The sequence below is a fragment of the Lontra canadensis genome, unplaced genomic scaffold (assembly GCF_010015895.1).
Source record: "Lontra canadensis isolate GAN:19392208 unplaced genomic scaffold, GSC_riverotter_1.0 scaffold141, whole genome shotgun sequence".
In the NCBI taxonomy this organism is placed as follows: Eukaryota; Metazoa; Chordata; class Mammalia; order Carnivora; family Mustelidae; genus Lontra; species Lontra canadensis.
In genome coordinates, this window is record NW_022631135.1 from 2,676,471 (window position 1) to 2,748,369 (window position 71,899).

The 71,899-nt window shown below is 40.1% G+C and overlaps 2 protein-coding genes and 4 non-coding genes across 6 annotated transcripts in view; 5 read left to right on the forward strand and 1 right to left on the reverse strand.

The window, feature by feature from the left end:
• SLC18B1 (solute carrier family 18 member B1) overlaps positions 1–14,529 on the reverse strand; it is a 25,097-nt gene extending 10,568 nt beyond the window's left edge. Inside the window, exons 1-6 of the mRNA XM_032843491.1 lie at positions 14,487–14,529; positions 13,173–13,312; positions 9,122–9,217; positions 8,336–8,409; positions 6,471–6,618; positions 3,118–3,274 (exon numbers count right to left, since the gene is read on the reverse strand). Coding sequence (XP_032699382.1) covers positions 3,118–3,274; positions 6,471–6,618; positions 8,336–8,409; positions 9,122–9,217; positions 13,173–13,312; positions 14,487–14,529 — 658 coding nt within the window. The remainder of the gene's footprint in view (positions 1–3,117; positions 3,275–6,470; positions 6,619–8,335; positions 8,410–9,121; positions 9,218–13,172; positions 13,313–14,486) is intronic.
• Positions 14,530–28,695: 14,166 nt separating this feature from the next.
• On the forward strand, positions 28,696–31,447 carry LOC116858640 (40S ribosomal protein S12). Its single transcript, XM_032843498.1, has 6 exons — positions 28,696–28,815; positions 28,943–28,993; positions 29,157–29,273; positions 30,313–30,415; positions 30,842–30,943; positions 31,358–31,447. The coding sequence occupies exons 2-6, from the start codon at positions 28,980–28,982 to the stop codon at positions 31,418–31,420; spliced, it is 399 nt and encodes a 132-aa protein (XP_032699389.1). The 5' UTR covers positions 28,696–28,815; positions 28,943–28,979; the 3' UTR covers positions 31,421–31,447.
• Positions 29,506–29,580, forward strand: LOC116858664. The gene has a single exon (XR_004380976.1). It is a non-coding gene; the product is annotated as a small nucleolar RNA SNORD101 (small nucleolar RNA).
• Positions 30,681–30,757, forward strand: LOC116858666. The gene has a single exon (XR_004380978.1). It is a non-coding gene; the product is annotated as a small nucleolar RNA SNORD100 (small nucleolar RNA).
• LOC116858665 lies at positions 31,100–31,229 on the forward strand. The gene has a single exon (XR_004380977.1). It is a non-coding gene; the product is annotated as a small nucleolar RNA SNORA33 (small nucleolar RNA).
• A 4,336-nt stretch (positions 31,448–35,783) lies between the features above and the next one.
• On the forward strand, positions 35,784–35,888 carry LOC116858671. The gene has a single exon (XR_004380982.1). It is a non-coding gene; the product is annotated as a U6 spliceosomal RNA (small nuclear RNA).
• The last annotated feature ends 36,011 nt before the right edge of the window (positions 35,889–71,899 follow it).

Here is a 71,899-nt window from a genome sequence, read left to right on the forward strand (position 1 = left end):
GGAAAGCCGTATAAAGAAGGCTTCCCGAAAGTATTGATATCTAAGTTGATGCCCAAAGCATGAGCTTAAGATGAGGAAGCCAAGGATGAAGAAAAAATAAGCCAGGCACATTATTCCAGGAATGGCACCTTCTAAGACTCAAAAATCAGGAAAACTATACTGTGTTTGAAGAAATGAAGGAGAGAAGCAAAGCTAGTGGATGGAGACTGGCGTAGGGGACACAGCAGCATGGACAGAGATCATACCGCAGAAGCATGTTTGTGCAAGACTCTGAAAAACACGCTTAGAAGCCTGAGAAATCACTAGGGAATCCAAACAAGGGGTAGGAATCAGATCAGTGGTTTGAAGAAACCTCTCTGTGGCCTTGTGGAGAATGGAGACAAGGGGACCGGTCAGGAGGCAGCCACAGTGCTGGGGAAGAGATGATATTGGCCAGGTGTGGACAAGGAAGCTCCTGGAGGGCGAGGATCAGCACTTGTATATCCTTGTTTCTCCGAAAACACCTGTCATGGTTCATGACTTAATTCTTGGAGAATAAGGATCCAGTATGGAACAAAATACCAAAAAAAGCACAAAGAATGGTTCAAGTATTTTGAGCGTTATATTTAGAACTTGGTCAAGATCAAAGGGATAAAGTTAAACCATGATGTTAATTTCTTATTTATTAGCTAAAAAGTCAATGGTGAACCAAATGTGAGCACAGTCTAGACACTCAACTATAGCAGGTGTGCAGTGAGACTCAGAGAGAGGACAAACACTGCCACGTGGCTCGGGGTAACAGGGCCAGCAGGGAGAGACTTCATTTGGTGTGGATTTTGAATGGTTTATTAAAGAGATTCATTAGTCACTATTGACATATAAATTATAGATCAATTTTAATTGGTTATATTTATTTGCATATAAAAGGTATTATTGGATTTCTGGTATAAGATAAACTATTATGGCAGAAATGATTGCCTTCTCTAAATCCAAAGCAGGGAAAAATGAGAAATCACACTGAGAATACATAAGAGTGTCCAAAGAAGCAAACACATAATGAGTTTAATTTAACTGTGGCAGGAGGCCAAGCAACGAAAACCTAGCGTGATACCTGCTTCATGAGACACATGGCAGAATCACCGGGGGAGCTTTCCCAGGCTACTCAGGTACTCTCTCTGCTCCCCACAATTCTGACCTATTCTTTTAGAAGGACATGACCCCCTGGTTGATGATGCTGCCACAGGAAGCTGCTGTTAGAGGTGTTACTTACGCAGCATTTAGCTGGATGATCGAGAAGATTCAGAAAGACTTCCCAGAAGAGGTAATACAGAGTAAGTTTTGAAGGATGAGGAGGGATCAGAGCAGATGGGAAGGGGAGAGATTTCAGACCATGTGACTCCTCTACTGCAATCTCACAACAGCTCCTCATGGCTTTCAAGATAAAGCTCACATTTCACAGATTTAGGCATTTTTAATAAAAGGATTGGCACGTCCATGACTGTTTTAGAAATATTTCATGAGAGCGGTACAGAAGAGAGGACTTGGTGAACAGATACAAAGGATAAGAGAGAGAGAGAGAGAGAGACTAAAGTTGACTCTTAACCCCCAAAGCTAGAACCACATTGTCTGTGAGTCCAGAAGGAGGTAAAGGAGTGGGGTAGAATTTATAGGGCACCGAATTCTGCCAATATCATCAAAACAAAAGAAAATTTCATTTTCTAGCTTCTATCCATAAGCTCTCCAAAGGCATTAATTTTAATAAGTACTCCTTCACGGGAACCCCTAAATCTGTATTTATAGTCTTAACATTATCAATCTCAGAGTTTTTTTAATACCAGCTTTTTTCTATTCAGTCTAAATAGAAGATCCCCATAGATGAACAGCAACGTTGCCAAACCCTTTTGTTCACAAAAATACAGCTAACTGGGATTTTGTTAAGTTCAGTGAAAATGCTGGAGATTTTAATGGAGGAATAACAGAAACGAAGAGCACTAACTGTCCAGGAAGTAGGCTGGTGGCAGTCAGAAAAGGCTGCAAAAGACATCACGTGGTGGGGGCAAGGGGGAGACAAGAAGAGCAGGCCAGGACTCCAGGAGTAAAGATGCGGGGAGGCCAGTCTAGTGCCTCACCACAGAAGTTCTAAATATCCGTCCTACCATGAATTAATAAGCAGTCTTTTTCCCTCTACAGTGTGGTAAAGCGTTGACAGAACTGTTTTTCCCACTGCATGAGACTCTGACCTGGTGTCAGTTTCTTGCTTATCAGCCCAGTGTTCATCTGTCAACCAAGCGACCAGGATGCTCGACCACAGAAACCACTGTCACACGCGGAAACAAGCACCGCCTTGCATTTCAGCGGGCACTTCTTCTCTAGAAACTTTCTCTAGCTCTCTCCTCTCCAGCCTTCAAGTTAACTCTCTAGCTCTGCTCCCCCCATCACCTGATGAAGGTCAAATGCCAGCGATGTTCTAGGCAATCTTGCTTATAATAAAAATAGCCCTTGCCTGGTAAATGTCATTCCGTAGAGTCCGTAGAGAAAGAACTCGAAATGAACAATGTGTACCTGATGAGGACACCAAGCTTGGTGCTTCCCTGAGTGTGCTGACTCAGGCATGTCCCTCATGGTGACCCTTGCAGCTATGTCCATGGAGCCATTACAGGATAGGTTGACTCCTATGTGGCACAAAGGTTTGAATCCAGGGTGCCCTCCATTACTGCCCGATACGGCTGTGTGTTCTCACACTGGCAGTTGGAAGGACCACTGGGGAGAAGGTCTGACCCCGCTCTCCTGCCTACCGGCCTTCCAAGAAGATAGTGTGGCCTTTGATAACTTGTCATTCAGAATACTTAATTAAGTCCAAGAAGACCTCTGGTGGGCACTTCACAGGGTGATGTTTTATGATGGGAAATTAAATATTCGACAGTTCTGAAGGTCAGAACCAATTTGTAATACATAGAAATTCATATAAAGTGCCTATAGCAACATTTCTGAAAAGAGAATCAATTCTTTCAGGGTGTGCCATAAATCTATTATGGCTTATATAAAATGAAAGAGAGTATTTGCTAAATTGGCCTCCTACAGAGGCATAAATATACTTAAATTTCAGACTCTTAAAGTGAGTAATAAATGCAGTCTTACCATAATCAGGTAAAATGTACATGTTGAGTGGTACCATCAGCAGAACTATGCATCCCAGCAAAATAAAAGGCATCTCATAGCCAAAGGACTGATACAAGAAGCCACCTAAAGGAGGTCCTAAAACTAGTCCCAGTCCAGAAAAAATCTCAAGACTTCCCTAAAAGTGGGGGGAAAAAAGAAAATTGAGTCAATATAGTTTGTTTGAAGAATTAACAAGTAAAGATTTAATGGACACCATCTGAAAAAAATTCTATCCACTTCACAATTTACACACACAAACCCACACAAACCCAAAATGAGCCAAAAACTTAAATATACATATCGAAAGCATAGAAATTCTAGAAAAATAAAATATAGCAGGCTTTTTTTTTATTATTTTTAATCCCTATGGTTGGGAAATCTTTCTAACTGCAATATAAAACTCACAAGACACAAAAGAAAAAAATTCACAAATCGGATTACATAAAAATATGAAAACCAATGGATGGTTAAGTACATCAAAAGACAAATGAAGAACAGGGGAAAAAATACTGACAAAGGACCACTTTCCCCAAATATATCAAGAGAGCTAATATTAATCAATGGGGGAAAATGAACAATCCAATAGGAAAATGAGCAAATGCTATAAGTAGACTGTTGACACATAAAATACAAGTAGCTCGTAAGCATATAAAAGAAAGCCCATCCTCACTTTCAAAAGAAGGAAATGGTTAAACCACAAGATACCAGTTTTTACTCATCACCCATCAGATGGTCTGCTGCCAAGGAAGTGAGGAAAGCAGCCCATGCACACACGGCCGGCGAATGAATGGACACAGGAGGGTAATTCGGTACATACTCTCTGACCCAGAATGCCATTCCGGGAATTTAATTTTGGGGCACAGTCGTAAAGATGTGACACGGTATACGTACAAACTTATGTGTTTGTAGCACGATCTGTACCAGCAAAAGATGTAGACGATCTAAACATTCATCAACACTTTGAGTAAACCATGGATGTATGTTACCTCCATATAGGGAAGTACTACCTACTACCACTGAAGGGAAGCCAGAGTAGGGAACTCTTCATGCATAGGCACAGATCATATATAGGCACAGAAAGATCTCCAAAATGCTTTCACTGTTAGTATAACAGCAAGGCTCTAAACAGTGTGGAAAGTATCCTACCACTAGCGTAAAGGAAACAAAGGGGAAAGAATCACATATGCCCTGTCTGTTAGGGGCGCACATGCATGCTTTCGTGTGCGTTCGCGCACATGCCCACGAACACATTCATACATACATGGAATCACTCTAGAAAGAACCTGTAATCTCTGTGGCCTCCAGGGAGACCCATGTGGGACTGCATTCCTAGACACCAGGTGCGTCCATGAAGGTGAGAAAAAGTAATATATAGAATATATTCACTTTATTCTATAATTCCTTTGGCAACTTCTGAATTGGGTACTAAATAAAATTTTTTGTTAAAATTAAAATAAAACTGTGCTAGGAAAATATTTTACTCTTAAAAATCTCTTACAGAAATTGCACCATTTTTAACGAATCTAGTCTTTGGCAGTGCTAAGCAGAGATTGTGGCTTGCAACCTTGCAACCTGAGACCTCACAGAGGACACAAAAGTAGTCCACTGGTAACTTTCAATTTCAGAAAGAATATAGGAATTCTACATTTCGTCATAAGGAAGCCGTCCACATTGACTACCAAGTTAGCTGTGTCAGCTTTAGGCTGTAATTTTTATATAGAAACGGGGTTGGCAACATGAATTTCCCCTGTTGACCAGAAAATCAAAGCGACTATTGCTGTTATCATAGGAAATTCCTTGATGGCACCTTCCAGAGTGTTCCACAGAAGAGCAGTTCTTTAACAGTCAAAAAGTAGTTCCACAGTCAAATTGAGTTGTGGAAAATTAAATAAAATACAGGATTTCTCAGAGCCTTAATACACTCACTCAAGTGAAAGTTGGAGAACAGCACAGGCACACTCCATTTTACCCCCAGAACCCTGTTTTACAGAGCCTGTCAATGGCCTCATGTTCTTCTGAACCATTTTTGAGAAATGTGTTTCTGGGAAATGTAAGCAGTACATCACTGCCTACCATATGGTTACAGAACCTAAAATGAGCCTGAACAGCCAGCTAGCTGTAGATATAGATATTCAATAAAAAGTGGGAAGAAATATGGGCGCCTGGGTGACTCAGCTGGTTAAGTGACTGCCTTCGGCTCGGGTCATGATCCTGGAGTCCCAGGACTGAGTCCTGCATCAGGCTCCCTGCTCGGCGGGAAGTCTGCTTCTCCCTCTGGCTCTCCCTCTTCTCAGGCTCTCTCTGTCTCTCATTCTCTCTCTCAAATAAATAAATAAGACCTTAAAAAAAAAAAAAAAGTGGGAAGAAATAATTACCTACACAGCAAAAATACTAATGACCAAAACTACAGTATTAATATGGGCAAATAAGGGCACTTTTTTTTTTTTTTTAATTTGACAGAGAGATCACAAGTAGGCAGAGCAGCAGGCAGAGGGGGGGGAAGCAGGCTCCCTGCTGCGCAGAGAGCCCGGTGTGGGGCTTGATCCCAGGACCCTGAGATCATGACCTGAGCCGTAGGCAGAGGCTTAAACCACTGAGACACCCAGATGCCCCAAATAAGAGCATTCTTAGAACTAGGCTGAGGAGGCCCTAAAGTCTAAAGGAAAATTATTCCTTCTGAGGGCTGCATTTGGTCTGATATGCAAACCACAGTTCCTTCCAGAGTGCCTGGGTCCAGAGGAGAGAGCCATAAGAGAGCCTGCTTGGGGTCAGAGGCAGTAGTCAAGAGTTGGGACAGACATCTGGTCTGTCACTAATACTAGGTGTCCGGCCAATATAGGGGAATGTATGTCAATCAAGTTTTGGATTTGGGGAAAAGTAAGAGAGCACACAAGGACTCCAAGCCCTCTAAGATTCCTTCCATGAATCTGGGAATAGTAGAGGAAGGCCTCAAGCTTGAATCAAGTGTCTGGTCGCTAAGGAACTGTCCACTGTTGCTCGGTCACAGTCTGGGTACAGAGAGACAACAAAATACTACCAGGGAGCTCGTTTTGTTTGTTTTGTTTTTAATGGTAAAAAAGAATATTTAGTTTGAACCCCATTTACCTATCAAACTGCTCCTTCAGGAGATCATAAGCATAGGAAGAGACCTAAGTAAGACTGATGGTACATTTGCTGACGGCCTGCTGCTGGAAGTAGTAACCGGGGTAAAAGATAACCAAAACACACAGAAAATAGGAAAAAGTAGATCTCAAAGGAAGTGTTAACTTGGAAAAGGCAAATATTTTCACCAATGCTAAGAGGGAAATAGGAAACACGTATGAAATACATACCAACACCGTAGCCACATTATTTGGAAAAGCCTTTACGAGAATGGAAAAAGACGCAGTTATTGCTGCCGCAAAGCTGACCGCGTCTGCCACTCTCACTAGAAAACACATAGCAATAAATATCGGTCCATCTGGAACTTGATCCAATACACTAAAAAAGAACAAGACAATTCTCAAATGCCGGGCTGGTTTTTATTGTTTTTCCTTTTTATTTCGACTCACTGAAAAGAATCATATCTCACCTACAGTTCTTATAATAAATCTCTTTAGAATATGATTTTTTGGGGGTGCCTAGTTGTCTCAGTGGGTTGGGCCTCTGCGTTTGGCTCAGGTCATGATCTCAGGGTCCTGGGATGGAGCCCCGCATCCGGCTTTCTGCTCAGCAGGGAGCCTGCTTTCCCCCTCTCTCTGCCTCCCTCTCTGCCTACTTGTAAGCTCTCTCTCTGTAAAATAAATAAAATCTTTAAAAAAATGATTTTTTAAAGTTGCTTTGTTGTACTTTCAGTAGAAGGCAATTATCTCTTTTTTTGGTTAACAATCTGCATCACATAATGACAGTTTCATGGACCTTGTATGCTGAAGTAACCGGTCCTCTGCAGGTGATACTAAATCCGGTTTTTGAAATATGTAGAATCACTCTGCTAAGAACATAAATGAAAAAAAGACTTCTTGGTCTCAGGTGCCCCTCAGTGGCAGAACTCAAATCTTCAAACAAACAAACAAAAAAAGGAATGCAGAAAATAGAAGACCAACCCCCTTCAAAAAAAAAAAAAAAAAAAAGGAAAGAAAAAAAAAGGAAGGAAAAAAGGGGGGGAAAAAAAATCCCACTTAGTTTGATATGAAGGCTTCCTGACCTTACTCCATCATCTTACTGTACTCTTTTCATGCCGCTATACTCCCCAACTAATTGTGTAGGCTCGATCACATGATTTGCCATCATACTGCTGGTGTAAGGACTCTAAGCCTGAAGACTTCTATTAAGTTTTTTTTTTTGTTTTTTATTTGACAGACAGAGATCGCAAGTAGGCAGAGAGGCAGGCAGAGAGAGAGGAGGAAGCAGGCTCCCCGCTGAGCAGAGAGCCCAATGCGATGCGGGGCTCGATCCTAGGGCCCTGGGATCACGACAGGAGCGGAAGGCAGAGGCTTTAACCCACTGAGCCACCCAGGCGCCCCTGCCTTAAGACTTCTGTAGCTATTTTACCTTTGGCACTTATTTTCTCTTTTCCTGGAAACAGCAATGGAGGGAACCATTCCGAAGGGAGCACATGACTCAAGCCTGGCCAATCAGAATGTCCTCCTCCTCTACATTGCCCCGGATGCAGGGATGGGTCACCAACAAGATCAGGCCAGTGGCTCCATTCTGAGAATCTACCGGAAACTCAGGAAAAGTGGGAAGCTGTTGAGGAATTCTTCCTATGGGAGCTGCGGGGGAACTCTTGCTACCACAAGGGGACACCTTGACCAAGAACAAAGCACAAGAAGAGGAAAGCAAAACCAGGAGCTTGAGAAAGATTTCCAAAGACATTATTTTAACATCTGTCTCCTGATATGCTTTGGCTGATTCTTTAATGCACTTGGCATTTGAGCCAAAACATATCGTGTGACTCAGAAAAGTGAGTTAAGTTTCTGTCACTCACACTCATAGCCCTGATGAACAGATTCAGAAGCCACTTAACGATAAGTCCTTAGAAGTCTCTTTCCTTCATTGGCCCTATCCTCTAAACACCCAGTTCCCTTCACCAATAGCTATATGCGCGGCTGTAAGCAGGCAATCAATGGTACTGATTTAAAGAATCCATTAAAATTTTAAATTGAAGATAAATTATGAAATCTGTTCAAGTTCCCAAACATATCAGAACATGACTTACCCAAAGAGAATTGTAACTCCTCCTGAGACAAACATTCCTGCTACAAACATAAATTTTGCTCCAATTTGTACAAGCTATAATAAATGTCAGAGAAGAGGGGTAAATTGATGACTGTTACAAGTCCACATCCACATAAACAAATCTACTGCATCAGAAAATATAAGGTTTGGGCAAATATAAGGTTTGGGCAAATATGTACAATTAATGTAAGATTATAATAATTCTTTAATGGAATGACAATATACATTGCTTGCAAACATGGAAGAAGTGAAAAATCAATCGACCCATTATGGGAAATGAAATAACTCAGCCAGAGAAAGACCAATACCATATGATCTCACTCATATGTGAAATTTGAGAAACAAAACAAACAAGCAAAGGGAAAGAAAGAGACAGAGACACAAACCAAGAAACAGAATCTTAACTATAGAGCACAAACTGATGGTTACCAGAAGGGAGGTGGGTGGGGAGATGGATGAAATAGGTGATGGGGATTAAGGAGTGCACTTGTTGTGATGGGCACTGGGTGTTTAATGGGAAGTGCTGAGTCACTATACTGTGCACCTGAAAACTAATATTACACTGATGTTAGCTAACTGGAATTCAAATAAAAACTTAGGAAAAAATTTAATCAACCCTAAGAATGGAACCATCAACATTTCGCATAATTCATAAAATATAATGATGGCTATTTCTGTATCAATGGAAATTCTAGACTTATAGATTGGAATAATTCATTATACAACATATAAAAATGAAAGTGTTCATATGAATTTTAATACTTACATATTTTCCAAACACCAAAGATGCCAGCAAGTCAAATAAAGCGTAACATCCAAAGATCATACCCGTAACTGTATTGCTGACTCCTTTCTTTTCGGCCTTTAAAGAAACAGAAAAGGAAACAAAGTCTGCAAGACAAACTTTCATCCCTGTGGAAAGATGGAGCTATTAGATCAGGGCATTGTTTTCTTGTAACCTTTATCTGTGTAGCAATTTCAAAGATTATCATTTTCAAATAAGCAGAATGGGGAAGGAAGGGAAACTATATGGTAAGACCCAGTCTCTGACATGAAAATTATTCACTCACCACACCCATAAAGAATTGTTAGCTTTATAATCTTGAGAAAGAAAAACAAAGCCTGAGGCAACGCATTTCATGATTTCAAAAATAAATTACAGGGGTGCTTAGGTGGCTCAGTCTGTTAAGCATCTGACTCTTGATTTCAGTTCAGGTCATGATCTCAGGGTCGTGAGATCAAGAAGCCCTGGAGCAGGGCTCTGTGCTGGACATAGAGTCTGCTTAAGATTCTCTCTCTCCTTTTCCCCCTGGCCCTCCCCCTTCCCACACTCACGCCCATGCATGTGCACTCTCTTAATTAATAACAAAGTTGAAGTAATTAAAACTGCATGACACTGGCATAGACAAACATATGGAATAGATTAGAAAGCCTAGCAATAAACTCACACACTTATGGTCAAATGATCTTCCACAAGGATGTCAAGGACAGACAGTGAAGAAAGGATAGTCTCTTCAACAAATGGCATTCGGGAAACCAGACATCCACAAACAAAAGAATGAAATCAGACCCCTATCTTACACCCGCTCACAAAATCAACTCAGAATGACTTAAATGTAAGATCTGAAACTGTCAAATTCCTCAAAGGAGGGTGCTTCTTGACGTTGGTCTTGGCAATGATTTCTTGGAGTTGACACCCAAAACTCAGGCAATAAAACCAAAAGTAGACAGATGGCATGAGAACTCAGCAATCAATAAGCCAAGAAGAGAGGCCTGAACAGACTCCTCCCTCACAGTCCTCAGAAGGAACCAACCTTGCTAACATCTTCCCAGACTTCCAGCCTCCAGAACTGTTAGACAAGGAATTTCTGTTGTTTAAGCCACCCTGTCTGTGGTATTTGTTATGGCAGCGCTAGCAAACTAAAACAGGTACCTCAGTGGGAAGATATCATCAAAGGAGTCGATAAAGATATGGAAAGAACATTCATTGGTCAAGTCACATTATCCATGTTCCTTGCTTAGTCGATCTGGTAAGTATTTCATCCTAGAGTCTGGCATTATTGATATAATGGCTTTGCAACTAATATGTATTTATTGGACCCTCACTATGAGGATCGCTATTAAGTGCTGTTGTACATGCTTTCTTGCAACAACTGAGTAAGGGGTGCATTTTTAGCTGGCCCCATTTTATAGAAGAGGAGGCAGACATGCAAAAGTTACACCATTATGGCAGCCATGACAGTTTCCATGTTGCTCAGGTTCCCACATTTGCTGTGGACATGGGATGGTGACTCCAGATATTTCAGAATCATATTCTATGGCAGCAGCTAAATATCACTTTTGGAATGCGGAGGCTGCTTCCCATTAGAAAACCAAGAATAGCTATTAAAAGCAATTTCTAGTTCACATGTTGTCCTGTGACAAAGAAGGAGGGTGCCAGAAAAAGGATAAGTAGAAATAGGAATCCTGCACCAGAATTTAAGAAGGGTCTTGTTTCTCCTTTGTCTAATTAGCTCTAGGTAATAGCAAGGATACATGCAGGAGGAAAGGTTAAGTTTTGCCTGTACATTTGGCAACCACAAGGCTTTATTTTAATAAGAAATGAAAAGAAAGAGCCCACTCTTTATATCTAGACCTTTTAAAGTTAGAATGCTTTCTCCCTTCCTCTGTCTTCTTTCCTTTAGCCTTCCCTCCTGAACAAAAAAAGTAAATCAAAAACTGAAAAGTGCAGCATAGGAATATCATCAATAATACTTCAACAGCTTTGAAAGGTGACAATTGGTAACTATGTTCATTGCGGTGAGCACTGCATAATGTATAGAATTGTCTCATTGCTATGCTGCAGACACGAAACTAATGTAACAACGTACATCAGCTCGATGTCCACTTCTTTAAAAAAGATTGGAAAAAATATTAACAAATAACAAAAACAGGGGCTCCTGGGTGGCTCAGTTGGTTAACATCTACCTTCAGCTCAGGTCATGATCTCAGGATCCTGGGATCAAGTCCCACACTGGGCTCCCTGCTCAGCGGGGAGCCAACTTCTCCCTCTGCCTGCTGCTCCCCCACCTCGTGTGCCTGCTCTCTCTCTCTCTCTTATTCTGCTCTATCAAGCAAAGTCTTTAAAAAAAATAAAATAAAATAATTAAAAACCATGTATCTGTAGTCTGGTTTTCCTTTGTATTCCACTAAGAGGAAGCTAATACTGCTCTGAGTTCCAACTGAGCCAGGAAACGCTCCACTATCTTGTCGTTCCAGTTACTCTAGTTCTTCTCTGCCCAATTCCAGAGGCTCTACTCCTCATTGTATTTTCTGAAACCCAAACTTGATCAGGCTACTCTGTATTGTTCAGACATCCCTGATAACTTCTTGCTGACATCCTTGGCCTACATGGAAGGACCCTTGCCTTCTAGCTCCCCCTGCCTCCGCAGATCTGCTGTCTCCTGTTGGGCTTCCCTCCAGCCAAAGCCCAAGATACATCAAGTTGTCTGCTTTCCCCAAGAACATGCTATTTATTTTGCTAATCCCATGACTATCCAACCTATTTCTTTCCTACACCTTTGCCTCTGTTGTTCACCTTGAGAACTACATTTCTCAAGACTTACCTTGGGTCTATCCCATGAAGTCCCTTTCAGTACTATCCCTTTGTCTCCCTCCCCACCCGCACACAGGACAAAATTAACTATTCCTTTCTCTAGATTCTCTTAACAATTTGAAGAGCCTTTTGGTAAAGGGTGTCCAAATATTCTACAACTCATGTTTTTTTTTTCATCTTTTGTCACTCCCAGTGGATTGACATGAGAGGGACATTGTCTTATCTCTTTTCTGCCCTAATGCATCCAATGCCTACATACCCTAGAGTGGGAAACCATTAACCCTTCCACTCCCACTCAGTAAAGAGAACTAAATTGGGCCAGTCACTGAACTTCTGAGTCTCGTCTTCATTGGCAACATGATGAGGTTCTCGCTACTCTCCTACTCCCTTATGCAATAGCAGCAGAGACCAAATGGGATAAGTGTGTGGGAAAGCGCACTGAAAACTAAAAAGCACTGTATAGGTACAAAGTCACATTGTTCTTTTAGCAGAGAAGCCATTTCCATCCTCATTGGTAACACACAGAATGAAGGACTCCAGGTTATCAAGGCAATGAGAGAACTGAGAGTGCAATGAGAGCTAAGATTTGGGCAAAGAGTACAAAGCCAGTACCCTTCTTTCATGCTACATCCCACCCACCTCCAGATAAGGGATTCTCTACGAGTTAATTCCCTTTAAGTCTGTCATGAACCATAAATCCACATAAAAGGCAATGATTGGAAGGAACTAGCCACTTTAAGAATTCCTCATTGGCACAAACCATTGCTACTAGATTCCATAAGAAATTCAAGTTAAAGAAAGGGGATTTAATGGGACCATGTCTTCCTAATTCCAAAATATTAATAAGTTAAAAACTCCAGGAGACAAACTTCCTGTCTCAGCATAGACCTTTTGCAATAATGCCAAAATCTCAATTACTCAGAGTACCCCCTTGTTTCAGTTGCAGAAACCAAACCAAGATTTATCAAACTACACAGTAAGAGAAGTAATCCACAGATGGTCAGTTATATTTAGGTGAGTTATCTCCCAAGAGGGTTTCCTCTCTGACTGGATTTTTTTTTCCTCTGGTATCAAATATTCCATCAGAAGTCTTTCTGTTTACTAAAGTTCTATGCATCATCTTTACTAAATGCAGGTTTTTACATTTTACACACCACAGAATGAAATAATTCAAAGTGCTTGTTAAAAAATTAAAATTCAGAAAAATGTAAAAATGTCTCACCTCCTTGGGGAAAAAGGGTCCAAGGATAGAATAGCACATCATAGAACCCAAGTTAATGGAAGCAGCTGATATCAGTACAAAGAGCTGTTCTCTTGAAAGCTGTCTGGATGTCTCTCTTGCATTTCCTGTAGGGTCATCACCTTAAATGCAAACATGCTACAATTACAGGCATATAACTGGGACCCCTGACCAAAGTTCGCAAAAGTCACTTCTGTGCACGCTGAAGATAAGATCTGCACAGTTAAGGGCTATTTTGAGTAGAGCACATTTGATCAAATGTAACACAAAACTCGTACAACACTCCCATTTCGAAAACATATTATTTTCAGGGCAGAATTTATCAAACCATCTGATCTGTTTTGCCTTCACTATTTCTTCCACTTCTAGTAAATTCCTTCAAGAAGGATGAGGCAACAAAGAGCCTTCCAAAGGGTACTGCTCTCTAAACTATAATGTAACTTCTTGAGTTACTAGCTTCATATGTTACATGGACTCAAAGTGTTCTAAGCATGTCAAGTTAGCTGTTCAGTAAGCATTCTAGGGTAGTATTGAAGTCAAGTGAAGTGTAAGTAGGAGAAAACAAATTACAGCATTCAATTGGCGAATGAATACTTACAATGGTATGCTGCGGGAAAGACAAGTCCCCCAAATCCGTAAATCGATACGTATTTTACACTAATAACTGGCCTTTTGCATTGATTATTTCAATACTTATTTCCAGGGCTAACTGTTCATTTAATTCTATAGATAACTGGTCAGTTACTCAGTTTCAAATATTCAGCAAATCTATCAGTCATTTTTAAATTCAATGGCTTGGAGGAAAAGGAAATTTAAGTAAGAAAACTTTACTTGGTCTGCTCTACGTTTCAGAGGTTGCCACTGCAGTCCAGGGGGGGGGAAAAATCTGTGCAAGATGAGGAAGTCTCAAGAATCTTTGTAAAACTTTCTGGAATAGATGAGGAACGGAACTGAGAGAAAGTTGAAAGGGGGGAGCAACAGTAGGTGCTCCAAATGTAATGCTTTACCTTTGTCTAATGGCATACTTATTTGAATGCATTCCCAAACACAGGATATTTATAAGAGCAGCGCTACAGAGGAGAAAAGTCTTCAGAGACCTCGCCCTGGCCTTGAACTTTAACCCCTTCTGGAGAGAGAAAAGCTCTAACCCGAAGACCCGCTCCCCCACCCTCCTCGCCAGACCCCAGCTTTTTCGAATCCCTCCGAAACAAACCAAGCTAAAACTAATTCAATCGTCGATAAAGGCGACAGGACCCACGCCACCAAGGGGTGTCTGTCGGCGCCGCTCTCGGTCACCTTTGGGGAGGCGTGGGCCCTCTGGGGCCCCCGATGAGTCCATGAGCGCGACGCGCTGTAGTCCCGTGTCGCGGCTCCAGGATCCAAGCCCGCGCCCTCGGATTCGACCTCACAGGAGCCAAAAAGCTGGCGGCCGCCTGCTCATCCAGGCGCCAGCATCGCCGATTCCCCGAGGGCAGCGGTGGGCCGGGAGCTGCCCGCAGCGGGGTAGGATACCCAGGGCTCGGGGAGGAGGGGCGGAGGCGGGGAGGAGGGGCGGAGGCGGGGCGGGGCGGGAGTGGAGCAGCTCTTTGTTTATTTAAAGACACAGGCTACCATCATACCCCCAGCCCTTGGAGAGGCTATGCTTCCCATTCTGTGTGGGGCGGGATGGGGAGAGGACTACCTACATTCCAGGTAGGTGAACCCCGTAGCCTAAAATAAGTAAAGTGTTTCCACTAGAGGTAACAAAGGAAGCGTGTATAGACACAGAAAAGATAGGCTACCGCCTTACCGGCACCATCACAACTTGAGGGCGCGGGCGCGGGTGCGCGCGCGCGCACACACACACACACGCGCAGGCTTCACTTATCTTCCCCTTATTTGCTATTTGGGAACAGTTAATGTTTGAGGCCTGAGAAATTTTGGTTTGGGACCGACATAAAATTTAAACGACTGCTGAGTTGCCACCTTGTTTCAGGCATTATGAATTTAAAGACGAATAAGCACCCATCCAGCCTCAAGTAGCATACATCTAGCAGGTAAAACAGACCCCTGTTAATAATTTGTTATGATGTGATGAGTTTTGTAATGTAGAAACATATTGGAAGGACTCTTTACTTTGGCTAAGTGAGCCCGGGATGGCTTCCTGAGGAAGAGATGTTACCTCGGGGCTTGAAGTTTATGCAGAAATTCCTTGGGTAGGTAAGAAGAGTCTTTAGAGCCATTCGAAAGAGGATTAGGTCTAGCTCAGATTCCTTCAAGTGGCTTTCCAGAATCTTTATTATCTAACACCCACTGGCTTCTCCAATCTCATTTTACTCTACATTCCCCTTCCAATATAACATCAAACCATAAAAGAGAATTTTTTTTAAGATTTTATTTATTTGACAGAGAGAGATTATAAGTAGGCAGAGACGCAGCCAGAGAGAGAGGAGGAAGCAGGCTCCCTGCTGAGCAGAGAGCCCGATGCAGGGCTCCATCCCAGAACCCTGAGATCATGACCTGAGCCAAAGGCAGAGGCTTTAACCCACTGAGCCACCCAGGCACCCCAAAGAGAATTTTTTTTTTGAATTATTTCTTTGATGATTACATTTCCTTTTTTTGGTCTCTTTTCCTGGACTGCTCCTTATACAGATATTGGGTCATCTAGATTGGCCCTCTTATTTGTTATTCTTTTTCTCTCCTACTTTTCATCTCTTATTGCTCTTGGTCTATCTTATAGGAATTTCCCCCAACTTTATCTTCCAGTGCTTAAGCTGAATTTTTCATTTCTATTGTCATTTATTTCCCTCTATCCTTACTCCCATCCCCTGCATCAGCAATTATTCTTGCATGCTTTTTAAATTTTATTTTTAAGATATCCTACAACCAGTGTGGGGCTCAAACTTACAACCCCAAGACTAAGAGTCGCATGCTCTACCCAGTGAGCCAGTCAGACACCCCATTCTTGCATATTTAATACAAATCTTTTTGTTTGTATATATTTTCATAAAATGTCTATTCTTATTTTGCACCCATCAATTTTTCATTTATATAAAGTGTATTGTGGTATAGATCCATATTCCTACCTTTCTCTCCACTTCTATTCTCTGCCTCCTAGCTTCCCTTCACATGATCTGTGACAGGAGACTATATTATCATATTAGTTTTCTGGGATTGCTGTAACAAATTACCACAAACTTGGTGCCTTAAAACAACAGCCTTGAAGGCCAGAAGTTCAACATCAATTTCACTGAGCCAAAATCCAAAATGATCTACTCCTCTCAAGATCTTTAACTTAATCCCATCTGCATGGACCCTTCTTTCAAATAAGGTAACAAGTTCCAGAGATTGGGATGGGAACATATCTCTGGGAGCCATTATTAGCCTACCACAAGTGTCCATTCACTGAAGTTTTATATACTCATCATAGTCATATGGACACTATAGTTTCCACAGAAACTATATAAACATTTTTTTGTACAAACTAAAGTGGAATATTTTGTTTAAATGCTATTTCCTCAGGGAAGTTCATTCTTGGATGATCTTTTTATTTGATGTAGAAATATGTAGACAGAGTTGTTATCTTTCAGCCTCTTTAGGACATGGTTCTACTATTTTTGGTGGCTATAATTCCTCAAGAGAAATCAGTATAATTTTGAATGTTATGTACCTTTTTATTGTCTTGGCTGCTTTGGGGGATTTTCTCTTGATCTTTGAGTTTCAATAGTTCACTTATATGTGTCTAGTTATGTGTGTAGTTGTTTTCAAATTTTTATTTAAATTCTAGTCAGTTAACATACAGTGTAATACTGGTTTCAGGAGTAGAATTTAGTGATTCATCACTTACACGTAATACCTAGCGCTCATTACAAGTGCCCTCCTTAATACTCATTACCCATTTAGCCCATCCCCTGCCCACCTCCCCTCCATCAACCCTCAGTTTGTTCTCCCTAGTGAAGAGTCTCTTATGGTTTGCTTCCCTCTTTTTCTCCCTTCCTCTATGTTCATCAGTTTTGTTTCTTAAATTGCGCATATGAGTGAAATCATGTTATTTGCCTTTCTCTAACTTATTTCTCTTAGCATAAGACCCTTTAGCTCCATCCACATCATTGCAAATGGCAAGATTTCATTTTTTGATGGCTGAATAATATTCCATTATATCTGTGTGTATGTGTGTGTGTGTGTGTGTATATAGTCACATCCTCTTTATCCATTCATCAGTTAATGGACACTTGGGCTCTTTCCATTATTTGGCTATTGCTGATAATGCTGCTATCAACATCAGGGTGTGTGTGGCCCTTCAAATCAGTATTTTTGTATCCTTTGGATAAATACCTAGTAGTGCAATTGCTGGGTCATAGGGTAGTTCTATTTTTAGCTTTTTGAGGAAGCTCCATACTGTTTTCCAGAAAAGCTATACCAGTTTGCATTCCCACCAACAGTGTGAGAGAATTCCCCTCTCTCCACATCCTCACCAACATCTGTTCTTTCCTGTGTTGTTAATTTTAACCATCCTGACAGGTGTGAGGTGGTATCTTATCATGGTTTTGATTTGCATTTCCCTGATGATGAATGATGTTGCACATCTTTTCATGTGTCTGTTAGCTATCTGGATGTCTTCTTTGGAAAAATGTCTGTTCATGTCTTCTGCCTATTTCTTAATTGGATTCTTTGTGTTTTGGGTGTTGAGTTTGATAAGTTTCTTATAGACTTTGAATACCTCCCTTTATCAGATATATCATTTGCAAATATCTTCTCCCATTCCATAGGTTGTCTTTTAGTTTTGTTGATTGTTTCCTTCACTGTGCAGAAGCTTTTTATCTTGATGAGGTCCCAATAGTTCATTTTTGCTTTTGTTTCCCTCGCCTCTGGAGATATGTCTAGCAACGAGTTGCTGCTGCCAAGGCCAAAGAAGTTGCTAGCTCTGTTCTCCTTTGGAATTTTGATGGTTTTCGGTCTCACATTTAGGTCTTTCATCTATTTCGAGTTTATTTTTGTGTGTGTGCTGTAAGAATGTGGCCTACTTTCACTCTTCTGCATGTAATCATCCAGTTTTCCCAACACCATTTGTTGAAGAGACTGTCTTTTTTCCATTGGATATTCTTTTTTGCTTTGTCAAAAATTGGTTAACCATATAGTTGTGAGTCCATTTCTGGGTTTTCTATTCTGTTCCACTGATCTGTGTGTTTGTTTTTCCACTAGTACCATACTGCCTTGATGACTACTGCTTTGTAATGTAGTTTGAAGTCCAGAATTGTGATGCCTCCAGTTTTGCTTTTTTTTTCCAAGTTGCTTTGACTATTCAGGATCTTTTGTGGTTCCATACACATTTTAGGATTGTTTATTCTATCTGTGTGAAAAATGCTGCTACTATTTTGATAGGGACTGCATTAAATGTGTAGATTGTTTTGGGCAGTATGGACATTTTAGCAATATTTGTTCTTCTAATCCATGAGCATGGAAAGTTTTTTTCCATTTCTTTGTGTCCTCTTCAATTTCTTTCATAACTGTTCTATAGTTTTCAGAGTACAGAACTTTTACTGTTTTGGTTAGGCTTATTCATAGGTATCTTAAGGTTTTGGGGGCACATGATATGTTTTGGCTCAAGTGCCAAGTGCATTAAAGAATCAGCCAAAGCATATCAGGAGACAGATGTTAAAATAATGTCTTTGGAAATCTTTCTCAAGCTCCTGGTTTTGCTTTCCTCTTCTTGTGCTTTGTTCCTGGTCAAGGTGTCCCCTTGTGGTAGCAACAGTTCCCCTGGCAACTCCCATAGAAAGAATTCCTCAACAGCTTCCCACTTTTCCTGAGTTTCTGGTAGATTCTCAGAATGGAGCCACTGGCCTGATCTTGTTGGTGTCCCATCCCTGTGAATGAGCTTACACAATTACTTGGGGAGTATAGCGGCATGAAAAGAGTACAGTAAGATGATGGAGTAAGGTCAGGAAGCCTTCATATCAAACTAAGTGGTTTTTTTTTTTTTTTTTTGTCCCCCACCTTTTTTCCTTCCTTTTTTTTCTTTCCCCGCACTTTCAATCTGCAGGACCCTTTAGGTCTAAAATGAGTCTCTCACCGGCAGCATCAGGATGGGTCTTGATTTTTTGTGTATGTGTTTTTTAATCCATTCTAATACCCTATGTCTTTTGGCTGGAGCATTTAATCCATTTACATTCACAGTGATATTTGATAAATATGAATTTAGCACCATTGTATTACCCTAAATTCATTGCTCTGGAGATTTTCTCTGTTCCTTTCTTTGTTGCCTTTGGTCTCTCTTTCCCACTCATTGTCCCCTTTAACATATCTTACTGGACTGGTTTAGTAGTCACGAGCTCCTTTAGTTTTTGTGTGTCTGGGAAATTCTTCATCTCTCCATTTAGGGACCAGACATGGTGTGGACACGTGCTGATGCTCTGGTCTTGCCCCATTGTGGTCTGTCTCAGAATAGCAGTCCCAGGACTGCATTAGGGCTTGCAGTTCACGGTAAAGCACAGCAAAAAGCTAGCTTCCAGGTTAACTGCCCACAGGCAGCTCTTCTTGTATGCTAATGAATGGGGCAGTTCAGTGGAGTCCTCCCACTCTTTTGTTCCCTTAGAGGCAGCATCACCTCTCCCAAATGGACTCCAAGAAGGAAAACTATCTCTCCCAGCATGACCCAGGGTTATCCTCAGAGGATGCTTCCACTCCCCAGCCTCTGTCCTCCATCTCCTTTACAGGAGCACCACTGGGCCCACCAGGCTTTACCCTGGTGATGATGCAGACTTTTAAAACTTCAGACTTTCAGCTCCGCTGCTTGTAAAAACTTGCTATAATCAGCCCCTCTCATTTTCCCAGTCAATGGTTTTGGGGAAGTGCTTTTCTTATGCAATCCTGCACATGCTGTGCCTGATCACTCGGGCTCTCTCTCTCTCCTCTCTGTGATCAGGGCTCCCCCCTCTCTATAGTACCCACGATTCTTTTCTCCCCCAAATCCCATCACTGCGCCTCTTACCTTCCATGATGTGGCCTCTTTTCTCCCTCTAGTTTTGCAGGTAGTTCTCTCAGTCCTCAAATTGATTTCCTGGGCGTCCGGAATGATTTGATAATTATCTTCCTGTGTTCGAGGGAAGAGGCAAGCATAAGGTCCTCCTACTCCTCCATCATCTTAACTCCTCCTTCTGTATTTGTATTTATACTTCTTGGGCTTCAGCAAGCTTCTTGAATCTGTAAATGTACGTGTTTCATGAAATTTTGGAGGCTTTTGGACATGATTTTTTCAAATAGTTTTTTCTTATCTCATTCTTTGTCTCCTTCTGGCACTCCAATTGCATAGATGTTAGAAATATGCATTTAATTATATGTATGTTAGATTTAAAAAATTTTATCCCACAGATAATTGCAGCTCTATTCACTTTTTTCAATTCAATAGTTTTTCTCTGTTCTTTACATTGGATAATTTCAGACTGATCTAGCTTAAAATTCACTGGTCCTTTTGTCATCTTCAGTCTACTGCTAGGCTTTCCAATAAATTTCTCACATTTTATTTTTAAATTTTCAGATTTCTATTTATAGTTTATGCTTTTCCTATTTGCTCATTCATAATGAGAATTATTTTTTCTTACATTCTTGTGCACATTTTCATAGCTGCTTTAAGATTCTGCTAATTTAAACATTTTGATTATTTTAGATTCAGTTTCCACATTACCTTGTCTCTTGTGTGAGAGTCATATTTCCCTGTTTCTTAGTATATGTAATAATTTTATATCATATCAAGGACATCATGAGTAATACATTGCACGGATTCTGTTGTTTTCTTTCAAATAATATTGATTTTTAAAAATATGTCATCAAGAGTTAAGCTGCCTCGACTTAGAGTTTATATTTTTCCCCCATAGGAAATTGCTGGGCATTTGTTGAACCTTGGCTACATTCCTAAGAATCTGCCCCATGTATGTGTAGTTTAAACCAGCCATTTAGACAGAGTTACTACTTAGAATAGTGGTCTTCCTTTTTCAGAGTCTCTTCTTTTCGGGGATTTCCCCCGAACCTCCATTTCCAGTAGCTGTGGTTGCTCTAAACTCTGCCCTCTGGTCCTCCAAGAAGTAAAGCAAAATTTTAACAATTAGTTGCCCCATGTGGCCCTGACTGGGGTCTGCCCTTATACTAGAAGCCATAAAAATGGGAGGTTAGCCACTGCCATTCTTTTTTCAAGGGTTGACCACCATCCTCACCCGGCTGCCCCAGCTCTGTCTATTTTTGGTTACTGTTCAGAGTCTTTAGGTAGTTGTTTGAAATTTTTTAGGCTTACATTTGTTATCTGCAAGATGATTTGTCTTGCAGAAGCTCCTAGTAGTTGTGCTGTATTTTATTTTGTGCAGGATCGGGTGAAAAATCTCCATATAGTCAGTTAGTTTGAGAAGAACTGCCTTCCTTATGAGACTTCATGAGCTTCCGTAACCAAGATCCCTAGAACATCCTGTTTCTACCATTGCTCAAACCTGATTACTAGCAAACCCTTGAATACTCTGAGCCATATAAAAGCTTATAAGTAGAGTAATTTTAGTTATTAACTTATTTATTTATTTGAGAGAGGGAGAGAGCACAAGCAGGGAGAGCAGCAAAGGGAGAGGAAGAAGCAGACTCCTTGCTGAGCAGAGAGCCAGATGTGGGGCTTGATCCCAGCACCCTGGGATCTTGACCTGGGCTGAAGGCAGCTGCTTAACAGACTGAGCCACTCAAGTGACCCAATTCTTTTTTTTTTTTTAAGATTTTATTTATTTATTTGACAGAGAGAGATCACAAGTAGGCAGAGAGGCAGGCAGAGAGAGAGGGGGAAGCAGGCTCCTCGCTGAGCAGGGAGCCTGATGCGGGGCTTGATCCCAGGACTCTGAGATCATGACCTGAGCCAAAGGCAGAGGCTTAACCTACTGAGCCACCCAGGCGTCCTTCATTTTGTTTTTTTTTTAATGTTGGCCATAGATCAATCAGTTGTATGCAAAGAACCATAATTGATACAGTATTATCCAAATTTTCTACAATGAACATGCTCTCTTATCCTAATACAAGAAAGCAACAACTGGGGGTGCCTGGGTGGCTCAGTGGGTTAAAGCCTCTGCCTTCGGCTCAGGTCATGATCCCGGGATCCTGGGATCGAGCCCCGCATCGGGCTCTCTGCAAAGCAGGGAGCCTGCTTCCCTTCTTCTCTCTCTGCCTGCCTCTCTGCCTACTTGTGTCTCTGTCTGTCAAATAAATAAATAAAATCTTAAAAAAAAAAAAAAGGCAACAACTGTCATTTACAAATTAAGAGATCATCTATAACTTGGATACACAGGAGGAAAGTTGGCATCAGCTATAACTCAGTGTCATGTGCTGAAGTCATATGATATAAAAAAAATGAATACAGTAGATTGCATAAGTGTTCAGCATTTACTAGAAGTTAAAATTATTGTTGCAAGATGATAGCATAGCATGTCCAAACCAAAAGAGTCTTTAAGAGCATCTTATTCAATTCCCCTCTATATTTTGCAGACGAGGCACTTGAGGATCATTAGACTAGAAGTATTTTGACAAAGGCTACAGAGTCAGAAAATGATAGAGAGGAGGAGTTGACATAAAGAATTCTTGGATCATCAGTCTGACCTTTACTTCTTTGTTTGGGGTTAGAACTGTTTAGGTGACTAGGAAGCTTTTCTCTCTTTAATGTAGCTCTAGTTCTAAAGACAAGAATGGTCCTGGTTTTATTCCAATTGTTCTCTAATAAAAACTGCAGTTATCAAACATTTTTAGAGCGTCAGGACCCATTATTCAAAAGAAATGTAACACAGTGGGGCGCCTGGGTGGCTCAGTGCATTAAAGCCTCTGCCTTTGGCTCAGGTCATGATCCCAGGGTCCTGGGGTAGAGCCCCTGCATGGGGCTCTCTGCTCGGCAGGGAGCCTGCTTCCTCCTCTCTGCCTGCTTCTCTGCCTACTTGTGATCTCTATCTGTCAAATAAATAAATAAAATCTTAAAAAAAAAAAAAAAAGAAATGTAACACAGATAACAACAGATCTAGTCTAGAGAAAGCAGCATTAGGGTCTTGAGCCCTACACACTCAGGTCCTCCTTGTATCCCAAGTGAATACATTTAATGTGAATTTAGGGTTTCTTTTATTGGCCACTAGTCTTTTTCATTTACAAATTACCCGTGTTGCTGGTTTATAATTAGTTTATTCATAAATCTTTATTACTTCTGATTATCTTCCTCAGTATGTTTAGTCCCCACCAATTCTGAATCTGTGCTATAGCAATCAGCTACAGCACGCAAAGAGCTCTGGGGAGCATCTGGTAGCGGTAACAACAAGGACTGAGAAAACTTATGGGAGGTTTGGGACGCCTGGGTGGCTCAGGCGATTAAGCAGCTGCCTTAGGCTCAGGTCATGATCCCAGGGTCCTCATATTGAGTCCTGCATCAGGCTCCTTGCTCAGAGGGGAGCCTGCTTCTTCCTCTGCCTACTTGTTCCCCCTGCTTGTGCTCTCTCTCTCTGTCAAATAAATAAAATCTTTATTAAAAAAAAAGACTTACGGATAGAGGAGAATGACACAAAACTCTTAGCTATAAACTATTAACTATTAAACTATTTACGTAGGCTTCATATTCAGCTTTTTGATCATTTAGCCCCATTCTCTCCTACAACCATTTCCCCCTTAAACTAGGTCTTCCAATTAAAGGCCTATTAACTTTACAAGCTATGACCAGGTGTCTTTATTAATTTATTCCATTCTTACTTTCTTCATTCTCTTCCCTCTTACCAACTTTTCTTTCTTCTTTGATTCTTCCCTTGATATGATAGGATTCTATCTTCTTTGGCCTAAACCTCTCTTCAGCTACAACTAAATTTTCTGCAGTATCTTTAAAACCACATGCTACATAAGCCAAGACTAGACCTATATTACCCTGAGCTACAGCAGGATAATATTTCCTGAGTTTTCTCCTATTTCTTAGCTCCCATTTCCATGGATTGAGTTTATTTTCTATCCCCAAAGGTAGAGACATTTAAAACTTTTTAAAATTAAAAGTGGTTTTCTTTTTTTTTTTTTTTTTACATATTTTATTTATTTGACAGAGATCACAAGTAGGCAGAGAGAGAGGGGGAAGCAGGCTCTCTGCTGAGCAGAGAGACCCATTCGGGGCTCAATCCCATGACCCTGAGATCATGACCTAAGCCGAAGGCAGAGGCTTAACCCACTGAGCCACCCAGTTGCCCCATAAACATGGTTTTCTTTTAAACATGGTTTTCTGGGATGCCCCAAACCTCCCACTAATTCACATTGATTTATCTCGCTCTAGTTCTGTAGTTTTCAACATGGCTTTCTTTTAGGTATGTCATCTACTCAGTTGCCTCTTTATTTATTTTTTTTAAAGATTTTATTTATTTATTTGACACAGAGAAAGATCACAAGTAGGCAGAGAGGCGGGGCGGGGGGGGTTGGCAGGAAGCAGGCTCCCTGCTAAGCAGAGAGCCAGATGCGGGGCTCGATTCCAGGACTCTGAGCCGAAGGCAGAGGCTTAACCCACTGAGCCATGCAGGCACCCTCCCCCACCCCAGTTGCCTCTTTAAACTTATTTAATATGATGTGTTCACGCAGTACACATCATTCTAGTTATTCCAATACGCAGGTCACTGTACTTAGTGCTGGGCGGTTTAAGGCAAGAGAAAGTAATACTTAAGAACCTTTCCAAATATTTGCTTGCTTGCTTGCTTTTTTAAAAAGATTTTATTTATTTATTTGTCATAGAGAAAGTGAGAGTGCACTAGCAGGAGGAGCGGCAGGCAGAGGAAGAGGGAGAAAGAGTTTCCCTGCTGATCAAGGAGCAGCCCTGGGGCTTGATCCCAGGGTCCTGGGATTATGACCTGAGCCAAAGGATGCTTAACCCACTGAGCCACCCAGACACCCCTCCATATATTGTCATATCAAATTCTCTATAAGATAAATAACTACAGCCACAGGCAGAGTGGTAAACACTTTAAGTAACCACCCCATTTAATCCTTACAAAATTTTATAGTATTAGCGATTTTGCTGGCTCAGAAAAATAAGTAATTTGCTCAAGGCCACAAAGTGAGCTGAAATTTGAACTTGCTGGTCCCCATCACTCCAAGATATAGTCTTTAATGGACATTGGCCCAGCTTCTCTTCCCAGCTCTGGTCTTTCAAGTAAACTTGTTGTAGTTTACCTCAAAGATCTTCTTTGTCATTTATTCTGTCCTACATCTCTTCTTCTGACATCTGTTTTAGGCTAAATTGTGTTCCCCTGAAATACATATGTTCAAGTCCTAACCCTAAGCACCACGTATCAAGACCCTATTTGGAGGGTTGTTTTAAATGTAATTAGTTAAGATGAGGTCATACCAGAGTAGGGTGGGCCCTTAATACAAGGTAACTAGTATCCTTGGGCTGCCTGGGTCATTCATTCAGTTAAGCATCTGCCTTCTGCTCTGGTCATGATCTGAGATCCCCTCGGTGGCCTCCCTGCTCAGCCAAGAGTCTGTTTCTCCCTCTTCCTCTGCTCTCTCACCCTGCTTGTGCTCTTTCTCACTTTCCGATAAATAAACAAAATCTTAAAAAAAAAAAAAAAAAGGATAACTAGTATCCCTATAAAAAAGAAAAAATTGGACACAGACAGGGAGAACACCATGTGAAGATGGAATTATGCTGCCACAGTGAAGGAACACCAAGATTTCCAGCAAAGCTCCAGAATTTAGGAGCAAGGAATGAGCAGATTCACCCTCACAGCCTTGAAAGGAACCAACCCTGCAGACTCCATGATTTCAGACTACTTGCCTTCAGCACTGTGAGTCAATAACTTTCTGTTGTTTAAGTCACGCAGGTTTTGATACGTTGTTATGGAAGCTGTAGCAAACTAATAAAGTATCTACTCCTACCAGGAATGCAAATTTCTACTGTTCTCTTTTTCTGCCTAAAACCGTAGTATTTCCTTTCTCCATCGACCCAGCTTTTTAGCACAATGAAGTAGAATCAGTTGCATTGTTCCCAACATCAGATGGGAAGAGTTATTGAATTCTATGTTCATCCACATTTGGGCAATCATTCAAATGGATGAGGGGTTGGAAGCATAAGTTTTGAAGTCCACTGGGCTCAAATACCGGGTTCTGCATTTACTAGCTGTGTGATCTTGAGCAACTCTCTAAGCTTATTTCCTTACTTTTTTTAAATGAGGCTAATACCAACACTACCACGTAAGGTCTCAAGGACAATCAAGGAAGAAAACATAGTAATTTAGCACATTAGTTGGTACACAGGAAGTGCTAAACAAAATTATTTACTGTTATTTATTGTTCCTAAAACAAACTTTAGAATTTACCTTTCGTGGGTATTTTAGATGCACATTTGTGTACTTTCTATAAGTATTATAATCTACTGGTATAAGAATGACTCTGGCATTTAGTCTCTAAGTAATATTATCTTCAACCTTTGGCTATATCTAAAATTGAGAGGAAGTAACCTTAAGCAAGTGAACTAAGTACATTTATATTAAGAATCCTTGAATCACCACTGTGTCCCTTAAGTTCATTCCTAGGATTAGAAACAGCTACGTATTAGAACTTCAAAAAAATATATATAGGTCTGGTTCTAAGGAAAGAGGTTTACAACTGGTAGAAAAGGTATTTATAAGGTGAAATATTAAGGCATAGGCCCATGATATTTGAATCTACATAACAGACTACCAGCTGCTAGAAGATAGAAATCAACAAGAGCAAAAAGGTACTTAATTGTTTTCCCTCTGTATAAATACATTGTTTGGAAATTATTATTTTCCTCTATTACGTTTCTTGAGTTTTTACCAAAATTCTCTGCCTTCTCTCTAATATTTGTTTTGGAGGGTGGAGGGAGAAATCTAATATGAAATCTAATGCTTAGCACATTAACTTTTATCAACTTTTATCAAGGTAATGAGAAATTGCTGACACCTCCACATTCTCTTTTGAAAATACAAGTGTGCTGTGATAACTTCCAAAAAAGCCAAGGAGGCATCTGTGCCTTTGCCCTTACTCTCTACTCCTCTTAGAACACCCTCTCCTTTTCTCTCATGCTCCCGGTTTAGAACACTTTCATTTGTTGTTGTTTTCCCATTTCAAAGGTTGCCACAGACTCAAATCCATGTTTATCTTTCCACATCATCTCCACTCTCTAACCCCCGTGCACTTTGTACCTTCTCTGTGGCGTTTAAGTATTTTAATCTTGGGTTTAAATCTTAATCCTACCACAACCGTGAGAGTGGTAGTAATAAATTTCATTCTTATAAGCTCTGTAGCTTTTTTTTTTTTTAAAGCAAATGTTCAATAGGTAATTAAATCAACAAACAAGTGAGCAGCCTTTTAGAATGAGTCATGAATAGAATGAAAAAGCTCCACGTTTTAAAAATGAAAATCTGTAAGCATTCAAAATGGTAAAAACGAACTATATACATTTATTAAAATTCCAATATATCTCTCTTGTTCTGGTTAATTCTGTCCCGCACTCCTGTTACTCATTTTTGTTTTCTTCACAGCACTCACTGTATCCAGGGTCCATGTCACTGTAGTCCCCGTACCGGCACTTATCAAACGCCTAATTCTGACTGACCCGGAGACTTGTCGGGAGAGGAAGTTCTAAAAAAAAAAAAGAAGAAGAAAGAAAAAGAGACCGTACTGAGAATGAGAATGCGCGGCCGTATTTCATATATTTGCGTTTTGAAACGGGGGTAGGAGAATGGCCAATAAATGCAAAATTCAAAATGCTGCTTCTGGTAATAGAGTTCTAGGGTCCTCAGATTCCATTTCTAACTCCGCCAGTCCTGCATGGCAAAATTAATGCCAGATTTCTCAAAAACCACGTTCTCATCACTATTACTCCGGACCCAGTTCCGGTGTCTGGCATATCGTAGGCGTTTTCAATGCACCTACTGAATCCCGATTTGCGCGGGATTACGAATTTAGGGGACAATCCAGAGTTAGAAAAAGAAAAAAAAAATCATTAGAACCAACTACATTTAGAAACCGGAACCAACCACCTAAGGTTGCACTCTACTAACATATCGCCGGTCAAGTGGAATTTTACCATGTGCTTAGTGTTGAAAACGTGCTGGCTTTCGTTTCACAACAAATGTGGATCACCCACAAAACACATTCGCTGACATTTAGAATGGCTTAAAAGAGACGGGAGAGCGTGCCACGCAGGAAGGCCCAGTTGGTGGGGTCGACAAGAAACTACAATGTAGTGTGACAAAGGTTCAAACGGACTCAGCAAGGAAGGCAAGGGTCCAGGGACCTAACGAGACAGCACAGGAGCGCGCTTGGCCTCTCTTGCGCTCCGTAGAACGAGCTCTCTGGGCCTGCGTAGACCACGCCTCCGGCGGGGAAGGACGGTGTGAGGCTGTCCGCGATGGTGCCTGTTGCGTATGTCAGTGACCGGCAGCGCAGAGCCAGAAGACTAGGAATACTCTCGTCTCTGAAACACCTCAATCCGGAAACAGAAATTCTCGAGGCCCGGCACCGCCAGAGCCACCTCTTTCATGAAAGGGAATGCACATGCGCATAGGGGTCCTGGGAAGCGCTTAAATACCGTCATGCGGACGCACACGACCTCTTTCCCTGCCGCCGCCGAGTCGCGCGGAGGCGGAGGCGACGGGTGAGTTGAATGAGGTTGGGGTGGTGGCTGTGGTGCATTTAGTGCTTTTGGCCCGGAATTGGGCCTTGGCCGAGATATTTATATTTAGTTACCTGGTTTTTCTTTTTTTGTTGTTTTTATATTGTAGTGCAGTCAAGATTCGGCTACACTCGTAATCCACCGCCATGGCCGAGGAAGGGTGAGCCCAGCCTCGGGGTCGTGCCGGCAGGGAATGGGCAGTGAGCGGGGGATGCGGGGTCAGGATAGGCCGCAGCGCCTTAAGGGCGTGTGATTATTTAGTCCAGGGTTTTAGGCGTTCGGGGAGTTTACTAACGGTTTTGAGTTTACTTGCTGCGTTTCAGCATTGCTGCTGGAGGTGTAATGGACGTTAATACTGCTTTACAAGAGGTGCTGAAGACCGCCCTCATCCACGACGGCCTAGCACGTGGAATTCGCGAAGCTGCCAAAGCCTTAGACAAGTACGTGTATCAGTCTCAGTACGGTGGGTTGTTGGAACCGGAACAAAACTGCAGCCGAGGGAAGAAAGCGTGAAGTTCATGGTGTTAGCGCCAGAGTTCTGAATGGCAGCCGTCCTACAGGAAACCTAGGAAAAGGTATCAGAACTCAGATCTGTATAGCCTGCGAAGTTCGTGAGTTTCTGTTTGGAATGGGAATGAGTATTTGTTTTTTTAGCAAAAGTAAGACTACAGTGTTTGAATGATGACTTGACTTGTCGGATACCCCTTCACTCTTTTCCTGAGTGAAACCTGTAACAGTCTGACAAACCTGTAGGTTGTGGAGTGAATTTCACTTGAATCCTCCTTGGGCAGTTAGCAAAAATTGGACTACCAAGTTAAATTTGGGAATTTCAGGCTAATGTTGCAGAAGCACCTGGACTTAAAAATTGAGATAGTAGCTGTAGAAATAAAAAATTACGGAGATTTTGTAACTCCCTTTAGTTCTTGGGCTGGTCTTAGTGGCAAGGTAGCTGCAGGTATTAACTATTTGAGCTGAATTTTAGTGCGCTTTTAAGAATTTCTTAGGCAGTAAATTTAAGTTCATTCAGCTCACTTTGGTGTAGGTTGGTCACTTGAATCCACTGGAAATAGCACTTGTTGGAAGTCATTCTGGTCCTGGTGTGAGTCCTCTGCGCTATTTGCACAACGGCAGTGATGCCTATACTAATTTTTTGGGCCAGTAACAGGTAACAATTCTAATAGCAGTGGTTTGTGTTTCACTACAGTAGTTTGTAAACGTGGCAGTGGCTTGCAAGAAAGGGTGATGGTGCTTTGCCCACAAATTGGTGAACTAATTCTTCATAAAATTAGTATTTGGGGGAGTTACTGGAGGCTTGATTTTTGTCAGTGACTGGATCTGTGCTATTTAACAGGTTCTTTAAACTGAAGTAGTTGTACAGTGGGTGTTGCTTGTGTTTGGCCAGTGTAGTGATTGCAGAGATAACTCTTGACAGTTCTGTTGCAGACCCGAGTTTTCGCTTATACTGGGTTTGCCTTTCAGGCGCCAAGCCCATCTTTGTGTGCTTGCATCCAACTGTGATGAACCCATGTATGTCAAGCTGGTGGAGGCCCTTTGTGCTGAACACCAAATCAACCTAATCAAGGTAAGTTACTTATTTATCTGAATTCACAGATGCTTTCGCTTAATGAAAATTGAGCCAGTTAGGGTTACAGCTGTACTAATGCTGTTCTATCCAGTTAGTAAATTTTGCAAAGTGTCCTTGCTTTCTGGTGGTGTGAAAAACATCACATAGGCTTGGTACCTTGGTCTGTGTAAACCTAGTTACGGAGATGTTCTGTTCCTGCAGAATTAACCAGTAATTTTGGTGTTGGTAAGAAGTGAGGTAGAGCGCTTGTAGGTGACCTGATGCTGTACATGATGACAACTGGCTCCCTCTACTGAATTGCCATGAGGAAACTGCCATGTCACCCTATCTGACTGCAGCTACCTTTTGGGCCGATTTATTGTCAGAAGCATTATTGTCTGCTAATACGGTGATTTTTTTTTTTTTCTTAATTTCTCTTCACAGGTTGATGACAACAAGAAACTAGGGGAGTGGGTAGGCCTCTGTAAAATTGACAGAGAGGGGAAACCCCGTAAAGTGGTTGGTTGCAGTTGTGTGGTGGTTAAGGTAAGTCAGTATTTATCTCTGGGATGAAGGTTGTGCTGGGAAGCTGCATAATTCAGTGTAGAATTTTAATTGTGAGGAATGTCAAAAAAAATGATTTTTGAACACTTAAAAGATGTCCTTTTTCTGCCTTTGAGAAAAGGAAAATAGGCTGTAATTAAGCCAGCCAGTTAATCTGCTTACCTGAAAGTGTTTCGGCAGAAGTTTAGAAAATGCTGGCAATAGTAATGCCATGTTACGAGCCTTAAAGACATTGAAGTCCTTAAGGTCCCTGAAAATGGCTATAAGAAATAGTAATGATGGAAACATTTTCAGAAATAATTTTGTAAAGCTTCACCAGAACCAGTGCTAACAACTTGGTAAGAGTTTTCTAAATGTTAGTTAAAAAAAATTTTTTTTTTTTTTTAATTCTTTCAGGACTATGGCAAAGAGTCTCAGGCGAAGGATGTCATTGAGGAATACTTCAAATGCAAGAAATGAACAAATAAATTTAGTTTTTGTTCCACACCTGATTTGTGTTTTTATTGGGGGGGAGGGCACTAGAATAAGGTCTCTTAGTTAGCAAGAGAAAAGATAATCCTTGTAGAATTAGCAAAATAACTAGAAACATGCTGTTTGTTTTCCTCTTGGTTTCTAAATGAAAGCCAACTCTAACCAGTCAGTAATTAAAGTGTTAGCAACTGAGAGCAGGATGACCTAAGTAACAAAAGCCTTAGAGTGATTGTGACATCCATGGTTAAGTGTGCTGTTTGTAACAACGACAAGCCGCCTAGAACCTAGAGAAATGGGCTGAGGCTAGTCAAGTGTGGGTGTTACTTTGCAGTCTGGCAACTTGAAAGCAGATTGAAAAAGTCAAACAAGTCGATAGAAAATACTAGGTAGGCAGGATTGGATTTAGGCTGTGGGACGTAAAGTACAGGATGTCCAGAAAGTGCTTAATGGACATGTCCATTGGAAGAGGTCAGGGTGTTCATGGTGTGGGTTATAACCCTTGGTACTGTCTTAGGTGCAGAAGCAGGATATGCTTCTCTATGCTGAAGTCTCAATCTCCACAGTCTGTGATGACCCATGTATTTCAGGCCTGGACCAAGTTGGTACAAGTTTGAGATTAGTGAGCCAGGTAGGATTCATGGAAATGTTACAATTGAAGTCCTTGCTAAATTGCTGCTAAAGGTTACTTAGAATTAATCTACTCTAGTTTTTTGGTACTGCTGTATAGTTAAACGGCACTACATGAAGCTAAATGGAGCCAGATTGGTTTTGAATGCTTGCTTGTACAATGGTGAGTATTTTTCTGCATGTTGGGAGTTCATAGGTTTAAGCCTTCTATAAAACTCACATCTAGGTAATGTAGCAACCTCTAGGATCACTAAAGGCTGTCTCTGCATCGTATCTGCTGTGGTGGAGTGAATGGCTTCAAGAGTCCTAGAGCTACTGTAGTCCTAAAGCCTTACGGATAGGTTCATTAGGTACGGTACCCTGGGGTCCATTATCACCATTAAATGTCAACCCAAGTTATCTGCCATTTCTAAGGAAGGGGTCTTCTATTTGCTTTGAATCTGGTGCATATGAACATCTTGTTAGGCAAGCACTGTTTGAGCTATTGGAGTAGCAAAACCCTCCCAACTTTTTCTTAGGTTTTGATGGTGTGTGGGAATTCTGTAGCTCATGCTAGGGAGGATAGCTGAGTATAGCACTTGGCATTTCCATGGCTGAACTGTACCTTCCACTGACCTAAATCAGCATTAGGTGTTTTTGGTATTTGCATATCCACTGATCCCTCCGGTCAGATCTCTAAGGAATACTGTGCCCTTTACTATATCTCTACTACTTTGTTGGGGCTGTTCCGTAATACTCAAGATGGTGGTTTCCATCCTCTTCATTGCTTTCTCTAAAATCAGTCTGGTCCCTGAGACTTCAATAGTCAAACTCAATAGCTTCACAGCTTTTCTGTCTTTACCTCTTGGATTTTCTAGAGTTTTGTCCACACTTGAGCGCTTTGCCACACTTCACCTCTTATGCCCCTTTCCCCCTTTCCACTAGCACCAGAGTTCTGTGGCCCTATTTACTTCCGTGCAGCCCTCCTGGGACTGTTCTAGAACTTCTCCAGATTTCCTTTTTTTTCTAAATCGGAGTTCTGTTTTAGTTTTGGTCAGCCCCCCTCACTAGGGGGCACCCCATGAGCACCCACTTGTACCTCAACTTTGGTATACCTCAAGTTTTGTATACCTCAAAGTGAACTTGAAGATTCTTAAAATGTTTTCAGTTAGAGGAAAGTAGTTACTGGATATCTAGCGTATCAGGCTTTGCACTAAGTGTTTACATCTACTTCAGTTTTCAAGGTAGAGGCATCTAGAGTTCTCTGCTCCTGCCCCCACCTTGTATAAGCCATCGCAGACTTCACTGACTGTAGTAGCTGCTCAGTGAGCTAATGCTGTGAGTCAGTGCTCACTTGAATTTAACATCCATGCTGCTCTGAGTTCTTTTTGTGAGTTCTGAGTTCTTCCTGTGAGCTCTTTCTGCCTGAAATGCAGGTTTCAACACTGGGCTGTCTACTCATCCTTCAAAACCCATTTCGAATGTAACCTCAGTCTTACGGTTTGGATTTGTCTGTATAGCTTATATGGAATTCATAAGGGAGCTCATCCATGCTAAAGTGCCCACGCCAAAGCAGGTGTCATCTGAGCCAAGCGCTTCATACTGTTTTGTTACTGTGGTCAGTGAGACTTGGGTGTTCCTGTTCACTTCAGCTGTAAGAAACCTTGCTCCAAGTAATCAATTTTCCTTGTCCTTAACTCCATTTTTGCTTGGTCCTGATACTAAAATTCTGTTATATGTGGTTTTGGTAAGCCACTTTAAATGCTTTTTAAAAAAACCCCAGGACATTCATAGTGGATTTACAACAGGGTTGTATTATGTTGGTGTCTGTTAAAAACCGGTATTTGTTCATTTTCAACGGGATTATAGAAGCAACGGAACCATTGTGTAGGCAGTTTGAGATCGTTCAAGGGCTTGTTCAAATAAGCTTTTAATGTCTCCATGTACTCCTGAGGCCCACAGAGAAGGAAGGTGAGGATGGATAGTCAAAAGCAACAGAAATAAGATCACAGCTTTCATCACTCCAGGTGGATGATGGGACAGGCTGAGAGGGTAAGACATTGTCTCCCAGTCCTCAAAAGCTCAATCCACAAGCCAGAACATTGAGGCAGTAAATTTCGGCAAGATCAGTGGAGGCATCACTCCTGGCTAAAGAGGTGTTCAAGATGGAGGCCACCAGGCTCTCTCAGAGAACCTACTGGGTGAAGTGTGACTGATTGCTGGGACAAGGTGCTGGGGGCAAAGGGGTCATGGAAGTCAAAGTTGAAAATTAATCTTTCAGAGAGTGGTCAGGCATTTGGGACTTAGGCTACATATTAATGCATCAGAGTGTTCAGAAGGATTCAGACTGATGCTCACTCCCCAGAGGGCAAAAGTTTTGGTGTCCTTTAAAAAAAATAAAACATGGCTTATGCTTCAAATAGCACAAGCACACCTAAATTCAAACTCTTATTACCAGTAAGGTATTTCAGTCAACTTTTTTATCTAAACCCTGTTCTACCTAGCCACAGTCTACTGTTTGAAGTTGCATTACAATCTGGGTTTTGCTTGGAAAGTCTTAGAAATGAGGGAGGAAGGGGATCCTGAGGATTCTTTATCTACACAAAAGGGGCAATTTTCTCAGCTTTTCCTAGTTTGCATGAAGCATCCCCTAAGAGAATTCTGCTTTTGTTTTTTGACTCCATAGTCCCCATCAGCACTGCATTCCTAAATTGATTTCCACAGCAAATTGGCTTTAGACAGGGCAAGTGCCAGAGAGGAGAGAGAGAAGTACTTTTATAGGTAGAAACTCAAATCTCTTTCAAGTCTCTGAACTAAACTGGGTTGTGAAGTATGTAAAGGTGGAGGCACCGGTGATCATCCAGTGGCCCTGCCAAGCCAAGACGCACTGTTAACTTCCCCATTTTTGATGATAAAGGAGAAAAGCTACAGCATCAATTAAGAATGCCCTTGGTGAAGAGTACACATTTATGGACCAGTTACAAAGGAAAGCATGATTATAGCTATTAGCATATTTAGCACAGGGCTATTAGAATATACTTTTTGGGGGGTTAAAGTAGGAGAATAAGTAAAATGTACGATTACAGAATGGGATATTATAGTACTTAAAAAACAGACAGTATGAAGAACATCTGTTCATACACTTTTATTTTTTTAAAGATTTTATTTATTTGACAGCTCACAAGTAGGCAGAGAGGCAGGCAGAGAGAGAAGGGGAAGCAGGCTCCTCACTGAGCAGATGGCCCGATGCAGGGCTCAATCCCAGGACCCTAAGATCATGACCTGAGCCGAAGGCAGAGGCCTAACCCACTGAGCCACCCAGGTGCCCCTGTTCATACACTTTTAAAGCAATATTCAAAATTTACAATAGGACCACATTTAAAAAAATATATATATAAGGACATACATCAAGGTTTTAGTGGTTTCTGAAAAGGTGGGTATTTTGGTTTACATGTTGCTTATTTTTTCTTCAATATGTATTGTTTTTGTAGTAAAAAAAAAATAAAGAAACGAGATAATGGTATAGGGCTCTCTCGGGGTTAATATGAAATGCCAGTAATAGAAAATTTTTTTAAAAATGTGAACAAGTGCATTTATTTACTCATCTAGTAGAATAGCCGTTGGGTAGAAGGCTGGTTTACGAAGGCTGAAGTCAGACTTAACCAGCAGAGGGCAGTAAGAAGCTGGTACCTGGTGGGGGGGGGGGTCTACCCAAAAACAAGCCAGAAAAGCGCTAACTACAGTTCTCCCTCCCATAGCAGGTACACTAAAATTGGAACAATGCAGAGAAGATTAGATTATGCCTCTGCACAAGGAGGACATGCAGATTCGTGAGGCAGCACTAACTATAGCAAGGCCCCCGTAGGAAAATCTCCTCCTCCCATGCTGAAGTAAGATTGTTGGGCTTTAGTTTACTACTTCTAGTTACATTTTCTTTTTGCCCTAATGCCAAATCCAGGATCCAAAGCTGGTGAGGTCGTTTCATTATGTGCTGGGAGGCTTTCAGTAGAGGCAACTGTGGTTATTTTATATACAACTAAGAAATTGAAACTCTGCAACACATTCCTAGAGAAAAAGGTTCAGGTCCGTTTTGTACGCTTCTGTAAGACTCCTTTTCTTCCACTCCACTGAGGTTTCTGTAGATTTCTATCTGAAGGCCAGAAGGTTTCAGAGCAGGCCGATTTTGGAATGGGCCCAATCTGGAGTGTGTTAAGGTAACAGATGTATTTTGGAGATTACAATCCACACTGTTCTCTCTGTGGAAGCATTGACTTTGTTCTATGCAATGTTTGAATAGCATGCTTGGTGTGGTAGACTCTCAGATATTTTCTGTTGGATAAATAGATTTGACCTGCCTATCTAGTAAGTTAGTTAATTTGTGGGTTTTCTTCTCAGGCTTAAACTCCCCAGCCTCTTTTGACACTTCAATTTCTCATGTTCCTTTTTTTCTGGCAACAACAGTGAATCTCTCAAGCTGGGCCTCTTTTAGCCTAGCACAGTGCCAAGCTGTCTCAACCTCCCTTCACTCCAGCTCCACTCTAGGGAGCAGGGCAGAGAAATGTATCCTACCGCAGTATGGGGTACAGAGTCTGGGGTACAGAGGCTCTAAGAGTCTGAAAAATAATTTTAAAAGCCACTTTGAGACCTGGGAACAGTAAAAAGCACGTGAATTCAGTGAAACTATTTTTACATTGCAATAATTTCTTTTTGAAGCCTATTTATTAAGACACATGCCAACAGCACAGTATTGTACAAGTGATGTAAATTAAACCTTACACAAATGTAGCATTTGTCTTTTTATTTTTCCTTCTCTCAACTCAACTGCCCCCAACTAGAATTTACAAATGGATATAAAAATCCTGTTTGTACCTGGTTGGCTTGTTAGCAAAATACTGAGTGAAAGGTCTGTGATATTTCACAGTGCTGCCACCAGATTCAAAGGAACAAAATGCACATAAATAAATAAATATGAGATTCAGAAGGGAGAAATAAAATATTAGCATACAAAAGGCTACAAATTAAAGGCCCCGTGTTTGCTTTTGGATTTGACGCTTGGATATACTTGGTGAGTTCCAGGGGTCAGCAGATGTTTTGCTAAGTGGGTGCATGTTGTGCCTTGCTGGGGGATACTTACCTACACTTGGTTTATAAAGTGATGCAGTTATGCTGTTATTTCAGGAGGGACTACATGTATAATTTTTAAGAAGCAGTTAGAACCTTTTCCTCTCCCACCCCCACTAGCCGCATTTTAGAAGGAAGCTGTGCTAACTATACCCTCAGACCAGTCACCAGCTGCCTTTTGATATCATCCAGTTCAAAAACTTTATATTCTAAATTTCAGTCATGTAAAGAATCTAGAAACTTTACTATGAAACATGGAAATGGTAACATGCATAATATGCGCCATGCTGAAGTGCAGAAGCAGAATTAGTTCTATAACGGAGAGGAATCAATGTATAGTAAATCGTTCAGATTTTTAAGTAACTGTAATCAAGGCATAAAGATCATCCTTGTTATGACCTTGATGGGGGCCTACTGTTGTCCCATGAAGCTGGCTCACCTAGAGTATTCCAGAGAGTGTGGCTGCCATCTGCAGTGCCCGGTAATAGAATGCAAGACAGATGTAGGTGTGGCTAATGTTCAGTGACAGCCTGAAACTATCGTGTTGGCTGGCAGTAAAAATTAAGCAGGTAAGAAAAGAGTTGGTCTTCTAGTAAAACGGCTGAGTGCATTTCTCCTGTCACAACTTGAGAACAATGGGCAATGGTTCCTTTAATGAAGCAGAAACCTGCCTGAACAATGTGTCCCAGGACTTTCTAGTCATGGCAGTTTGGAAGAAAGTGTTCAGTTCATTTGTGGCAAATGAAGTGATATTTTAAAAGCAAGCTGTATTTCTGGGGGAATGTGGGTTAGAGAAGAAGAGGAAGGAAGGGGAAGAATGGGAGGAAAAGATAGAGAAAATGAGAGAGGGAGTCGTAGAGGCCAATGGCAGACTGCCCCAACAGGGGACACTTTGGCATGAAGATTATTTTGAGTTAAAGGCAATCAGAACCTAGTAGATTGAGGAAAAGCTCTTTACTTTCTGCACAACTGTCTAAAAGGAATTTATTCATTTATTGAAAAAGATTTTATTCGTTTTGTGGGGGGAGGGGGCAGAAAGAGAGAGCATGAGCAGGGACTGCAGAGGGGAAAGGAGAGGCAGAAAGAATCTGAAGCCAACTCTGCTTTGAGAGCGAACCCCTTGCGGGGATTGATCCTGGGATCAATCCCCGCAAGGGGTTCGCTCTCAGGACTGTGAAATCATGGCTTGAGCCAACACCAAGAGTCCGACTGTGAAATCATGGCTTGAGCCAACACCAAGAGTCTGACTGAGTCACCCAGGTGCCCCTAAAAAGAATCTAGACAGAGGACTTGCTCCAGAAAAAGAGTTGTCACCACAGAAAACTACATTATGATGGGAATTAGGTATAGTAGACAGGGAGGAGCCTAGCAAGGCCTGTTTGATCAGGATCCTTGGTGTCCAATTGTTTCTGAGTGGCCCAACAAACATTCCTTTACCAAACATTCACTCTTTTTCATCTTCCTGTGAATTGCATTCCTTCCCTTTGACTCCCTACCCCTTTCTCCTCAGTTCAGAATGACATACCTCATTTTGCCGGTCTTCAGAATTTCTTTCTGTTTTTGTGTGGATTCCCTGAACATATGAAATGAAATTTTATTTCTCTTGTTAATCTGATTTTAATTTGATTCTGAGTTCAGCTAAAAAGACCTTGAAGGGCAGAGGAAATTCTTCCTCCTAGACAGAGGGAACAAGGAGTAGGGAGACAGATACAGAGAGAGAGTGAGAGAGAATGAAAGAAGAAGGAGGAGGAGGAGGGGGAAGAAAAAAGGGAGAAAGAAAGGCAAAGAGGGAGGGAAGAGGAGGGAGACAAGTATATGTTTATGTATAATTTACATATAAATTAGTGGAAATAATTTATTTATTCCACATTATTTTCTTCAGTTAAAAAAGTGAATGAAAGGGTACCTGGGTGGCTCAGCAGGTTAAGCCTCTGTCTTTGGCTCAGGTCATGATCCCAGGGTCCTGGGATTGAGCCCCACATGGAGCTCTCTGCTCAGCAGGGAGCCTGCTTCCCCTCTCTCTGCCTGTCTCTCTGCCTGCTTGTGATCTCTCTCTGTCAAAAAAAAAAAAAATAAATAAATAAATAAATAAATAAAATAAAGTGAATGTCAAAATGTGCCTTTGATTTTGGAAGGTCAGCAATCACTTAATGTTATAAATTATTAGTTGAAACTGCTTATAAATGAGTTGCAGATCAGCTGACCAGTTCCACTTCTCTTGTATTGGCTAAAACTCCGGTAGTTTTATTCCCTGGTGATCATAGTCTCAACTGCAATGGCGTTTTATTGAAATGAAAGTGCTCATAATCATTGTCAATCCCCAGACTTGTACTTGGGTGCTAAAAATCTTTCTTTGAGCAGCAAAATAAAAAATTATACCCTACCTATATAGGATAGCTCTATCCTCCTTGTAAGGCATTGGAATTTAGAGGTTAACAGCCAGTTTGGATGAAAGATGCAAACTCTTACTAAGGAAAAAAAACACACTTAATAACATTTATATTGCTTTAACTAAACCGGAACACAAATAACCAAGCAAAATCTTCCCAATGTACGAATAACATGGAACCAAAACAAAACCCCTATGTAGGGTTGAGTGTGTGGGTATGTAAACAGTTCCTTTTGGCCTTCTAATTCTGATTCTTTGCTTATCGCCTTCATACGTTGATAATGAGAGTCAAACAGCTGCGTCAAGAAATAACAGACCTTTCTTTTATTCTATCATTTTGTCATTGTAGGCAGTTCCCGAATTGCTTCATGTTTGATTTGAGTCCTTTGAAGAGGGTCTACCAGGAAGGAGCTCTTACATAATTACAGGCTCTATCTAAGAATTTAGTGAAAAAAAAAAAATTTTTTCTATTATACCTATCATGATCACCTCCTAAAGTTAGCTTATTGCTAAATGATACAAAATTTAGGGAATTTTAGTATTCTACACAATGACATGAGTGATATTCTTTAATACTATCATCTAAAGTAATCATAGCAATTGTGGTAAATTATTTTCTGATAATCAGTAGCTACCTTGGCTCTGTTACCATTATTGGTTGTGTTATGGTTTTGAAGTAACTGTGGGCTGACCAGAATGTGACCTTGCTACTTTCTCCCTATATTTCTGGAGAAGTTGCTCTCTCTTGCCCAGTAGGAATTGGGTCTGGAGTTCAGGCCTGAAGTGACAAGATTTTTCCCACTCTGCTCTACTTGCAGTCAGAATCCGAATTTTTAAGATGGAAGGACCTGAAAAATGGTCTTGTTTCGTTCTCTCATTTTCCAGCTGAGAACACAGAGTCCCAAATCCCAGGACATGCCCCAGAAGCCTTTGGCTGTGTGAATAAACCAAGAGATTATAGGATTTGTCAGTTTGTTGAAGATTAAAATATTCTGTCCTTAATATATGTAGAGAGCTTATATTTGTAAATTGATGTGTGTAAGTGAAAAATATCAGTGATGAGAACCACAAACATACTTTGAGTCCATAAACACTTTTTAGAGCCTGAAAAAAAAGTTAACGATGGCAATTTAGTTGGCTCCCAAAAGAGGAATGTACAGATGTGGAAGAGTGTTTATGCAAGACTGAAATGAACATGCATCAGCTTCCACAGGCCATCCTTTTGCAGTGCTCTGCACGGAGTTTGTGCAGTGTTCTCCTGATCTGCACTTGTTCCATATTATCCACACCAATGACATGATACAGAGCAGTGATGTCTCCCGAACTAGTTATCTACAACAGAGAATTTTGCAGGGCGCTCAGTACACAGGTGAACTAATAGGTTCAAAGACTTGTCTTTATTTTTATTTATTTTTAAGATTTTTAATTTATTTGTCAGAGACAAAGAGCACAAGCAGGTGGAGCAGCAGGCAGAGAGAGAAGCAGACTCCCTGCGGAGTAAGCAGCTCAAGGAGGGGCTTGATCCCAGGACTCCCGGATCATGACCTGAGCTGAAGGCAGACGCTTAATCAATTAAGCCACCCAGGAGTCCCGAAAGATGTATCTTTAAAAAAATAAAAAATAAAAAAATAAGGGGAGCTATTTGTCCAGAAAACAGTGATTTGAAGAAAACCTGTCTCAAAGTGAATACTGAGGATGTGTTTTACAAAAGGTTACAGCTAGTGGCTTTGCCTTGCCATTAAACATAATAAAAATAAATAAATAACCTGGAAAAAAATAAATATATTAGTCTTAATTTTCAGAAGCAATTATAAGTAACTTTAAAAGAGGAGCATTACCATCTATAGTTGATAGGTAGGAGAATTGGACTTTTGTTCTTATTTTATTTTTTTTAGAAGTTTGTGTTATTTATTTGAAAGAGAGAGAGCACGAGCCAGGGCGGAGGAAGGGCAGAGGGAGAAACAAACTCCCCACTGAGCAGGAAGCCTGATGTAGGGCTCAATCCCAGGACCCTAGAATCATGACCTGAGCCAAAGGCAGATGCTTAACCACCCAGGTGCACTGGACTTCCCCTTTTAAAAATGGTCATGGATTAGGTGTCCATTCTTCTGATACACTGTTGGCAGAATGTTGCTGATGTTTGTAGAGAAGAGCCTATCTCCTAAGGATCTCTTCAAATTATGAGCAGGAGACTTGGATTCTTATCCTAGCCCAGAATGCAGTTCCTATCCACACAAATCTGGGGAGACAATTGCATTAACACATCAGTATTTATGGTTTATGGTAACAACAAGAGGAAAAGAAAAAATAATTTTTGAAAATATGGAACTCTCTGGTGGGAATGTTCTCAGATTCTAAAAATTAGCAATGAAAAGAAAATCTGTGGGATGTCTGGCGTGATTCAGTTGATTAAGCATCTGCCTTCAGCTCAGGTCATGATCCCAGAGTCCTGGAATCAAGTCCCACAGCAGGCTTCTTGCTCAGTGGGGAGTCTGCTTCTCCCTCTGCCTGCTGCTTCCCCTGATGTACTTTATCTCTCTCTGTCAGATAAATAAATTCTTTTTCAAAAATTAAAGAAAAAAGAATAGAAAATTTGAAAAGTTTATTCACTTACTTGACTCTGTAGTTCGGTAAAATTCCAAGATAAAACTAATTTGTCAATGTTAACTTGTCTTCCACCTACTCTCTCCTATGTCACTGCTTCTAAGTTTGGAATTGTTGAAGAGAATCAATTTTCTTTCTTTTTTTTTTTTAAGATTTTATTTATTTATTTGACAGACAGAGATCACAAGTAGGCAGAGAGGCAGGCAGAGAGAGAGGAGGAAGTAGGCTCCCTGCGGAGCAGACAACCCGATGTGGGGCTCGATCCCAGGACGCTGGGATCATGACCTGAGCCCAAGGCAGAGGCTTTAACCCACTGAGCCACCCAGGCGCCCCGAGAATCAATTTTCTGAGAACACTTTAGCTAATTTTAAATTCAACATACATGATTGTTATTTTTAATGTTTTAAAATGCTTTCTTCATGTTTACATTAAAAAATAGATAATTGAAATTTAGGTCATGTGAAAGTGATATTTAGAAAAAACAAAAGTACTGATTCGATGTTTAGATAATAACTCCCAAACTTCTCTACAGTAACTTCTAGCTAAAGCACATCACATTTAAAACAAGATTATTATGGTATTGCCACTTGGAATAAAAGTGGTCTTAAACTACTGGTGGAGGAAATGTGTGAAAGAGCCTGCATTCTCTAGTTGGTCGGTTTTGTCCTCCGCGTGCCTTTGCGGGCCTTTGGAGGGTGATTTCATGACATTCTGGTCAGTAAACAGGAGATGGCAGCATAACTTCAGATGTTTGAGAAGAGGCTTCTACTCCCTCCTGAAAAGAGGAGGTTGGGAGCTGATGGAGTGGAGAGTTATAGCAGCAGGTGCTACAATGTGTCTATCAAGCAGGATACATAGAAACAAATGTGGAATAAAACTGTTTAATGCCTCTGAATGCTGCAGATTTCTACGCATATTTTCCAGGGTAATAGTCCCTTCCTTTGTAAAAATGAAATGGGTCAGATGTTGAGATTTTTATGGGATTTAGTAAGCTGTACAAGCCTAACAAAGAACTTGGCTCCATAGCTGTGGGGTTTTTAATCTCTGTTTTTTGTTTTTTTGGTTTTGTTTCTTTTTCTTTCTTCTTTTTTTTAATGGAGAAGCAATTTTCTAAGAACACAAAACCCTTATTCCTTATTTCTTCTCAAATTTCTGAACAAACTTTAATAATAATGGACAGGGAACCTGGATCTCAGTTCCATAAAAATACCTAAACGCCCCAAAACTGGAACTACTACTATCTCTTTTGTGACAATGTTAATGTAGGAGAAAAGCGATTAGATTGGTAAACCCATGGGCCTCTAGGTCTCAAGACCTCAGCTTCTTTTCAGTATTCAGTTTGGTACCTTTCTTGGAGGAGGCAACTTTAAGGAATACAAACATGTAATACAACCTGGATACATTTTACTGACATACTTAAAATGATATGTATTTGTAAATAAATTTACATACATTCTTTGTATAATGATCTTGGAATATGCTTTCTTAACTTCCTTTCAGGAATTTTAAGCAGCTATTGGAGGAACACTTGGAGAATCAAAATTTATTGACTTTATGAAAAAGGCAGCGAAAACGAAGGCCTCAGTAGAAACGGCTTTTGCTACTTACTGGTAGGTCTTTGGTTAGGAAAGAAAAGATTCGAAAGATCATTTGAAACTGGAGAGTTGCATTCTAGCCTTAACCTTTGTCTTAAAATTATATATATAATATATATATATATATATATATATAATTTATATATATATAATTAATAAAGATTTTATTTATTTATTTGACAGAGATCACAAGTAGGCAGAGAGGCAGGCAGAGAGCCTGGCAGGGCTCAATCCCAGGACCCTGAGATCATGATCTGAGCCGAAGGCAGAGGCTTAACGCACCAAGCCATCCAATCACCCCAAAATTCTATATGTTTAGAGTGCTTGGGTGGTTTAGTCAGTTGAGCACCTGACTGTTAAATCTGGCTCTGGCCTTGATCTCAGGGTGGTATCAAGCCCTGAGCTGGGTCCATGCAGGGAGCCTGCTCAGGATTCTCTTTCTTCTTCTCTTTCTGCCCCTCCCTCTGCTAGTGCTCACTCTTGTTCCCTCTCTAAATAAATTAAAAATAAAAAATGAAATTCCTAGAAATTTTAGGAGTCTTATTTAGGAGATATTTTCAAAAACTCTACCTTTAAAATATGGATTTCTATTGCTCATTTCACTAACCTGTGAGCTTTAATCTCATGTCTGCATGGAGTTTGCTTTGGGCAATGCTTGGTTTTTTGTTTGTTTTGTTTTTTGTTTTTAGAAAGCAACCCTTCCAGAATGGCATAAATTGGATTCGTGTGCACCAAACAGAGCATTTTATTAATATGCTAGCTCTCTTTCTATTAAAATCTGAGGTTAACAAGTACATAAATATAGCTTTTATAGGCTGACCAGAGACTCAAAGGTGAACATGAAATAGAGTCTACCATTTGGCAGCTTACCTCACTGACAGGGTTACTATATCAGAAATAATAACTTGAGTGTGAGTTTGAATAAATGAAAACCATAGATGTTTAATCATAACTCAGTAAGATGTTTATCTTACCTCCATATGTAGTGGGAAGGGAATAGCTAACCTTAACACATGTGCCACCTTTCTTTTTTCAATATCCTGGGTCTCCTCATTCAATAATTGTGAACAAAGATACTGCTAAATTTCATCCCTTTTGGCATCCTAAAGACTTTAAAAAGCGATTTGACAGAGATTTTTGGTATATTTGTAGGACCAACCACTGGGCATCAAACTGAGTAGTAGAAGTGGATATAGTGTTCGTAACCAATTCAATTGAAAATGAGAACTCAAGGGAACACAGTGACTTCAAGTACGAATGTGTGTGTGTGTGTGTACGTACTAGTTATTTCAGCCTGCCCTGGCTTGGGTGTGAATCCTGGCTTTGCCAATTAGTCATTGTGAGACCCTAGAGAAGTCATTTAGCTGATAAAAAACCCAATTCTTTTTCTCTAAAATAGGAATACTAATAATGTTCTAGGCTTTTTTTAAATGAAAATTAACTGAGATAATACGTGTAAAGTGCTTAGCCCGGTGTTCAGTACCTAAATGATGGTGGCTAGTATTATGATGATACAGAATTATCACAGCAAATTTTATCTGTTTTATATATATATGTATATATTCATAATATATACATATATATGTATATATTGCACAATTAGATTACTCTTTTCTTTGCAAAGCCATAGGCTGTGTAAAGATAGTTTTAAAATCTGTTAAAAACTTGGATATCCTTAAGGAATAGGTTTATAACTTTTAGTTACACAGTGCTTGAGACAATATATTTGTGTAACCTTCTCAGAAAAGTTTTATAAATAGTTTTCAAAGGCTATGGACTTTATTAGGGTCCCAGTCCTAAGGGTTTCATAGAAGCTGGTCTAAAGATTTAGAAAGATTATAGAAAATGGTTCTGCCCAATGGGAGTTTATGTCTGTTCAGATTCCTGCTCTTGACTTCAGCTCTCAACCCTGGCTTTGTGCCTCCATAGATACACGCGTGGTAAGAGCATTGGTTGTGGCTTCGTGGAGCCATCACTCTGAACAGCATTTGTCAAACAGGACATTCACCTCTGTGTACTACTTAACGTACTAGATGTTTAACACTCTGTGTTACTCTTTATTGGTGAAGAACTTTTTTTTTTTTTTTGTTACCTAGGGAACAAAACAAGTTAAATTATTTCTAAAATCTAAGCCTTCTGACTTGAAAGCTCTTTGACATTGGGTCTTTTGTGTTTTCTTTCAACGATAGTTTAGGTTTTTGAACAATGAGGTGAGATAATCTTGTCCCTTATCCTACCTTCTTCTCCCCTGTCCTCTCTCACCTGCTCTGAACCCTCATTTGTACCACCCACACAAGCTTATACATTGCATACTTGATTAAGCCTTTCTTGAAGGTAGGAAGAATTCTTCTATATACTTTCCTCAACGCCTAATGTGATGTTCTGTTTAAAAGGTACTTGAAAAATGAGGACATGAATATGAACTTTGGTCATATTTTGTGTATTGGGGGTATCATTGCCAAACATGACTAGGCTAAAATGGGTCCTCTTCATTCGAGAAAGATGACAATTGAATTCTTGACAGGAGTCATGTGTGGTACAGACTGAACAAACATACTTTGTTCACCTTCGAATATAGCATAATCTAAGAAAGAGTTACATGAAACAGAGTTACTTTACCTACTGGGTAGATACCATGTTACTTCAAGGGCTGAAAAGAGTAAGTTTGAGTACGTGTAGAGGCAAATGAAAAATGAATAGCTAAAGGAAGCTGCATGTTTTGAGCAAATCTCTGAATGTTAGAACTAACGTGAGCTGTCACCATCTTAGCATATTTCCCCCAAGACTGAGCAGTTCTTTGAACTAGAAGGGTCTGGGCTTTGACCATTGGGCAGTTCTTATGGTCTCAGGGACCATAAAGAGTGGAATATATCACGGTTATAATTTTGTGATTATTTTCTCCATGTCCCTGCATCCTTCATCATCTTCACATAGCCAAACCCCACCCCTGGTTATTTCAATACTGTTCATTCAATACTGGTTAATACAATACAAGTGAACCTGGTCCATTCGTACACCCACACAGCTGAACACCATTGCAGAAAAGCATGCAACCAAACCAATGGGGCTCATGTTGCAGGCTGGAGGTTAGAAATTGTGGTGGCAAGTTGATGTTCCTCTCTGATTATTTCTGTTTTCTCTCAGTGAAATAAAGAAGCAAGGTCACCAGCCAAAATCAAGGTGAGGGAGGCTGTGATGGAAATTTGAGGTGAGAGGAGACATCCAGGAGAGAGACAGAATGGGCAAAGTATATGATCCCACTCCCCTTTAGCTGCTGTCCCCATTTCTAAATTCCCATACAGAGCAAAACTATCCAAAGGAGTTGTCTATCCTCCCTGTTTTCAGTTCTCCTTCCAGTTCATTTAGAAACCACTCCAATTAGTATCCACTAAAAATTCCCCTGAAACCTCTGTTTTCAGAGTCACCAGGGAATTACATGTTGTTAAATTTAATGTTCACTTCTCAGTCCTTAACTTTTCTTGACTTCCTGTAGCATCTGAGAGTGGATCACTCCCTCCTATGTGAAACACTTAGTTTTCTTGTTTTTGCTTGCTTCATTGACTTTTCCTTCTTAATCTACATTACCCATTCTTCGTTCTGTCTCTGACCTAAATATTGGAGAACAGAGGTTTCATTCTGCAGATCTCTTCTCTATCCTCACTCACTCTCTTGGTGGTCTCATCCACATTTTTGTGGAGGGCTTCACATTTATATCTTTCTAACAAACCCGTCTCCTGAACTCCAAATAGCATATACCTGACTGCTCACTTGATATCCCTGCTCAGATGTCTAACAGGCTTCTCTAACCAAACTTCTCATTTTTCCTCAAAAAACTCACTCCACTCCTGATTCCTCCCCATTGTAGTAAATCACAACTCTACCCTCTTAACTGCTCGGGTCGAAAACTTGGGCGTCATCTTTACCTTCTCTCTTTCTCTTACACTCCTCATTCGCTCCTGTCAGCCACTTCTGTTCCTTTTACCTTCAAGATATAGTCAACATGAGGTGATCTTACCACCTTCAATGCTTCCGTTCTGGTCCATGTCAATATTACGTCCCATCTGGATACCTGCAGTAGCCTTCTAACCAGGTCCCTGTTTCTACCCTTGACCCCAACAGTCTATTCTCCCCAACAGCAACCACAGCGAGCCTTTGAACACTTTAATTAGATCATTTCCCTTCTCTGCTTGAATTCCCTTGTGGATTTTCATCTCATTCAGAGTAAAAGCCAGTCCTTAAAAGCATACAAGGCCCTACATTGTCTGACTCTGCTATCTCTGTGATCTCCACCCCCGCTTTTTTTTTTTCTCTCATTCACTTCACTTTAGCCACACCAAGGAGAGGCGCCACCAGGGTGGGAAGGGGGTGAGGACGGGGTGTTCAGACTGGGGCTCCATGTTGGTTCACCCCTGTCCTATAGGACAATGGGGTTGTTCCTGCTTGCTTCAGGGGTAGCGACAGCTTTCTATTCTTGCTAGTCCTAAGATTATATCTCATTCCTTGCTGTTTATCCAAATGTGCTTGGCTTTTAAATAAATAATATCTTTATTAAACTCTGTTCAAGCAATCTGAGTATACCATTTCTCTCCCACGGGGACATGGACTGATATAAGGACACAGGATATTCTAACAATAATTTTAGGGAGCTAAAGAGGACGGAGAGATTATAGACTGTTCTGTGGAGTTTGTGCACAGACACAGAACATCTGAGGAGACTGAGGCTCAATGCAAAACACACAGAGAGAACACTTAGGCTGACCGACACTAGACATTTGCAAATAGAGGATAAAGTAGCCTGATGTCAAATGGTCCAAGTCCATGCCAATCATCACAAAGGTAGGAAAATGAATTAGGATACCTTCTGAAGAAGTTTACAGACTGATGATACCCTTTCCTCAATATTAAGCTCCAGCCAGGCAAAAGTTCACAGAAAGTTGGTGATTATAACTCCCTTTTTCTATTTCCTTGACATCTACATGCTCTAGCCTTAATGTCTTCGTCATTGTTACATTTATTTAGCATGTCCTGTAATTCTTGCATGATATTGATTTGTAACATAAGATTAACAAACAGGCCATCACCAGTTCACCTGTGTCAAAATAGCTCTAAAGGGAAAAACATCCACGGAGGATAAAGTGAAAGGGCACATAGGTAGCCAGAGAAACCCAAAATAAAGGGAAAAAATGAACCTGAGACAATGCAGAATTTGGGAAACCATTTATATACCTATACTGCTATGGTAGAGGGACTTTGAGAAGAAAATGTGATGTCCATCGGTCTCGGAGACGGCGGTGACTGGGCTCTCAGGGGATCAACAGGCACAGTTTTTCCTGTGTGTGTGCGCTGATCGGAAGTTATGTTTGTGAGTATGCACAGTGCTCATAAGTTGAACGTAAAGAACAGATCACTGTTTTTTATTATTATCTTAACTCAGGGCAGCACCTAACAGAGGACTTTGTGTATTGAAAATGTAATCATTAGTTAAATGACTAAGTGAATGTTAATCTACTGAGAAATGAGCACAGACCACCAGCATATTACCCCATTCACACTTTTCTTTTTTGTGTAGTGCTTGCTCATTGAACTGATTATCGTTTTGATTGGAATTAATTGACTCTTACCAGATAGTAAACCTATCAAAGAAATAAGTACACTGAATATCTGTCGCTTTGGCGAGAAATCAGTTGCTGTGATTTCGAACACCTTTTGGATCCCTCCCTAAAGGAGTTGCAGAAAAATCTATTAATTTTTAAATCATTAACATATAGTTATTGTGCTGTGCATGTGTGAATATGGAAGCTCAGTGTTCATGTTGTCAAGTTACCGCTCCTTTCTAGTTTAGACCCTGGGTTGTCTTTTTAAAGCACCACTTTTAACCTGAGCAAAAGTATAATAAATCAGAGCAGCAAAAGCGCACTGTGCCTCCTGAATGTATGAACAAAAGATGTGTCCCCAGAGGGAGCATCACTTCCATCACCTAATGTATTTATGAATCTGCATTTTGAAGAATTTACGTTTTTATTTTTTATTTTTTTAAAGGTTTTATTTAGTTATTTATTTGACAGACAGAGATCACAAGTAGGCAGAGAGGCAGGCAGAGAGAGAGAGAGAGGAGGAAGCAGGCTCCCTGCTGAACAAAGTGCCCGATGTGGGGCTCGATCCCATGACCCTGGGATCATGACCTGAGCCGAAGGCAGAGGCTTTAACCCACTGAGCCACCCAGGCGCCCCTAGAATTCACGTTTTTAAATGGAATTATTACAATTTTATCGATGCTTTATACTTGCCTCAAAAGCTACTTTTGTGTCATCTGAGTCATTAGGTAAGAGGAAAATGAGAAAATGTATTTCATATGTTAGATTTAAATACATTTAAATTTTGGTGCAGCTAGCTATAGGCTTGAGATGAAACACTGGGCTCCTGTAGAATTTTTTTATGTACTGTATAATAAAAGTCTGTAACCTGATACCTCACACATCTCCATTAACCTCTGACATTGAATTTGTTCTATTCTGATTGTTTTTTCATTGATACAAGTGTTTGGTGAGGAATTAAGGAGCTTTCCTTCACAAATGTTTTGTTTGATTTACAGCATTGGGGGCTGTGATATTCCTGGTTAGAATACTTTACTGTTGAAATCCTTAAAAAAAAATTAGTTGAATTCCCAAAGGATAATGTGCATCAGTTCTATGTTAAGCTCTTTGTTCGGACTTATTATTTCAACCTCCAAAATGTGTTTTCACTAACATAGTAGCGTGATAAATGCAAAAAGTGTGTGCACAGCTTAAAACATTTGGAAATGCTTCTACAAGTTGCTTTATACTGGGCAGTTTACTTTTTCTATAAAGGCATCTCTATTCCGTACTCCGCTGTCCCACGGGTTTCCGAAATGTGAACATGGACTCTGTGGGAATTCTATTTTTGGACTTAAGAAAAAAACTAAGTTGCATGGTAGACAGTTTTCACTCTTGTCTAGTTGAGTGCTTTCTTCTTTCTTCCTTCTTGTGTACATGGAAACCCTTTGAATACGTATCTGCCCTCTCTTGACTTACAGGACATAACTTTTCGAAGAGCCAGTCATATTTGTTCTGTATTTTCCTTTCTTTCTTTCTTTTTTAAAAAAGATTATTTATTTATTTGAGAGAGAGAGAGAGAGAGAGTAGGGGGAGAGGCAGAGGGAGACCTCTTTAATCACCTCTTTTCCTCAAGCACTCTGTAATTGTGAACCATATAAATAGAGTAGCGTCATCAAGATAGCGCCCATCACTGAGAGTTTCCCCCTTTATGCTGTGTATCCGCTGTTCCCGAAATGACAGCCAGTAGCCACGTGTGGCTGTGGAACACTTGCACTGGGGCCAGTCCAAATGGAGTTGTGCTCTAAGGGTAGAACACACACTGGACTTCACTTAGGAGAAATAAAAAGGATGTAAAACATGTTGTTAATAATTTTTACATTGATTACATGTTGGCTTATTGATTTAAGTAAAATATTTTAAGTGTTTAAATCTTTTAAGAGATTTTAAAATATTGGCAAGATTTTTTTTTCTTTTTTGAGTGAGGCTACTAGAAAATTCCTTTTAAAATGTGACTACCAGGGCACCTTGGTGGCTCATTGGGTTAAGCATCCACTTTGGCTCTGGTCATGATCCCAGGGATGCAGCCATGGGTCAGGCTCCCTGCTCAGCGGGGAGTCTGCTTCTCTCTCTGCCTCTGCAACTCTTCCACGCTTGTGTGCGCATGCTCTCTCTCTCTCAAATGAATAAATAAAATCTTAAAAAATAAATAGATAAAAATGTGGCTACCAGAAAATATGACTCTCATTTGTGCCATGTATTTTATATAGATTAGACAGTACTGCTCAATGTCAGTCTTTCTCAAAAGTGGTTGCCCACCAGAAGCATCTAGGAAACTTTAAAAATCCCCACAGTTTCTTCAGTCTTATCCCCAGCTTAGCTAAACCTGAATACTGGACATGGGTCTTAGGAATCTGTTCTCTTAGACAACTCTCCTGATAATTTTGAGGCTGCCAGCTAGTAGAGCGGCATTGGAGAACTTCTATTCTGTATGGTCCCTTTTGCTACCTCATGCCCGGGTAGGTATGAGGGCTCCTGGGTCTCATGAACTTTTTGGTCCTGGGGCTCCTTTACTACAGGCAATGGTCTTTTATGTGCCTGGCTATGGTTGTGGCTAAATCACAAAAACAGCTCCTTCCCTGCTTCCCTTAACCTATTTATTTATAACCCTCCAAGAAGGGGCTTAATAAACTAGGGTATTTGCATAATGCTATAGAAACTCTTTTATCTGATTCAGTTGGGACCAGCAATGGTTATTTGCTTTTCTTTTTAGACTTTTTCTTTTTTAAAGAGGAGTTTCAGGTTCACAACAGAATTGAGAGGAAAGTACAGAGATTTTCCGATTCATGCCTCCACTCATGCCTAACCTCCCTCCTGTCAGCCTCCACCCTTAGCGGGGGGACCTTTGTTACAGCTGATGTACCTATCACATGTGACCCAGCATCCTAATCCAGGAGCAAGTTTACTTTGGGTTCACTTTGGTGTTGTATTGTTTACTTTTTTTTTTTTTTAAGATTTTATTTATTTATTTAACACACAGAGAGAGATCACAAGTAGGCAGAGAGGCAGGCAGAGAGAGAGGGCGAAGCAGGCCCCCTGCTGAGCAGAGAGCCCGATATGGGACTCGATCCCAGGACCCCGAGATCATGACCTAAACTGAAGGCAGAGGCTTAACCCACTGAGCCACCCAGGCGCCCCACAAAAACCTTTTCTATTGAAGCCTTCGTATTCGCTGCTTTTTTCATAAAGCAATAAATTTTGATTCTTGATATTTGATATTGTTTACTTTTTAAAATACCATTTAAAGGGGAGGGGGATGATCTATTCATATAGCAAGCATTTTATTTGAACTGGAAAAATATATGCACAGACTCCAATATCCATCTTTTGATGTAGGGCCACAGGGTTTTCTGGATATGCTGGTCTGTGGGTTAGAGCTGTCTAATATCTGTCCCCCCACTCCAACCCCCCCCCCCCCGGTAAACAAGATCTAAAATGCCTCCTTTACAATTTTCACTTCTATTTATTTAAATGTAGAAAAATCTTAAATATACTTACAGGCGATCTATGTGCAGTGCTATCTAGCTTATTGTGATATTGTTCGTAACCTTTTGTGGTGTTGTCCCTTAATTTGGCAGACATTACTTTTCCATCTATTCTTTTGAAGCATTTACCTTAGTTTCCACAGAGATAACAACTTGGTGTTTTTGCTCTCACGTTTCATACCTTTACATACTATTTATTAAATACAAAATGCCAATAACAACTACAACTGTTGCAATCAGCCTTGGGAATAAACCAATTTGACTTAGGTTAAACATAAAACTCAGCTGGATGAAGCAGACCTTCTCAGGTGTCATCGGCTTTTGACAACATTTAGAATGCCATGGGCCTCAGTCTATATGCTTCACAGAAGGAATGAGTAGCATGATGAATTAATCTGGCTAATCAGTTAATTGAAGGTCATTAAGAGAAACTCTATATAAAACATAATATAACAGTAGTAGTAGTAACTGGTATTTATTGAACACCTACTATGTGCCAGCCATAGCCACCTTACACGTGGTACCTCTCATTTGATTCACAAACATCCTTTGAGGCATGATTTATAATTAGCTTCATTTTATGCATGAGGAAATTGAAGCTGCCAAGGTGAAGTCAGTTAAGGTCACTCAACTTTAAGTTTGGAGATAAAATTCAAACCCAAGTCATTCTGATGGAAGATCTAGGACCAGCTTTTAGCTTCGAAAGCCTAAGCTTGATGGGAGGGTTCCAGCTGTCCCTTACTGGAGACCTCGCCTGGGCTGACATTGATCTATAGGACTGGGTCAAGGGTAGACACTCTGCAAAGCAAGCATTCACCATAACAAATAACTTACATGTGTGTCCTCGATTAGAGGACAACTCTATAAACCTTTTCAGACTAGGACGAAACATCATGTAATTAATATATCTAATGACTTAAACCAATGACTAGATTGGGTGTTTTGAAGCAAACTTTGCTGAGAATATGATTTGAGCCAGAGCCCAGGCTTCAAGGAGATAAATAAATTCTGATCCTCATTTCTGGACACGCTGTCATGGGATTCCGAAACCGGGTATTTATCATGCTGTCTCCTCTGTGGCGCTTTTCCTTGGTGTGATGAATGTGGCTTCCTGAAAAGGCTGCTTTACACCAGCCTTGAGGCAGAGACCTTTTAGCTCAAAGAAAAATAAATTGGCTTGAGGAAAAAAAAAAAAGCACTGTCAACCTTTTAATCCTTCGTTTTCCATCTTCTTTTTCTTGACTTTGGTATCATGCATAGTTCAGTCTTCAGGGATCCATTGTTCATTTCTAAAGAGCATCGAGTGACCCAGATGTGTACTTTGAGTGCCTTTTATATGCTTTGTCACACCCATATTTGTATGTGATAATTAATAACCCAAGGATCAATCACCTAAAATACTGCCCCAGGCTATCTCTGACCCCACTGTAATCTTCCTCCTGCAGCAAAGCGGGTGGGTCGCTTTGCCAACGTGTCATTTGGTCACAAAATTTATTTCTCCAAGGAGTTTTCTAGCGAGCTATTACTAGAAATTTACACCTATTTTCTTGTCTTTGCACATGAATAATGGCATTTACTTGCTTTGAAGTATAACTATGTCCAAAGAGGTCATTCTATTTATTTAGTGGTTCTAGATTTCCAAGGCTTTACTGTCAAACCTGCCACAGTGGAACCATTTTTTAGTAATGACTATTTTGATCTGAATGTAAAACAAAACAAAACAAGCCATGCAGCTTCCCTTTTGCCGTGGTAAGAACAATCAAACTGATTCTGTGCAGTTTCCAATGCATAGAAACTTGCTGCCAGGGAAGTGAGCAGCTTTGGGAGAGCCTGGAACTCAATAGGACGTCTATTGGCCATGCGGTGTCATTTGTAATCAGAGCGGTCTGACTGCCAGGAAAGAAGTAGCTGCCATGAGTAGGTCCAAAGAGGACAGGAGTACTGGAATTTCTCTGATTTGAGACTGCCTCTAGTTGTCTCTGAAACAATATTAAATGTGAGTTTCATTTCATTTCAAAAATGTTAGCTTTATGGTGAAATCATCTTATTGATGAGAAGAGAGGCTCTCCTTGATTTTTGCTAGAAGGTCGGCATTTTGGGATTGGAAATCAGACTGAATATCACAAGTGGATGGGAACCTTGGATTATACCTTTATAGGTGGACAAACTCAAATAATTTGCAGAGGCCGGCCACTGGCATGCAGATAATGGCTCACATGTGCCTTTTAAAATAAACAGTGTTTCTGTAGCAGACAAGTGGTTCTCAAACTGGGCTCCCCAGAGCAGCAGCAGCATCACCTTCATCTAAGGGAGGCAAATTCCCAATCCCCAAACCCAATCTTAAATCAAAACCTCTGTGTGTGGTGTCCAGCAATCTGGGTTTAAACCATCCCTTCAGGTGACTCTATACTGATGTTTGAGAACCACTGCTGTATACAAGTATTTTGTTTAGGAGGAAATTTTGGCATCATCTCTCCAATCTCATCACTTAATATACAAAGATTTGAGGCTCAGAGAAGTTCTGCTATTCAACTGGGGTATTAGTTTGCTCCAGGTTGCAAGGAAAAAAGTCAAACAATGACCATCTAGTTCATGGGAAGTTATTATAGCAATTTGTAGGTTATCACCAATACTGGGTCTTAGAGTCTATTAGTACGTGGACTCAGGCATCTCTCTTTCAATATTTCAGTAATTTCTAATACTTCTGACAAATGACCTTCTCGTCTCTCCTTCTCCCTCACAATTTCTACTTGCTTGCATTTTTTATTGCCTCCTTGCTTCTACTTAGTGCTTTTTCTCTCCATTAGCAGTTTTGTTTTGTCTCATTTTTCAGTCTCTGCTCCCATCACAGCTTGTATCTTACTCTGTGTCTTATATATGAAGTCCCTGATAGTGGATCTGGTATAAAACAGGAGTTTTGCTCCTAGGTGGGGCTCTAACACCCGGCCATCTCATCCACTCATTCACTCAATGGCGATGTATTGGGCCTTCAGGTCTTTTATTATTCTTGGCTTTAGGGACACAGTGAGGAAGATAAAATATTTAGATATCCGTGGCTCTTAAATCTTAGTTGGGTGGATAGAAAGAAAATAGATAAGGAATACATATTTACAGGTACACAATCTCGTATCTGTGATTCTGAAATTCACAAAGCTCTTTGAACTGAAAGGTATTTTCTAACTTGGTTGACAGCAAAACCTGACCTCACTTGAACTTAACTGGCAGCAAAACCTGACCTGGAGAAAGGTAAAGCTATTTGTATTGTTGTTTATGGCTCTTTGCATGCTTCCCCATGCACGACATTGAAGAAATATTAATTTTTGATTATGGAGGGCTGTCACAGACCCTTATGGGAATATGCCATCAAGTCTTTATAAAAATGTTTTTAAAAAGCTGAGTTCTGAAACACAACTTGTCCTACGGGTTTTGGATAGGGTTGCAGACTTGTAATAAGGATTGCTAGGCCATATGAGAAAGAACTCTCCAAGGTAAGAGGATAGAGAAAATGGAAAATGCCATATAGATCTTAAACATTGATGATGGCTATGGTTCCTCTCAGCATGCTTCCAAATCTGGGAGCCATCACTAACATGTGAGGATGAGGAAATGTAATCACCAGGAGAAGAAGGAGGGACTATTGCAAATAAATCATTTAAAAATCACAATTTATAAACTTCTCATCAATCCTCACCAAGCAATTCCTTAACTATATTAAATTATTAAATATTAAGTCAACTATAAAATCTTATTAAAATTATGGCCCAAGGTAGGAGGACATCAATGGTCTTAAAGCATGTAGAGTACAACAAGATGGATTTAAATCATGCTCTTCTATAATAAGGACAGAAATCTATGCTTAGAAAATAATGACTAAATGGATTAATTAGTGACATGGCAAAGAGAGAAAGAAGAGCAAGGGAATCTGAATGATTTCCTCTGTGTGTATGTGAGTGTGGTTCAACCCAAGCAAATGTATGGCCTTTTTATACAAGAAGAGCATATGGAAATTCTCTGTGCAATCTTAGTGATAGCATTTCTTGTCAACTTCAAATTCTGTGCTACTGTTGATATCTAACTTTTTTCTCATGTTATACAGTCTTTACGTGCTAGAAAATATTATTGCTAGGCTGTTATTGGCATGTTTATAAACTATAAGTGGTGTCTGACTCTGTTAGTTGACTCCCTTGCCTTATTATTTTACCTTAAGTGCATAATCTGTAACAATATTTAGTGTGTGCTGAACTGTGTCATAAACCCAGAATAAACTTAATGAATATCAAAGACTGGATACACATCTTGACATATGCTGGATTTACATTTTTAAGTGACTTCTGGCCTTTTGATCTCCCAAATTTTTAAATGAGAAGTTATGTTTGGCAAAGAATCATACACTGAGATCTACAGAATCAGTGTTGGGTGAAAAGTTAAGAGTTGTTCCATCAGCCCCGTTGGCACACGATCACACAGTCTCTGTCTGCTGGCACACCGTTGTAACCAGCCACCTCTCTTTCTTTTTATGGCTTCATTTTTGCTCTATGTAAAGTAAGAACATTAACAAGTGTTGATTGGATTTTGTGAAATTATAGACACTCGTCTCCTCTCCCAATCTTTGACATATACTATCAAAGTCTCCTTGCATCTTTTCCTTCCCGAGTTGTTACAACAGTCAGTTTTTGCCAAGTGCTTCATAGTTCATGGTCTCTACAGGAAGTGGTCTCCCGCAGACACTGTCTGATTTTGTAACGTTCATTTAAATGTAACACCCAGATGCAGTCATGGTAATCCAGCGGCGTTCTGACCCATAGAGAGTATAATGACAGTGAAGTTTCCTAAATCCAGAACTATACTGTAACTTTGCAATCCTCTCATATATTTTTCTATTCATTTTTTTCACTCAGAGCTGTTGTCACCTTTCTGGTGTCTCTGGCACTTTGCTTGGGCTGCTCTGGATCTTAGATTTTTTACAGACTGTCCTTTGCTCACGCTAAGTTGTATAAGTGACACTCAGAAATAGCCTATTGACTAATACATTCACAGGTCGAGGTGAGGGCTACCCATGGGAAGAGTTCCAGATGACTAGAAGAACTCGGATTACATTAATTGGAGTTTTAAAAGCAGAGTTTTCATTTTGTCTTAAATTTTGAGGGATAAGCCTATTGGTAATCCTACTGTTAACAAAATCCTCATGACTTTGTGCCTTATATTTACTGATTTCTGAAAATGTCAGTGGGGATTTCATGTTTAAGATATAGAGCCCCAAAGGAACAAGTAATAACCTCAAGTATATTTGGTGTATGTAGTTTATGGAGAAACAAACAAACAAACACAGTTTATCTTCGTATTTGTATTTTAGAATTGACCATAAGGATGTTAGAGATTCATTTTTTCTTTCTTTGTTTCTTTCTTTTGAACCACAAAATGGTTAGAAGAATGAGTTACAGTGTTGATTACAGATCTTCATTGCAGACCTTCAGCTTATGAGGTTAGGGGAGTGATTTATAATGTTGACTATAGGTCAGATTGTCTTTGAGAAAGCTGTGCTTTCAACACCACAGGATTAAAAGAGAAAACCGAAAGGAAAATCACTATATTAAAAACAACCCTTCTCCCCATTCCTACTCCCAACCCCCACTCTCTCCAATATCCTGGTTTATAAACCAGCATAAAATTGATGCTGGTGACTGATCGTCTTTTCCTCCATGTGTCGACTTCCTTACTGTTTTACTTTTCCCCAGCTTCCCTGTCTGTGCTTATTACTTTCATTCACTCTGGTTCTATCAGGATTATTAAACTGGTGGAGTCCCGCTTTGTGGTCTCTTTGAAAGGAAACTCATAGCTACAGCCAAAGACAATGGAGGAAATTTCACTTTCCTGGTTTTAGCATCATATTGCTATGGGAGTTACACTGTGTCATGAAAAATTGTTTGGTTACCAGATTTCCAAGACCTCACTCATGGATGTAACCCTTGTAAAATATAAATAAAGGCAAGAATCCAAGAAAGCCATATGAAACTTCCCAAAGGGAATTGTATTTTTAAGATAGTAAACTTTTAAATGTATTATGTATGATCCTTTTAAATGTTATAGAGAGTGAAGTGGACAATAACACATAAGCAAAAATATAGAAAATAGCAGTTTTGAAAAACTGCCACTTAAGTTTCCACAATGGATACTTAAAATGCATATTGCACATTTTTTTTTGCATGAATTAGCTAAGCACTTATTTTAGATTTTAAGTGGTCTTACATTTTGTCTTTTATTCCAACCTCCTCCTTCATTCTAGAGTTTTCACATTGACAAAAATTTTCTTAATTGTACCTCTATCCAACATGGATAACTTAGAAATTAGAAATTCTGATTCAGGGGCACCTGGGTGGCTCAGTAGGTTAAAGCCTCTGCCTTCGGCTCAGGTCATGATCCCAGGATCCTGGGATCGAGCCCCGTGTCGGGCTCTCTGCTCAGCAGAGAGCCTACTTCCCTTCCTCTCTCTCTGCCTGCCTCTCTGCCTACTTGTGATCTCTGTCTGTCAAATGAATAAATAAAATCTTTAGAAAAAAAAAAGAAATTCTAATTCATTTGTATCTTAACAGAACCAAGTTATTAACATAAATTTGTGATAATAGTTTCCGTAAAGATTATTCTCTTAGGGAAAAAAAAAAAACAACTATTGACAATGGTAAACTGCCCAGACTTTATTCTGATAGTAGGTAATATAATCGGAATGTCTTTGGGGAGTCGATTCATTAATAAATGAGAAATATTTCATGGGAGGAGTGTAATTATTTACAAATTATAAGTCTTCAAATGTGCCCCCCTGCACAGACAGACTAAAGTTCCACTGAATTTCCCTAATGACCTTGTAAACCAGAAAGGCAAATGTTGAATGGTTTATCAACGTCAGCAGCACTCTATCTGGATGAAACTTAAGTCACTTAAGCACTCTTTGAATGTATATGTTTTTCATTATAATAATTTGCTTTTTAAAAGGCATTTCATATTAAACATATATGTGAGGTAGAATTGTCTTCTGAAAAGGGATAACCAAATACTGAAGTGTAGGCCAGGAAAAATTTTGAGACACAGACTCCAGTTGATAGAGGACATTATAGGAATGGCCAGTCACCAGCCAAAGTGACATTTGGGATTACTGTTGACTATCCTTCTGACAAGTTTTTAGTTTCTCTGGCTCATTGGGTAACAGTGACAGTTTTTGATTTAGAGCAGAGATAGAAAATCTGTGGTGATTCAAACATGGACTACATTTGAGCTCATCTTTGCTCTCTATGAACAACTAACTGATTAAAAACAGTGAACAGGATTACAATGGAAATGTGTGTTTTAGAATCAGGCTAAAATCTTCTAGCTGTGTAAGTGACTCTCTCCAGCTAGCTCCTTAAAAGTTTTCCTTAGTTTTTTCTTTCATGGAATGCTACACTTCCTTTCTTAGTTCTGAAAACAATACAACCCCTTCTTAAAAATAAATGCAAGACAAAAAAAATATTCTATAATTTTGATATTTGCTTATGCCTGTTTAATTCACTAATTGTATTATTTCTAGTATTCTGAATCTCTATTTCTTCTTTTTAAAATTAAAACATTTAAAATTTTATTTTAATTTCTGTAGAGTTAGCATTCAGTGTTATGTTAGTTTCAAGTGTACAATATAGTTATTCAACGATTCTACACATTACTCAGTGCTCGTCATGGCAAGTATACTCTTTATCCTCTTCACCGGTTTCAGCCTCCCCCCCCCTCACCGGCAACCACCAGTTTGTTCTATCTGCGGGTCTGTTTTTTGGATTGTTTCTAGATCTCTATTTAGATGAACTATGCTCCTTCTACCTCAGTTCTGGATGGCACAGGTGTCAAAGTGACATGTAAGCAAATAGTGAGGATGGAAGTGGGTACCTCGTGGTGGGTGATGGAGGTGCTGATATTGGGGTTCAGAAGTTGATAGGTCCCAGTGAAGCTAAGAAAATGAATTCTCTCACTTTTATTTCTGCAAACCTCTCCTCTCCCTAGTTGTTTCCCCACCCTGGGAGAGTGCCAGTTGTGAGACCAAGTCCAAATAGGAACCAGATAATATCGTCCAGTCCAGTCCAGCCATGGAAAATCTCAGATGCCAAGGATGGAAGCTGTTCAGGATTAAGGTGAGGTGTTGTCAGAGTATCAGAGGTAGAGCTGGATCCTTCAAGCATTTCTTTTGGAAACTGAGGGAAAAAAGAGAACAGAGCCTAATCCCAAAGATTTGCAACTTGGATAATAATGTGGGAACCATGGGGCGTTTGGATGGAAGGGGAAAGAATGTGGTTTCCCTGGGTAGTTGGAAGAACATATGATAACTTTTAAACTTTATCAAAACCTGATTCTGGTCCATGGTTAACACCTCTCCTTCCATATCTCACTGCAGTCCCCAAAACTCTACCACGGTAATACTCTGTGCACTGATTTTTGGACTTTGTCCTTGAGATGATACAGAATTTTATTAAAAGGAAGTAAGTAAATATTTTCATGTTTTCCCCAAATATATGAATACTTTTTAAGGTAGCAAGAGACCACTAGGAGGATGGTTTCAGACTCATTACAAGTTGAATTACATGCCCAAAGTCCTGTGGTCCTTGAGTAGCACTGGACTGAGCACTGTGGGCTGAGGCAGGTGATTCAATTAATTGTCAGTCGATGCAGACTATATCCAATGTCAAATTGGGATTTGTTCAAAAGATGAGTGTTGTGGAAGTTCCGAAAAGAAAAATAATTACATGGACTTGAGAGATCAAGGGACCTGCATGGACAAGGTGTCACTAGCTAGATGAGGCTATTCAGAGAAAAGAACAGGGATGTATTTGTATGTTTCCTAATGGCAAGAAAGCTATGTTAAGGAAGATGGGGAGGAACTTTGGTGAAAATGGACGTAAAAATTACATAGGGCTTTGAAAGTCAGTTTGAGGAGTATAAACTTCATACTGAGAGTGAACTCTTGATTTATGATATACTTTTTAAAGTGTGGCATCTTGATGAAAGGAGGCTTTTAGGAAGGTTATTTGTCTCACAGAAATGCAGTTTGGCTTGGAGAGTAACAAAGCTGGAATTAGGGAAGGTGAGGAGAGTTCTAGGTGGGGCTGACAAAGAAAGGTAAGAAGGGGATGTGGATTTCTCTGCACTGTAGCAGTTAGGGACAGTTCAAGACAGCTACTGGTAAGGATGACCATGGTGGTAGGAAGTGGCAGTCACAGTGCACCAACCTGAGAGAAGTAACCCGCTTTCTGCTTTTGGGGAAAGAGATTCAGTGTCTTGATTCTGTGTAGTGGAGCTCTTACAACACAACTAGTTTCAACACTAAGGCTGGGGGCTCCAACTGACTCTAGTAACAGGCATTCTGGAAAGGTTTCTCTAAGAAATTAGCTCCCTGGAACATTGAGGCCTGTTGCCTGTCTGTTGGTTCTAATCTTTCTGACATGGTTTTCCTTGCCAGGAATATGCACATCAATTCCCTTTTCATCACTATGGATGAAAATGCTTGGAGCAGAAAGACCAATTCGGTGCCTGGTGCTTTCTAGGTGCATGGATTTCAGTGGCCTCAGATGGTTGCTGCACCTCAGTCCTTCCCAGCTTCCAAAGCTCCTTGTCCTTGAAATTCTTTGAAAACAATCCTCAAAACCCTAGGCTGTAGTCAGAGCAATCGGTTAGCCTCACACCCACCCGCTCCTCTTCATCCTAAACTAAATTAGCACAATTTCATTCATTCTCCATCATATATCGACAGCCTGTTATCTATCAGATTAGTCCCTGTGGGGATCACACTGTAGTGAGGAAGTCAGATAACTAGACTAGCAATTAAAGAAAGCCTCAGATATACCATAATAGGTGCAGCCTAGGATGGGGTTCTGGAACCGGACCATTTAAGTAGCTCTGCTATTTACTGGTTGTGTGACACTGAACAAGTTACTTAACATCTCTGGTGTCTTAGTTCTGCCATCTATAAATGAAAATAATAGTAACACCAAACCTAAAGGATTATTTTGAAAGTCAATTGAGGTAATATAAGACAAGTATTTAGAACAATACTGGGGGGAACCTGGGTGGCTCAGTGGGTTAAAGCCTCTGCCTTCGGCTCAGGTCTTGATCTCAGGGTCCTGGGATCGAGCCCCGCATTGGGCTCTCTGCTCGGCAGGGAGCCTGCTTCCTCCTCTCTGTCTGCCTCTCTGCCTATTTGTGATCTCTGTCTGTCAGATAAATAAATCAAATATTTTTAAAAAATTAAAAAAAAAATAAAACAATACCCGGCACAAAGGAAGTTCTCAGTAAATATCAGCCAGTATATTCCTGCCCAGGAGAAGGGCAGGCACAATGAGACATAGCGTAGGGGCTGATTATCATTAGTTCATTCTAATACATAGGAGGGATTGATGGCCAGAGTCTTCTCTGATTGATCACAGAAAGTTTCTGATTGATCACTACGTCCACTTTGATTGGTTGGTAACTGTGTTGTATGGGTTTTTATTTTTTTTAAACAACATTTCAGAGTCCAAGTCATTGGTTTTGAAACATTATGATATATTATAACAGCAAAATGCCTGCTAAAAATGTAGCTCCTTGGGCCCAGAGAATTAATTCAGTTCATATAGAGTGGGCCCCCAAATATTTTAAACAAGTATTGCACGCCTACTCTCTGAGAAGCTACGATTTAGAGAGTCAGGGAAGGTTATCTGGAAGAAGTAATGTTTAAACAAAGACCTGAAATTCTAGTACCTTCAGGCAAGGAGGTGGGAAGAGCACAGTGGGGCAGGAGATTATTCCTTTCCCAGGAATTACGTGGGAATGCAACAAACTGGTAGGGGGGTGGGGTGTGGGTTCAGAATGGCTGGTGTATTGAGTACAGAGGTGGAAAGCAGTAAGCCATGGTTTTTTATCTTCAGGAGAGTGAATGGGAGGTCCCTTAAACTATGTTAAGGATGGGTGCACAGGGAGGAAAGGCAAGCAAGTCAGAGGCAGAAGCCAGTCAATGGGTTCTTTAGTGAGGGGGTTCTCTTGGTGGCCTGTCATCTCTCCTTACTTTGGTATGTGGCACTCCCCCTGACTCTTTCCCTCAGTACTTGACATCTGGATCTCTCTTGAATTAATCAGCCACCCGGGCCTTTTTATCTTTCTCCACATCAGGTATGGCCTCCCTGCCAAAGGCTCTGGCAATTCAGGAATAGGTGCCATGCTCTGGCCCTGGTGCTTGGCCACACAGGCATCTGAGGAAGAGGAGGAAGATGGTGGGGGGCACCTGGAATGTAACATATGGGAAGGCAAGTCTCTGTCTTGTCCAGCTCTCTGTGGCTACGAAAGTGGCAGTGAGTGTAGCTATAGTGTCTAAGGATGCGGTATACAGTAAGGCTCAGTAAGGACTCGCCAAATGATGAGGTCTCTGTCTCCAGCAGTGGACCTATCCATGAATACCAGAGGGCAATCCTAAATTTCACAGGTGGTATGGACTGATCTGTAATGACCCATTCTGTCACTGTCAGTTAGAAGTCATTTTAATTCATCCTTTTGATCTTACTTTGTACTTTTTTTCCCTTCCTTATTCTTTGCATGTTTCCTAGGAGGGTAAGGGGATTGAACATCATTTTTTCAATTAGTTAACCTCAAAATGTTGTATTTCAGCTATACAAGCTATTCTGCTATTGCATCTTTGGCTTATTTGGAATCCCTTTTGCCAAAGCAGAGAAAATACCAATCCTAGAAATCTGTGACGCTCTCTAAACTCGCTTCATAAACCCATCCAGAGTAATTTTCCACAATGAGGTTGAAAAAGAAAGAACAGGTTGTAATCAACTATAGCACTGGTCAGCTCACCCTTCAGATCTTACTCTTTTGCCAACTATTTGGGGCAAGAACCCTGGAGGGCAAGAAGTAGAGAAAGGGGTTGAATAAGCTTCTAAAATCCTCATAATTTTCCAAAGGCCATGTTTTAAGAACCTGGGATTAGGCCCTGGAAAACCATTTATTCAATTATTCAAAGTTATGGACAATGCTCTTTCCCCCACTAGCTGACTGGATGTAAAACCGAGTTGTACTTATTGATAATGGGGATTATTAGCATTTGCTATTAAGTGCCAACTGTGTGTTTAATTGTTACTGCAAGAAAAATATAACTTACTGGTACACTGTGCAGAATTTTAAACAAAGTACCCTTTTTACTGTTGGAGGAATGTGGATACTAACCAAATGTGTCCGCATGGTTTCAATTAAGCAGAGGAATGTTAAATGTAAAGCTAAATTGATGAAAATAACCAAACTTTCTGACAAACCAATAAATTGGAGTCTAGAACTCATTGCCCATACTGTATGGCAGCCAGAGAAACATTGCTAGATCATCAATTTTTACCTAATTTTTTGAGTTAGTTTATACTTGAAAAGAAAGAAGGAATGCTAGGAAAGTCATTTAAATTCTTCCCAGCTATAAACAGAGAATATGCACAGTGGATGTAGACCTTATTCTTCACAGTATGTAATAGAACTAATTGTTTATTCTTCTGGCAATTTCCTCAGTGACATTTTTGAAACTTAAGACAAAGTTTGCAGGGAACTCTCATGTCAACATTTTGGCAAACGATCTGGCAAAACACTGGTCATTGGACTACTTTTCTAAACTCCTCAGAACCATTCCATGGCAATCCTCATTCTTTTAAAATAATGTTTTAATTTTCCTTCCTTCAAATTTTCTATTCCTTCATGTTGCTGTCACACTGAGAAGACAATGTACTAGAAAAATTATGAGCTTGGAGAAAATTCTAAATTTCTTGCTGAACACAGAGGATATAGTTACACAGAAATCTAACTCTGCACATTTCTGCCTCTGTCAGAAATTTCTATTTCTAACGGAGAAATTTACCACTGGATACATCTTTATATTTTGTGGGAAATGGCAGGAAATAAGTTATTGGGACCAAAACCAAGTGGAAGCTGAAGCCATCATCTTTACCATCGTGATCTCCAGGTGATGCGAAAATGGGCATCTCCTGCTGAAACATGGCACAGGAACCCACCACTGGACAGGCTCAGAGGTCTCCTGAGATCCCCTTGCTTGGAAAGTAGGATGGCTGCCAAATGCAAGGGGGAGTCTCTTAGTTTTTGAGTCCCTGTCCCTGTTTCTGAGTGTACAAGATGAACCCTGTCCTTTAAGTACATTCTCAGCCAAGGTCTTTTCAGAACCTATTTAAGTTATAATTTTAACAACACTGGAGGACAATCAATTTTTTTTTTTTTAACTAGATGGTCCTTCAGCACATTTTATTCGGTGACCACTTAACAAATGTTATTTTTTGGATGCAATCACAAAACTGCTTCTTTATGAGCCCATAGATTACATTTTCAAAACTTTTTCAGTATTCTTCAAAATGACCTAAAATTTTAAATCAGACAAAATTAGATACCTTACACATTTACTTAAACTCTTTTTCAAATTTTCATTACTTGTTTAAATAGCATCTGAAGGGGAAAAATAAAATAATCTTGTTTGAGAGCAGGCAGCGTAGTCTCCACTCAAATTACTTTTGTATCCAGTTGTTTTTAATGGTTCTGACTTTGCTCAATTACTATGGCTCCTATAGTTTCCATTAACCACTGAATTTAAGAAGCATGGTGGCGCTTTAATGATGAACTAATTTTTATAGCATCTTATGAAATAATTATCCTTCAAGCTTTGTATCATCCACACATTTGACTAGCTTAAACCTCTAAGGTCTTCATTTGAATCACAGTTAAAAATGTTAATGTCTGAGGTCTGTGGTAAGCCACTAGACATTTTCCTCCAAGTTCTGTTGATCTGAAAATATTTATTGTGTATCTTTTGTTCAGTCTTGGGATGCAAAGATAAAGAATATTACATGGTCTTTGCCTTCAGATAGTCTCAATAGAGACTATAGTAGTGCATTGATGGAGAAATACATTTCAGCCAGCTATTAATGGACTTAATGTGGTATTCCCTGGGTGACGTTCCTCATTCTTTTAATTTATTAAGTGTCTACTCTATGTCAGGCAATATAGTAGGTCTTGGAAATAGATAAAACTGTCTGTGATCTTGATTTCAAATTATCCTGGTAGACTTTACCAAGAGTTTTTCTATAATCAATGTCCATCTTGCCAGTTAATTTAGGATAGTTTCAGCCAGGTGATTTTGCCAAATTCAGAGGGGCATAGCTTGAAGGAAGCAAGCTTAATTCTCATGTTTAGGATGATACCTGAAGCCTTCTGATAACTCTGACTCATTAGACACCCTTCTGACTTTACCACCTTCTTTTTTGGGTTTGAATATATTTTATCTAGTTACTTTGTTTTGAGAAAAATCCATCGTGTTCTTGTGTTTTGGGCCACCCTTTCTTTTCTAGTCTTTCAAAACCCCTGCCCTCCGGTTCCATCTGGCGCTGCTCAATTTTCTCCCTAGTATTCAGCCTTCAGTCAATTTTCTGCCCATCCCGACATTAGTCCTTTCAAAAGATTTGTAAGGATATCTAATACAGGTGTTGGACATGATATTTATCGATGATTATATGTTATCACTCTCATTTATATACATTTGCTTTAAGTATGCCTGAGATAACTTCTGTCTCCAACCCAAATACATTACATCATCTGTAAAATAGGGTAAGAAACATGACACTTTGCACCATAACCTCGAGGCCTAATAAATGCAACATTTTTGGGAGGATGGTGGGGCCGTGGATTTCTAAGTGGGGTTTTCAGGAAAGTCTTTAGTCACCATCCTGCCCTGAAGAAATACTGTTAAATGTGCTTCATCTGATTGTCCTTCAAGGGCACCTAGAGTGTATATGAACCTTCCTATCACAGCATATAGAATTAAATGCAGCCTGGGAGGGTCTTCACTTGAGTGATGGTCAAGTGTTTTATAATCTTTTAATTGCACTTCTGTGCTGTCATTTGGTAAAGAGGTGGGAACATTCAGATTCAATAATCATTTATTGTTAAGGACTTACATATATAAGTACTCCTATAAGCACTTTCACAATAATTTGTTTATTCTTTATTTTAACAAGTATGTATGTTGAGACCTTATTATGTGCCATGTTGTGTACTATATGGAAGGCTGGATATCTGGTTCAAATCCTAGGGAATATCCCAGTGAATATAAAATATGAAGATAAAGCCTCTCAGAAAGTTCTTCATATTTATTTTACCAAAATAAAGGTGGGGAAGTTTCCCATATTCCAGAGTCTATAGATACTGAGCAACAACAAAATAAAATGAGAATCTTTTAATATAAGAATGTTGTTATTTAAAGAAAAAAAAAAAGAATGTTGTTATTTTTATTTGATTTTCTTAACACAATGCAGAATAAAGCGAAGATCATGTATGGGGGAAATATATTCATTTTTCCCTTTTACCTTAATTTTTTTGGTCTTTTTCCTGCTTAGAGTCATAGGAATATATATTGAACATAGATTTATAGTATATTTAATAATTTTTAATTTTATACATTTTAATGTAAATGCTCAAATTCAAGCTGAATGGTTTGGCTGAATCTAATTCTTCTATGAACAGCAACTCACATAATTTTGGTCATCTGGAAACTTGTGTGACCTGCTTATTGATGGATTTCTTTATAGTTTCTTTTCAGAGATGCTGACTTGTCAGAATTAGTGAAGTTCACAAAAGAGATCAAAATGGCAGTCAGGATTGGCTCAGAACTCAGAAAAATGTGTCCCTTATTCTAACTTAGGCTGTGACATGAGATGCGTACCTTTGCTTCTCCATATTTAACACAGGTACATTTCTACTGAGTAACAATCTTCAGGGATCCACTAAAAATCATTTTAATTTTAAAGACTGTAATAATAATAATGATAATAAAAACAATAGTAACATTTATAATGGTAGTTAACATTCATGAGACCAAGTATTTTTTTTTTTAAGATTTTATTTATTTATTTGACAGACAGAGATCACGAGTAGGCAGAGAGACAGGCAGAGAGTGAGGAGGAAGCAGGCTCGCCACTGAGCAGAGAGCCTGACAGGGGGCTAGATTCCAGGACCCTGGGATCATGACCTGAGCTGAAGGCAGAGACTTTAACCCACTGAGCCACCCAGGCACCCCAAGATCAAGTATTTTATTTTATTTTTTTAAATATTTTTTACCACTAATCAAGAACTTTTTTTTTTTTTTTAAGATTTTATCTATTTACTTGAGAAAGACAGTGCATGAGCAGAGGGAGGGACAGAGAATTTCAGAGCCCAGTGCAGGCTCAATCCTATGACCCCAAGATTATGTACCTGATCTGAGATCAAGACTCAGATGCTTACCAATGGGGCCACCTGGTGCCCTGAGGACAAATATTTCAAATACACCCTTTTTAATCCTTAACATATTCTATACTGTAGGTTCTATTATTCTCCATTTTATAGCTCAAAAAAACTGAAGTTTCTTTCTTTTTTGGTAGGTCTTTCTTTCTTTCTTTCTTTCTTTCTTCTCATCATAGCACTTACCCTCCCCAATGTCCATCACCCAGCCACCCCATCCTTCCCACCTCTCTCCCCTCCAGCAACCCTCAGAAAAAACTGAAGTTTCAAGAGGTAAAGTATCTTTTCTGGATCTGCCATGTTCTTAGTTCATATTTTATAGAGTTTCCTTTTGGACTTTTTCTCTTTACCATTTGGCAATTGGTCTTCCATGAATATTACGTTGAGAATAGGTATATCTGTAAACCCAAAGTCAGTTCAAAACACCACTGTTTGATAATGTAATATATAAATATATAATGTAATATATAAGGATAATATATAAATGTGATCTATAAAGCAAATAAAGATGTAATCTATAAAGATAACAAAGAAATGCCAAAGCTGAGTTTGAGAATTAAGATACAGTATTCAGTTATTGGTAGCATCGGAGAAATATTGGGAGCTAATGTTCTAGAAGGTTAAGGAAACGAGAGAGGGTTATAGAATGGCAGTCCCTGAGATGGTGGGAGAAGCCAGTAGGGTCCTTGGGGCAGTCTTTAGAAAATACCCTTGCTCACAGCAACTTCTTTTTTCCATGGGGCTGTAACAAAGGGCATTTTGTTAATAGAGCAATTTTAGTCAAATCCCCTTCTGAGCCCAGGAAAACCGGACTTTGCTTCCAGGTTGTATTTCTCTCATCCTCCCACGGCCAAGGTTTGAAAAAAGCTCTAAAAGCGGGATTCAATAAATACATGAGCTTGCTAAGAATATTTAGCTACTTGGTCTTGTGACTGTGGCAAATCATTCAGTTGAGCAGAGCCTGAAGGGCTTTTATTTCCCGTTATGGGAAATACAATCTGGGCGAGATGGAGAATGTTCTTTAAAGGGAGATGTTTGTGGGTCACTTCAAAGTTATGTGTGCTTACCTAGGGCTCTCTCCTTGAGGAAACTTTGTCAGCATCAGCATCCATGTTTCTGTTTTTAGTTTAGAACGCACATTTCTCCTCCCCACTCACCGCCCTCCTCCCCCATTTCTCTTTTTCAGGTAGCTTTGCAGATTCAAAATGCCTCTCTCAGGAACGCAGTGGAGAGAGGCCTGGGATGTGATGCCGAAAAACCAGCTGTGATTTAGAACAATCGAGGCCCCCTGGATATATTTTCTGCTTTACCAGCAGTTTGATAACTAAGGACTATAAACTTTGAGTGGTGATTCCAGGTCTCTGGAGGCTGCCCTGTTCACAGCTCACCGTCTACATTATTTTATAGAGTACAACATTGGCTCCTGCCTTTTTAAAAAAGTATTTTCTGGTTCTTTAGAAATATTGAAATGTGATATTTTCCAAATGTTGAGAAATAAGTTGGAGAAGACTAAGTTGACAGTAGTCTTATGTATAAATTCCTTCTTTGGGTGTCCTTTCCTTACTTATTACTTCTAGTAGCAAATAATCAGCCCTAGTAAGCCATTTGAGTGTACATATCCATTGCATAAAACCCATTTAAGAACTTTTTGAGTCTTTTTGGTGAAGAGCGAGCAAAAAAGAAAAAAATGGGCTTTATTTTGATTTTTTAAAAATTTAACAAACATTCACTTGAGAAATGGTTAAATGCCAGTGAAACACACCATTTTTGTAGTCAAGAAGCTTCTGGTCTAGAATAGCTTCCACAAAAGTGCACAAGGCTATGGTTTACTGTTTTTATTGAGACTACATTAAATATTATAACCAAAAAGAGCAAGTTTCAAAGTACATTTTTTAAAAATTTAATTTGTTTATTTGAGAGAGAGAGAGACAGACGATAATGAGCTGGGCAGTGGGAGAGGCAGAAGGAATGAGAGGCAGAAGGAGAGGGAGAAGCAGGCTCTCCCATACAACTCAGGACTCGATCCCAGGACCCTGGGGTTACATCCCAGTCGAAGGCAGATGCTTAACTGGCTGAGACACCCAGGCACCCCTCAAAGTACATTCTTAATGTAACTACTATTTAAAGTGCAATGTACCAACAGGTAATACCACAAGCAAGCGTTTTGCCATCAAATAAGTTTGGAAAATATGTGCTTAGGCAAGGTTAAACAAGCTTTGTTTTGTGATCCTTCATGAGGGGCGGTGTGCAGCACCCTAAACTTACTTGAGCTCAGAACCCCGTTTCTCTAACATTCCTGGGGCGGGGTCCTGTGAAACACAATTTTTTAACAAATATCTTAACTTTTAATACTTTAAAACTTTATTTAAAGGAGGCTTGCCGTGCTAGAAAGTTCCAAGGTGATAGTTTTCAATGGGACTGAAAGATCTGCTAGGTGACCATTTGCTTTCATTCTCGGAGTGCCTAGAGCCTGTAAGCCTTTGACCTGACACGCACACTCTCAGAAAATCCCAGCTCCTGCCTTGCCCGGTTCCCTCAGCCTTCCCACAGTCCACCATCCATAGGGATGGGAGGAGTCTGCAGGCAGTAACCAGGAATGTCACAAAGTGGGTGCAGGTGCCCAGGCATGATGGCAAATCTCAGGCTTGATTTGGAGTGGCTGGGTCAGGCACCACCCCATGAATCTCCTGAGGTAACTCAGGTCCATGACACTTTTATAAAACCAAGCATCTG

Excerpts from the sequence above, each read along its gene's own strand:
- LOC116858640 (XM_032843498.1), top strand. Across the intron at positions 30,416-30,841 it reads ACCAAATCAACCTAATCAAG|GTTGATGACAACAAGAAACT; the intron begins GTAAGTTACTTA and ends TTCTCTTCACAG. Across the intron at positions 30,944-31,357 it reads GCAGTTGTGTGGTGGTTAAG|GACTATGGCAAAGAGTCTCA; the intron begins GTAAGTCAGTAT and ends TAATTCTTTCAG.